At 49.9% G+C, this 71,760-nt stretch overlaps 4 non-coding genes across 4 annotated transcripts; all 4 read left to right on the top strand.

The window, feature by feature from the left end:
* Positions 1-22,088: 22,088 nt before the first annotated feature.
* On the top strand, positions 22,089-22,163 carry Trnat-agu (transfer RNA threonine (anticodon AGU)). The gene has a single exon. It is a non-coding gene; the product is annotated as a tRNA-Thr (tRNA).
* A 10,494-nt stretch (positions 22,164-32,657) lies between these two features.
* Trnaa-cgc (transfer RNA alanine (anticodon CGC)) lies at positions 32,658-32,730 on the top strand. The gene has a single exon. It is a non-coding gene; the product is annotated as a tRNA-Ala (tRNA).
* Positions 32,731-34,241: 1,511 nt separating this feature from the next.
* On the top strand, positions 34,242-34,314 carry Trnaa-cgc (transfer RNA alanine (anticodon CGC)). Its single transcript has one exon. It is a non-coding gene; the product is annotated as a tRNA-Ala (tRNA).
* Positions 34,315-47,694: 13,380 nt separating this feature from the next.
* Trnaa-cgc (transfer RNA alanine (anticodon CGC)) lies at positions 47,695-47,767 on the top strand. Its single transcript has one exon. It is a non-coding gene; the product is annotated as a tRNA-Ala (tRNA).
* The last annotated feature ends 23,993 nt before the right edge of the window (positions 47,768-71,760 follow it).

The following is a 71,760-nucleotide window of genomic DNA, read 5'->3' as shown; positions in this document are numbered from 1 at the left end:
GAGCGCTCGCTTAGTAGGCGGGAGGTACTGGGATCAACACCCAGTGCCTCCAGAATTTTTAACACACCTACATGCGTACCTTGCCATGCAAGTGGAGTAAGTCTCAGCCTGCAGATGTGTCTAGGAAGATACAAGCGAATGATTAGCATCCACAATTGGCAAGCGTGCTGTTATTAGTGCGCGGGAAGCACCCTCCTCCCACGCCTACACTTAATTTAGAAACAGTACAAGTGTTCCCGTAAGATTCTCAAGCCTATGTCGGAAAGATCTGCCTTAAGTCGAGTTCACGTAAATCCCACCGCACATTCCTATTCTTTGTGTGCAGTCGGCTGCTGCTGGTGTTGCTAGTTGTGACTGCTGATAACAGATGCCGTAGCAATCAATTCATGGAGTGAGTTGTATGTTTTGCGATAGTGTGCCTCTGACAAGCAAGCACAGGTGACATAGGTGCGAGCACAGGAAGCTAGCAGACCCTCGCTGCCTGCAGACACCGAGCAGCCACACTAGGAGGGCGGCCTAAGCCGTAGGCGAAATGTGCTCATTCGCTTTGGCGCGACGTCGAACTATAAATAATGCTGTCACTAGCGTGAGCGTCGTGGAAAGTCGGAAAAATCGGCTGCGTGGGTGAGTGCCAAGTTTGGGGAGCGTTTTGTAGTATGCGCAGTGCAATGGAGACGCGGAAACTTGTTGTGGCCCAGTGTTTTGCAGTTGGACGACAAGATTGGTACACAGTAGTAAAGAGCGAGGCACTGAGTTGGCATGAATAATGGAGTGCACAATGGGGCTCGAGATGTGTTTGTTACCTCAGGTGCTGTATGATTGTCGACAAGGAGTAAAAATGGAGCAATTTGTGACGGCTCTTTCAATTTAAGACGTTAAAAACAGACGGAATTTGCATTTGTAATACCAGAGCATCGAAACTACTTGGAACTTTTGTGTATATGAACGTGTCCGCGCCTTTGTACTCTGCTCCCTTCACCGCTACAAACCAACCAACCATCGTGTCCGTGCGCATCAGAGTCGCAAAGAATGGGGAATAGCGCAATTTTGTCGTGCATGTGGCGTAGCTCAGTTGGTAGAGCGTTCGCTTCGCATGTGTAAGGTGCAGGGTTCAAGCCGCGGCGCTTCAATTTTTTGTGGTCAGTGCATTGTAAGTGTTGGTCGCGGCGAACCTAAAGGCACGCAAGATGTTGCAAAGCCAGCGTCACAGACTGATATGATGTATACTGACGCAAGGAGAGCAAGATGTAAGTGTGGGGACCGGCTGTTATCGAGGTGTCATCGAGTGCAGATCTGTCTTAGGTATCACGGCTTAACCACATTGAAGTCTAGAGGGTGGACAACACGTTCGTCTTACTCAGAGCGGTGTCCGAACTCTATTTTCAACGTTATACGTGCCACTTTCATTGTGGCCAACTACGATTCGATACAGATTGCACGAAACCTGAAATACACCCTAACGGATACATAGAGAGTAGTGTTTGTCTGCTGAATAATGGGAGTGCAAGGGTCTGTGTCGTCTATATGGCTGTATGTAGCAACATTAGCCTTTGTGGGTGGCGGGCGTAGCTCAGATGGTAGAGCGCTAGCTTAGTAGGCGAGGGGTACTGGGATCAATACCCAGTGCCTCCAGAATTTTTAACACACCTACATGCGCACCTTGCCATGCAAGTGGAATAATTCACAGCCTGGAGATGCGTCTAGGAAGATACAAGCGAATGATTAGCATCCACAATTGGCAAGCGTGCTGTTATTAGTGCGCGGGAAGCACACTCCTCCCACGCCTACACTTTATTTAGAAACAGTACAAGTGTTCCCGTAAGATTCTCAAGCCTATGTCGGAAAGATCTGCCTTGCGCCGAGTTCACGTAAATCCCACTGCACATTCCTATTCTTTGCGTGCAGTCGGCTGCTACTGGTGTTGCTAGTTGTGACTGCTGATAACAGATGCCGTAGCAATCAATTCATGGAGTGAGGTGTATGTTTTGCGATAGTCTGTCTCTGACAAGCAAGCACAGGTGACATAGTTGCGAACACAGGAAGCTAGCAGACCCTCGCTGCCTGCAGACACCGAGCAGCCACACTAGGAGGGCGGCCTAAGCGGTAGGCGAAATGTGCTCATTCGCTTTGGCGCGACGTCGAACTATAAATAATGCTGTCACTAGCGTGAGCGTTGCGTGAGCGTCGTGGAAAGTCGGAAAAGTCGGCTGCGTGGGTGAGTGCCAAGTTTGGGGAGCGTTTTGTAGTATGCGCAGTGCAATGGAGACGCGGAAACTTGTTGTGGCCCAGTGTTTTGCAGTTGGACGACAAGATTGGTACACAGTAGTAAAGAGCGAGGCACTGAGTTGGCATGAATAATGGAGTGCACAATGGGGCTCGAGATGTGTTTGTTACCTCAGGTGCTGTATGATTGTCGACAAGGAGTGAAAACGGAGCAATTTGTGACGGCTCTTTCAATTTAAGACGTTAAAAACAGACGGAATTTGCATTTGTAATACCAGAGCATCGAAACTACTTGGAACTTTTGTGTATATGAACGTGTCCGCGCCTTTGTACTCTGCTCCCTTCACCGCTACAAACCAACCAACCATCGTGCCGTGCGCATCAGAGTCGCAAAGAATGGGGAATAGCGCAGTTTGGTCGTGCCTGGGGCGTAGCTCAGTTGGTAGAGCGTTCGCTTCGCATGTAAAAGGTGCAGGGTGCAAGCCGCGGCGCCTCAAATTTTTGTGGTCAGTGCATTGTAAGTGTTGGTCGCGGCGAACCTAAAGGCACGCAAGATGTTGCAAAGCCAACGTCACAGACCGATATGATGTATACTGACGTAAGGAGAGCAAGATGTAAGTGTGGGGACCGGCTGTTATCGAGGTGTCTTCGAGTGCAGATCTGTCTTAGGTATCACGGCTTAACCTCATTGAAGTCTAGAGGGTGGACAACACGTTCGTCTTACTCAGAGCGGTGTCCGAACTCTATTTTCAACGATATACGTGCCACTTTCATTGTGGCCAACTACGATTCGATACAGAATGCACGAAACCTGAAAGACACCCTAACGGATACATAGAGAGTAGTGTTTGTCTGCTGAATAATGGGAGTGCAGGGGTCTGTGTCGTCTATATGGCTGTATGTAGCACCATTAGTCTTCGTGGGGGGCGGGCGTAGCTCAGATGGTAGAGCGAGAGGTACTGGGATCAATACCCAGTGCCTCCAGAATTTTTAACACACCTACATGCGCACCTTGCCATGCAAGTGGAATAATTCTCAGCCTGCAGATGTGTCTAGGAAGATACAAGCGAATGATTAGCATCCACAATTGGCAAGCGTGCTGTTATTAGTGCGCGGGAAGCAACCTCCTCCCACCCCTACACTTTATTTAGAAACAGTACAAGTGTTCCCGTAAGATTCTCAAGCCTATGTCGGAAAGATCTGCCTTGCGCCGAGTTCACGTAAATCCCACTGCACATTCCTATTCTTTGGGTGCAGTCGGCTGCTACTGGTGTTGCTAGTTGTGACTGCTGATAACAGATGCCGTAGCAATCAATTCATGGAGTGAGTTGTATGTTTTGCGATAGTCTGTCTCTGACAAGCAAGAACAGGTGACATAGGTGCGAACACAGGAAGCTAGCAGACCCTCGCTGCCTGCAGACACCGAGCAGCCACACTAGGAGGGCGGCCTAAGCCGTAGGCGAAATGTGCTCATTCGCTTTGGCGCGACGTCGAACTATAAATAATGCTGTCACTAGCGTGAGCGTTGCGTGAGCGTCGTGGAAAGTCGGAACAGTCGTCTGCGTGGGTGAGTGCCAAGTTTGGGGAGCGTTTTGTAGTATGCGCAGTGCAATGGAGACGCGGAAACTTGTTGTGGCCCAGTGTTTTGCAGTTGGACGACAAGATTGGTACACAGTAGTAAAGAGCGAGGCACTGAGTTGGCATGAATAATGGAGTGCACAATGGGGCTCGAGATGTGTTTCTTACCTCAGGTGCTGTATGATTGTCGACAAGGAGTGAAAACGGAGCAATTTGTGACGGCTCTTTCAATTTAAGACGTTAAAAACAGACGGAATTTGCATTTGTAATACCAGGGCATCGAAACTACTTGGAACTTTTGTGTATATGAACGTGTCCGCGCCTTTGTACTCTGCTCCCTTCACCGCTACAAACCAACCAACCATCGTGTCCGTGCGCATCAGAGTCGCAAAGAATGGGGAATAGCGCAGTTTGGTCGTGCATGTGGCGTAGCTCAGTTGGTAGAGCGTTCGCTTCGCATGTGAAAGGTGCAGGGTTCAAACCGCGGCGCCTCAATTTTTTGTGGTCAGTGCATTGTAAGTGTTGGTCGCGGCGAACCTAAAGGCACGCAAGATGTTGCAAAGCCAGCGTCACAGACTGATATGATGTATACTGACGTAAGGAGAGCAAGATGTAAGTGTGGGGACCGGCTGTTATCGAGGTGTCATCGAGTGCAGATCTGTCATAGGTATCACGGCTTAACCTCATTGAAGTCTAGAGGGTGGACAACACGTTCGTCTTACTCAGAGCGGTGTCCGAACTCTATTTTCAACGTTATACGTGCCACTTTCATTGTGGCCAACTACGATTCGATACAGAATGCACGAAACCTGAAATACACCCTAACGGATACATAGAGAGTAGTGTTTGTCTGCTGAATAATGGGAGTGCAAGGGTCTGTGTCGTCTATATGGCTGTATGTAGCAACACTAGCCTTTGTGGGCGGCGGGCGTAGCTCAGATGGTAGAGCGCTCGCTTAGTAGGCGGGAGGTACTGGGATCAACACCCAGTGCCTCCAGAATTTTTAACACACCTACATGCGTACCTTGCCATGCAAGTGGAGTAAGTCTCAGCCTGCAGATGTGTCTAGGAAGATACAAGCGAATGATTAGCATCCACAATTGGCAAGCGTGCTGTTATTAGTGCGCGGGAAGCACCCTCCTCCCACGCCTACACTTAATTTAGAAACAGTACAAGTGTTCCCGTAAGATTCTCAAGCCTATGTCGGAAAGATCTGCCTTAAGTCGAGTTCACATAAATCCCACCGCACATTCCTATTCTTTGCGTGCAGTCGGCTGCTGCTGGTGTTGCTAGTTGTGACTGCTGATAACAGATGCCGTAGCAATCAATTCATGGAGTGAGTTGTATGTTTTGCGATAGTGTGCCTCTGACAAGCAAGCACAGGTGACATAGGTGCGAGCACAGGAAGCTAGCAGACCCTCGCTGCCTGCAGACACCGAGCAGCCACACTAGGAGGGCGGCCTAAGCCGTAGGCGAAACGTGCTCATTCGCTTTGGCGCGACGTCGAACTATAAATAATGCTGTCACTAGCGTGAGCGTCGTGGAAAGTCGGAAAAATCGGCTGCGTGGGTGAGTGCCAAGTTTGGGGAGCGTTTTGTAGTATGCGCAGTGCAATGGAGACGCGGAAACTTGTTGTGGCCCAGTGTTTTGCAGTTGGACGACAAGATTGGTACACAGTAGTAAAGAGCGAGGCACTGAGTTGGCATGAATAATGGAGTGCACAATGGGGCTCGAGATGTGTTTGTTACCTCAGGTGCTGTATGATTGTCGACAAGGAGTAAAAATGGAGCAATTTGTGACGGCTCTTTCAATTTAAGACGTTAAAAACAGACGGAATTTGCATTTGTAATACCAGAGCATCGAAACTACTTGGAACTTTTGTGTATATGAACGTGTCCGCGCCTTTGTACTCTGCTCCCTTCACCGCTACAAACCAACCAACCATCGTGTCCGTGCGCATCAGAGTCGCAAAGAATGGGGAATAGCGCAATTTTGTCGTGCATGTGGCGTAGCTCAGTTGGTAGAGCGTTCGCTTCGCATGTGTAAGGTGCAGGGTTCAAGCCGCGGCGCTTCAATTTTTTGTGGTCAGTGCATTGTAAGTGTTGGTCGCGGCGAACCTAAAGGCACGCAAGATGTTGCAAAGCCAGCGTCACAGACTGATATGATGTATACTGACGCAAGGAGAGCAAGATGTAAGTGTGGGGACCGGCTGTTATCGAGGTGTCATCGAGTGCAGATCTGTCTTAGGTATCACGGCTTAACCACATTGAAGTCTAGAGGGTGGACAACACGTTCGTCTTACTCAGAGCGGTGTCCGAACTCTATTTTCAACGTTATACGTGCCACTTTCATTGTGGCCAACTACGATTCGATACAGATTGCACGAAACCTGAAATACACCCTAACGGATACATAGAGAGTAGTGTTTGTCTGCTGAATAATGGGAGTGCAAGGGTCTGTGTCGTCTATATGGCTGTATGTTGCAACATTAGCCTTTGTGGGTGGCGGGCGTAGCTCAGATGGTAGAGCGCTAGCTTAGTAGGCGAGAGGTACTGGGATCAATACCCAGTGCCTCCAGAATTTTTAACACACCTACATGCGCACCTTGCCATGCATGTGGAATAATTCACAGCCTGGAGATGCGTCTAGGAAGATACAAGCGAATGATTAGCATCCACAATTGGCAAGCGTGCTGTTATTAGTGCGCGGGAAGCACACTCCTCCCACGCCTACACTTTATTTAGAAACAGTACAAGTGTTCCCGTAAGATTCTCAAGCCTATGTCGGAAAGATCTGCCTTGCGCCGAGTTCACGTAAATCCCACTGCACATTCCTATTCTTTGCGTGCAGTCGGCTGCTACTGGTGTTGCTAGTTGTGACTGCTGATAACAGATGCCGTAGCAATCAATTCATGGAGTGAGGTGTATGTTTTGCGATAGTCTGTCTCTGACAAGCAAGCACAGGTGACATAGTTGCGAACACAGGAAGCTAGCAGACCCTCGCTGCCTGCAGACACCGAGCAGCCACACTAGGAGGGCGGCCTAAGCCGTAGGCGAAATGTACTCATTCGCTTTGGCGCGACGTCGAACTATAAATAATGCTGTCACTAGCGTGAGGGTCGTGGAAAGTCGGAAAAGTCGGCTGCGTGGGTGAGTGCCAAGTTTGGGGAGCGTTTTGTAGTATGCGCAGTGCAATGGAGACGCGGAAACTTGTTGTGGCCCAGTGTTTTGCAGTTGGACGACAAGATTGGTACACAGTAGTAAAGAGCGAGGCACTGAGTTGGCATGAATAATGGAGTGCACAATGGGGCTCGAGATGTGTTTGTTACCTCAGGTGCTGTATGATTGTCGACAAGGAGTGAAAACGGAGCAATTTGTGACGGCTCTTTCAATTTAAGACGTTAAAAACAGACGGAATTTGCATTTGTAATACCAGAGCATCGAAACTACTTGGAACTTTTGTGTATATGAACGTGTCCGCGCTTTTGTACTCTGCTGCCTTCACCGCTACAAACCAACCAACCATCGTGTCCGTGCGCATCAGAGTCGCAAAGAATGGGGAATAGCGCAGTTTGGTCGTGCATGTGGCGTAGCTCAGTTGGTAGAGCGTTCGCTTCGCATGTGAAAGGTGCAGGGTCAAGCCGCGGCGCCTCAATTTTTTGTGGTTAGTGCATTGTAAGTGTTGGTCGCGGCCAACCTAAAGGCACGCAAGATGTTGCAAAGCCAGCGTCACAGACTGATATGATGTATACTGACGTAAGGAGAGCAATATGTAAGTGTGGGGACCGGCTGTTATCGAGGTGTCATCGAGTGCAGATCTGTCTTAGGTATCACGGCTTAACCTCATTGAAGTCTAGAGGGTGGACAACACGTTCGTCTTACTCAGAGCGGTGTCCGAACTCTATTTTCGACGTTATACGTGCCACTTTCATTGTGGCCAACTACGATTCGATACAGAATGCACGAAACCTGAAAGACACCCTAACGGATACATAGAGAGTAGTGTTTGTCTGCTGAATAATGGGAGTGCAAGTGTCTGTGTCGTCTATATGGCTGTATCTAGCACCATTAGTCTTCGGGGGAGGGGGGCGGACGTAGCTCAGATGGTAGAGCCCTCGCTTAGTATGCGAGAGGTACTGGGATCAATACCCACCTTGCCATGCAGGTGGAATAAGTCTCAGCCTGCAGATGTGTCTAGGAAGATACAAGCGAATGATTAGCATCCACAATTGGCAAGCGTGCTGTTATTAGTGCGCGGGAAGCACCCTCCTCCCACGCCTACACTTTATTTAGAAACAGTACAAGTGTTCCCGTAAGATTCTCAAGCCTATATCGGAAAGATCTGCGTTGCGCCGAGTTCACGTAAATCCCACTGCACATTCCTATTCTTTGCGTGCAGTCGGCTGCTACTGGTGTTGCTAGTTGTGACTGCTGATAACAGATGCCGTAGCAATCAACTCATGGAGTGAGTTGTATGTTTTGCGATAGTCTGTCTCTGACAAGCAAGCACAGGTGACATAGGTGCGAACACAGGAAGCTAGCAGACGCTCGCTGCCTGCAGACACCGAGCAGCCACACTAGGAGGGCGGCCTAAGCCGTAGGCGAAATGTGCTCATTCGCTTTGGCGCGACGTCGAACTATAAATAATGCTGTCACTAGCGTGAGCGTCGTGGAAAGTCGGAAAAGTCGGCTGCGTGGGTGAGTGCCAAGTTTGGGGAGCGTTTTGTAGTATGCGCAGTGCAATGGAGACGCGGAAACTTGTTGTGGCCCAGTGTTTTGCAGTTGGACGACAAGATTGGTACACAGTAGTAAAGAGCGAGGCACTGAGTTGGCATGAATAATGGAGTGCACAATGGGGCTCGAGATGTGTTTGTTACCTCGGGTGCTGTATGATTGTCGACAAGGAGTGAAAACGGAGCAATTTGTGACGGCTCTTTCAATTTAAGACGTTAAAAACAGACGGAATTTGCATTTGTAATACCAGAGCATCGAAACTACTTGGAACTTTTGTGTATATGAACGTGTCCGCGCCTTTGTACTCTGCTCCCTTCACCGCTACAAACCAACCAACCATCGTGTCCGTGCGCATCAGAGTCGCAAAGAATGGGGATTTTCGCAGTTTGGTCGTGCATGTGGCGTAGCTCAGTTGGAAGAGCGTTCGCTTCGCATGTGAAAGGTGCAGGGTTCAAGCTGCGGCGCCTCAATTTTTTGTGGTCAGTGCATTGTAAGTGTTGGTCGCGGCGAACCTAAAGGCACGCAAGATGTTGCAATGCCAGCGTCACAGACTGATATGATGTATACTGACGTAAGGAAAGCAAGATCTAAGTGTGGGGACCGGCTGTTATCGAGGTGTCATCGAGTGCAGATCTGTCTTAGGTATCACGGCTTAACCTCATTGAAGTCTAGAGGGTGGACAACACGTTCGTCTTAGTCAGAGCTTTGTCCGAACTCTATTTTCAACGTTATACGTGCCACTTTCATTGTGGCCAACTACGATTCGATACAGAATGCACGAAACCTGAAATACACCCTAACAGATACATAGAGAGTAGTGTTTGTCTGCTGAATAATGGGAGTGCAAGGGTCTGTGTCGTCTATATGGCTGTATGTAGCACCATTAGTCTTCGTGGGGGGCGGGCGTAGCTCAGATGGTAGAGCGCTCGCTTAGTATGCTAGAGGTACTGGGATCAATACCCAGTGCCTCCAGAATTTTTAACACACCTACATGCGCACCTTGCCATGCAAGTGGAATAATTCTCAGCCTGCAGATGTGTCTAGGAAGATGCAAGCGAATGATTAGCATCCACAATTGGCAAGCGTGCTGTTATTAGTGCGCGGGAAGCACCCTCCTCCCACGCCTACACTTAATTTAGAAACAGTACAAGTGTTCCCGTAAGATTCTCAAGCCTATGTCGGAAAGATCTGCCTTGCGCCGAGTTCACGTAAATCCCACTGCACATTCCTATTCTTTGCGTGCAGTCGGCTGCTACTGGTGTTGCTAGTTGTGACTGCTGATAACAGATGCCGTAGCAATCAATTCATGGAGGGAGTTGTATGTTTTGCGATAGTCTGTCTCTGACAAGCAAGCACAGGTGACATAGGTGCGAACACAGGAAGCTAGCAGACCCTCGCTGCCTGCAGACACCGAGCAGCCACACTAGGAGGGCGGCCTAAGCCGTAGGCGAAATGTGCTCATTCGCTTTGGCGCGACGTCGAACTATAAATAATGCTGTCACTAGCGTGAGCGTCGTGGAAAGTCGGAAAAGTCGGCTGCGTGGGTAAGTGCCAAGTTTGGGGAGCGTTTTGTAGTATGCGCAGTGCAATGGAGCCGCGGAAACTTGTTGTGGCCCAGTGTTTTGCAGGTGGAGGACAAGATTAGTACACAGTAGTAAAGAGCGAGGCACTGAGTTGGCATGAATAATGGAGTGCACAATGGGGCTCGAGATGTGTTTGTTACCTCAGGTGCTGTATGATTGTCGACAAGGAGTGGATGCGGAGCAATTTGTGACGGCTCTTTCAATTTAAGACGTTAAAAACAGACGGAATTTGCATTTGTGATACCAGAGCATCGAAACTACTTGGAACTTTTGTGTATATGAACGTGTCCGCGCCATTGTACTCTGCTCCGTTCTCCGCTACAAACCAACCAACAATCGTGTCCGTGCGCATCAGAGTCGCAAAGAATGGGGAATAGCGCAGTTTGGTCGTGCATGTGGCGTAGCTCAGTTGGTAGAGCGTTCGTTTCGCATTTGAAAACTGCAGGGTTCAAGCTGCGGCGCTTCCATTTTTTGTGGTCAGTGCATGGTAAGTGTTGGTCGCGGCGAACCTAAAGGCACGCAAGATGTTGCAAAGCCAGCGTCACAGACTGATATGATGTATACTGACGTAAGGAGAGCAAGATGTAAGTGTGGGGACCGGCTGTTATCGAGGTGTCATCGAGTGCAGATCTGTCTTAGGTATCACGGCTTAACCCCATTGAAGTCTAGAGGGTGGACAACACGTTCGTCTTACTCAGAGCGCTGTCCGAACTCTATTTTCGACGTTATACGTGCCACTTTCATTCTGGCCAACTACGATTCGATACAGAATGCACGAAACCTGAAAGACACCCTAACGGATACATAGAGAGTAGTGTTTGTCTGCTGAATAATGGGAGTGCAAGGGTCTGTGTCGTCTATATGGCGGTATGTAGCACCATTAGTCTTTGGGGGGACGGGCGTAGCTCAGATGGTAAAGCGCTCGCTTAGTGTGCGAGAGGTACTGGGATCAATACCCAGTGCCTCCAGAATTTTTAACCCACCTACATGCGCACCTTGCCATGCAAGTGGAATAAGTCTCAGCCTGCAGATGTGTCTAGGATGATACAAGCGAATGATTAGCATCCACAATTGGCAAGCGTGCTTTTATTAGTGCGCGGGAAGCACCCTCCTCCCACGCCTACACTTTATTTAGAAACAGTACAAGTGTTCCCGTAAGATTCTCAAGCCTATGTCGGAAAGATCTGCCTTGCGCCGAGTTCACGTAAATCCCACTGCACATTCCTATTCTTTGCATGCAGTCGGCTGCTACTGGTGTTGCTAGTTGTGACTGCTGATAACAGATGCCGTAGCAATCAATTCATGGAGTGAGTTGTATGTTTTGCGATAGTCTGTCTCTGACAAGCAAGCACAGGTGACATAGGTGCGAACACAGGAAGCTAGCAGACCCTCGCTGCCTGCAGACACCTAGCAGCCACACTAGGAGGGCGGCCTAAGCCGTAGGCGAAATGTGCTCATTCGCTTTTGCGCGACGTCGAACTATAAATAATGATGTCACTAGCGTGAGCGTTGCGTTAGCGTCGTGGAAAGTCGGAAAAGTTGGCTGCGTGGGCGAGTGCCAAGTTTGGGGAGCGTTTTGTAGTATGCGCAGTGCAATGGAGACGCGGAAACTTGTTGTGGCCCAGTGTTTTGCAGTTGGACGACAAGATTGGTACACAGTAGTCAAGAGCGGGGCACTGAGTTGGCATGAATAATGGAGTGCACAATGGGGCTCGAGATGTGTTTGTTACCTCAGGTGCTGTATGATTGTCGACAAGGAGTATAAACGGAGCAATTTGTGACGGCTCTTTCAATTTAAGACGTTAAAAACAGACGGAATTTGCATTTGTAATGCCAGAGCATCGAAACTACTTGGAACTTTGGTGTATATGAACGTGTCCGCGCCTTTGTACTCTGCTGCCTTCACCGCTACAAACCAACCAACTATCGTGTCCGTGCGCAACAGAGTCGCAAAGAATGGGGAATAGCGCAGTTCGGTCGTGCATGTGGCGTAGCTCAGTTGGTAGAGCGTTCGCTTTGCCTGTGAAAGGTGCAGGGTTCAAGCCGCGGCGCCTCAATTTTTTGTGGTCAGTGCATGGTAAGTGTTGGTCGCGGCGAACCTAAAGGCACGCAAGATGTTGCAATGCCAGTGTCACAGACTGATATGATGTATACTGACGTAAGGAGAGCAAGATGTAAGTGTGGGGACCGGCTGTTATCGAGGTGTCATCGAGTGCAGATCTGTCTTAGGTATCACGGCTTAACCTCATTGAAGTCTAGAGGGTGGACAACACGTTCGTCTTACTCAGAGCGGTGTCCGAACTCTATTTTCGACGTTATAGTGCCACTTTCATTGTGTCCAACTACGATTCGATACAGAATGCACGAAACCTGAAAGACACCCTAACGGATACATAGAGAGTAGTGTTTGTCTGCTGAATAATGGGAGTGCAAGGGTCTGTGTCGTCTGTATGGCGGTATGTAGCACAATTAGTCTTCGGGGGGACGGGCGTAGCTCAGATGGTAGAGCGCTCGCTTAGTATGCGAGAGGTACTGGGATCAATACCCAGTGCCTCCAGAATTTTTAACACACCTACATGCGCACCTTGCCATGCAAGTGGAATAAGTCTCAGCCTGCAGATGTGTCTAGGAAGATACAAGCGAATGATTAGCATCCACAATTGGCAAGCGTGCTGTTATTAGTGCGCGGGAAGCACCCTCCTCCCACGCCTACACTTTATTTAGAAACAGTACAAGTGTTCCCGCAAGATTCTCAAGCCTATGTCGGAAGGATCTGCCTAGCGCCGAGTTCACGTAAATCCCACTGCACATTCCTATTCTTTGCGTGCAGTCGGCTGCTACTGTTATTGCTAGTTGTGACTGCTGATAACAGATGCCGTAGCAATCAATTCATGGAGTGAGTTGTATGTTTTGCGATAGTCTGTCTCTGACAAGCAAGCACAGGTGACATAGGTGCGAACACAGGAAGCTAGCAGACCCTCGCTGCCTGCAGACACCGAGCAGCCACACTAGGAGGGCGGCCTAAGCCGTAGGCAAAATGTGCTCATTCGCCTTGGCGCGACGTCGAACTATAAATAATGCTGTCACTAGCGTGAGCGTCGTGGAAAGTCGGAAAAGTCGGCTGCGTGGGTGAGTGCCAAGTTTGGGGAGCGTTTTGTAGTATGCACAGTGCAATGGAGACGCGGAAACTTGTTGTGGCCCAGTGTTTTGCAGTTGGACGACAAGATTAGTACACAGTAGTAAAGAGCGAGGCACTGAGTTGGCATGAATAATGGAGTGCACAATGGGGCTCGAGATGTATTTGTTACCTCAGGTGCTGTATGATTGTCGACAAGGAGTGAAAACGGAGCAATTTGTGACGGCTTTTTCAATTTAAGACGTTCAAAACAGAGACGGAATTTGCATTTGTAATACCAGAGCATCGAAACTACTTGGAACTTTTGTGTATATGAACGTGTCCGCGCCTTTGTACTCTGCTCCCTTCACCGCTACAAACCAACCAACCATCGTGTCCGTGCGCATCAGAGTCGCAAAGAATGGGGAATAGCGCAGTTTGGTCGTGCATGTGGCGTAGCTCAGTTGGTAGAGCGTTCGCTTCGCATGTGAAAGGTGCAGGGTTCAAGCCGCGGCGCCTCCATTTTTTGTGGTCAGTGCATGGTAAGTGTTGGTCGCGGCGAACCTAAGGGCACGCAAGATGTTGCAAAGCCAGCGTCACAGACTGATATGATTTATACTGACGTAAGGAGAGCAAGATGTAAGTGTGGGGACCGGCTGTTATCGAGGTGTCATCGAGTGCAGATCTGTCTTAGGTATCACGGCTTAACCTCATTGAAGTCTAGAGGGTGGACAACACGTTCGTCTTACTCAGAGCGGTGTCCGAACTCTATTTTCGACGTTATAGTGCCACTTTCATTGTGTCCAACTACGATTCGATACAGAATCCACGAAACCTGAAAGACACCCTAACGGATAAATAGAGAGTAGTGTATGTCTGCTGAATAATGGGAGTGCAAGGGTCTGTGTCGTCTATCTGGCTGTATGTAGCACGATTAGTGTTCGTGGTGGCGGGCGTAGCTCAGATGGTAGAGCGCTTGCTTAGTATGCGAGAGGTACTGGTATCAATTCCCAGTGCCTCCAGAATTTTTAACAAACCTACATGCGCACCTTGCCATGCAAGTGGAATAATTCTCAGCCTGCAGATGTGTCTAGGAAGATACTAGCGAATGATTAGCATCCACAATTGGCAAGCGTGCTGTTATTAGTGCGCGGGAAGCACCCTCCTCCCACGCCTACACTTTATTTAGAAACAGTACAAGTGTTCCCGCAAGATTCTCAAGCCTATGTCGGAAGGATCTGCCTTGCGCCGAGTTCACGTAAATCCCACTGCACATTCCTATTCTTTGCGTGCAGTCGGCTGCTACTGTTATTGCTAGTTGTGACTGCTGATAACAGATGCCGTAGCAATCAATTCATGGAGTGAGTTGTATGATTTGCGATAGTCTGTCTCTGACAAGCAAGCACAAGTGACATAGGTGCGAACACAGGAAGCTAGCAGACCCACGCTGCCTGCAGACACTGAGCAGCCCAACTAGGAGGGCGGCCTAAGCCGTAGGCAAAATGTGCTCATTCGCCTTGGCGCGACGTCGAACTATAAATAATGCTGTCACTAGCGTGAGCGTTGCGTGAGCGTCGTGGAAAGTCGGCTGCGTGGGTGAGTGCCAAGTTTGGGGAGCGTTTTGTAGTATGCACAGTGCAATGGAGACGCGGAAACTTGTTGTGGCCCAGTGTTTTGCAGTTGGACGACAAGATTGGTACACAGTAGTAAAGAGCGGGGCACTGAGTTGGCATGAATAATGGAGTGCACAATGGGGCTCGAGATGTGTTTGTTACCTCAGGTGCTGTATGATTGTCGACAAGGAGTATAAACGGAGCAATTTGTGACGGCTCTTTCAATATAAGACGTTAAAAACAGACGGAATTTGCATTTGTAATACCAGAGCATCGAAACTACTTGGAACTTTTGTGTATATGAACGTGTCCGCGCCTTTGTACTCTGCTGCCTTCACCGCTACAAACCAACCAACCATCGTGTCCGTGCGCATCAGAGTCGCAAAGAATGGGGAATAGCGCAGTTCAGTCGTGCATGTGGCGTAGCTCAATTGGTAGAGCGTTCGCTTTGCATGTGGAAGGTGCAGGGTTCAAGCCGCGGCGCCTCCATTTTTTGTGGTCAGTGCATGGTAAGTGTTGGTCGCGGCGAACCTAAAGGCACGCAAGATGTTGCAATGCCAGCGTCACAGACTGATATGATGTATACTGACGTAAGGAGAGCAAGATGTAAGTGTGGGGACCAGCTGTTATCGAGGTGTCATCGAGTGCAGATCTGTCTTAGGTATCACGGCTTAACCTCATTGAAGTCTAGAGGGTGGACAACACGTTCGTCTTACTCAGAGCGGTGTCCGAACTCTATTTTCGACGTTATACGTGCCACTTTCATTCTGGCCAACTACGATTCGATACAGAATGCACGAAACCTGAAAGACAACCTAACGGATACATAGAGAGTAGTGTTTGTCTGCTGAATAATGGTAGTGCAAGGGTCTGTGTCGTCTATATGGCGGTATGTAGCACCATTAGTCTCCGGGGGGACGGGCGTAGCTCAGATGGTAGAGCGCTCGGTTAGTATGCGAGAGGTACTGGGATCAATACCCAGTGCCTCCAGAATTTTTAACACACCTACATGCGCACCTTGCCATGCAAGTGGAATAAGTCTCAGCCTGCAGATGTGTCTAGGAAGATACAAGCGAATGATTAGCATCCACAATTGGCAAGCGTGCTGTTATTAGTGCGCGGGAAGCACCCTCCTCCCACGCCTACACTTTATTTAGAAACAGTACAAGTGTTCCCGTAAAATTCTCAAGCCTATGTCGGAAAGATCTGCCTTGCGCCGAGTTCACGTAAATCCCACTGCACATTCCTATTCTTTGCATGCAGTCGGCTGCTACTGGTGTTGCTAGTTGTGACTGCTGATAACAGATGCCGTAGCAATCAATTCATGGCGTGAGTTGTATGTTTTGCGATAGTCTGTCTCTGACAAGCAAGCACAGGTGACATAGGTGCGAACACAGGAAGCTAGCAGACCCTCGCTGCCTGCAGACACCTAGCAGCCACACTAGGAGGGCGGCCTAAGCCGTAGGCGAAATGTGCTCATTCGCTTTGGCGCGACGTCGAACTATAAATAATGCTGTCACTAGCGTGAGCGTTGCGTGAGCGTCGTGGAAAGTCGGAAAAGTTGGCTGCGTGGGTGAGTGCCAAGTTTGGGGAGCGTTTTGCAGTATGCGCAGTGCAATGGAGACGCGGAAACTTGTTGTGGCCCAGTGTTTTGCAGTTGGACGACAAGATTGGTACACAGTAGTAAAGAGCGAGGCACTGAGTTGGCATGAATAATGGAGTGCACAATGTGGCTCGAGATGTGTTTGTTACCTCAGGTGCTGTATGATTGTCGACAAGGAGTATAAACGGAGCAATTTGTGACGGCTCTTTCAATTTAAGACGTTAAAAACAGACGGAATTTGCATTTGTAATACCAGAGCATCGAAACTACTTGGAACTTTTGTGTATATGAACGTGTCCGCGCCTTTGTACTCTGCTGCCTTCACCGCTACAAACCAACCAACCATCGTGTCCGTGCGCATCAGAGTCGCAAAGAATGGGGAATAGCGCAGTTCGGTCGTGCATGTGGCGTAGCTCAGTTGGTAGAGCGTTCGCTTTGCATGTGAGAGGTGCAGGTTTCAAGCCGCGGCGCCTCAATTTTTTGTGGTCAGTGCATGGTAAGTGTTGGTCGCGGCGAACCTAAAGGCACGCAAGATGTTGCAATGCCAGCGTCACAGACTGATATGATGTATACTGACGTAAGGAGAGCAAGATGTAAGTGTGGGGACCGGCTGTTATCGAGGTGTCATCGAGTGCAGATCTGTCTTAGGTATCACGGCTTGACCTCATTGAAGTCTAGAGGGTGGAGAACACGTTCGTCTTACTCAGAGCGGTGTCCGAACTCTATTTTCGACGTTATACGTGCCACTTTCATTGTGGCCAACTACGATTCGATACAGAATGCACGAAACCTGAAAGACACCCTAACGGATACATAGAGAGTAGTGTTTGTCTGCTGAATAATGGGAGTGCAAGGGTCTGTGCCGTCTATATGGCGGTATGTAGCACAATTAGTCTTCGGGGGGACGGGCGTAGCTCAGATGGTAGAGCGCTCGCTTAGTATGCGAGAGGTACTGGGATCAATACCCAGTGCCTCCAGAATTTTTAACACACCTACATGCGCACCTTTCCATGCAAGTGGAATAAGTCTCAGCCTGCAGATGTGTCTATGAAGATACAAGCGAATGATTAGCATCCACAATTGACAAGCGTGCTGTTATTAGTGCGCGGGAAGCACCCTCCTCCCACGCCTACACTTTATTTAGAAACAGTACAAGTGTTCCCGTAAGATTCTCAAGCCTATGTCGGAAAGATCTGCCTTGCGCCGAGTTCACGTAAATCCCACTGCACATTCCTATTCTTAGCGTGCAGTCGGCTGCTACTGGTGTTGCTAGTTGTGACTGCTGATAACAGATGCCGTAGCAATCAATTCATGGAGTGAGTTGTATGTTTTGCGATAGTCTGTCTCTGACAAGCAAGCACAGGTGACATAGGTGCGAACACAGGAAGCTAGCAGACCCTCGCTGCCTGCAGACACCGAGCAGCCACACTAGGAGGGCGGCCTAAGCAGTAGGCGAAATGTGCTCATTCGCTTTGGCGCGACGTCGAACTATAAATAATGCTGTCACTAGCGTGAGCGTCGTGGAAAGTCGGAAAAGTCGGCTGCGTGGGTGAGTGCCAAATTTGGGGAGCGTTTTGTAGTATTCGCAGTGCAATGGAGGCGCGGAAACTTGTTGTGGCCCAGTGTTTAGCAGTTGGACGACAAGATTGGTACACAGTAGTAAAGAGCGAGGCACTGAGTTGGCATGAATAATGGAGTGCACAATGGGGCTCGAGATGTGTTTGTTACCTCAGGTGCTGTATGATTGTCGACAAGGAGTGAAAACGGAGCAATTTGTGACGGCTCTTTCAATTTAAGACGTTAAAAACAGACGGAATTTGCATTTGTAATACCAGAGCATCGAAACTACTTGGAACTTTTGTGTATATGAACGTGTCCGCGCCTTTGTACTCTGCTGCCTTCACCGCTACAAACCAACCAACCATCGTGTCCGTGCGCATCAGAGTCGCAAAGAATGGGGAATAGCGCAGTTTGGTCGTGCATGTGGCGTAGCTCAGTTGGTAGAGCGTTCGTTTCGCATTTGAAAACTGCAGGGTTCAAGCTGCGGCGCTTCCATTTTTTGTGGTCAGTGCATGGTAAGTGTTGGTCGCGGCGAACCTAAAGGCACGCAAGATGTTGCAAAGCCAGCGTCACAGACTGATATGATGTATACTGACGTAAGGAGAGCAAGATGTAAGTGTGGGGACCGGCTGTTATCGAGGTGTCATCGAGTGCAGATCTGTCTTAGGTATCACGGCTTAACCTCATTGAAGTCTAGAGGGTGGACAACACGTTCGTCTTACTCAGAGCGGTGTCCGAACTCTATTTTCGACGTTATACGTGCCACTTTCATTGTGGCCAACTACGATTCGATACAGAATGCACGAAACCTGAAAGACACCCTAACGGATACATAGAGAGTAGTGTTAGTCTGCTGAATAATGGGAGTGCAAGGGTCTGTGTCGTCTATATGGCTGTATGTAGCACCGTTAGTCTTCGTGGGGGGCGGGCGTAGCTCAGATGGTATCGCACTCACTTAGTATGCGAGAGGTACTGGGATCAGTACCCAGTGCCTCCAGAATTTTTAACACACCTACATGCGCACCTTGCCATGCAAGTGGAATAATTCTCAGCCTGCAGATGTGTCTAGGAAGATACAAGCGAATGATTAGCATCCACAATTGGCAAGCGTGCTGTTATTAGTGCGCGGGAAGCACCCTCCTCCCACGCCTACACTTTATTTAGAAACAGTACAAGTGTTCCCGCAAGATTCTCAAGCCTATGTCGGAAGGATCTGCCTTGCGCCGAGTTCACGTAAATCCCACTGCACATTCCTATTCTTTGCGTGCAGTCGGCTGCTACTGTTATTGCTAGTTGTGACTGCTGATAACAGATGCCGTAGCAATCAATTCATGGAGTGAGTTGTATGTTTTGCGATAGTCTGTCTCTGACAAGCAAGCACAGGTGACATAGGTGCGAACACAGGAAGCTAGCAGACCCACGCTGCCTGCAGACACCGAGCAGCCAAACTAGGAGGGCGGCCTAAGCCGTAGGCAAAATGTGCTCATTCGCCTTGGCGCGACGTCGAACTATAAATAATGCTGTCACTAGCGTGAGCGTCGTGGAAAGTCGGAAAAGTCGGCTGCGTGGGTGAGTGCCAAGTTTGGGGAGCGTTTTGTAGTATGCACAGTGCAATGGAGACGCGGAAACTTGTTGTGGCCCAGTGTTTTGCAGTTGGACGACAAGATTGGTACACAGTAGTAAAGAGCGAGGCACTGAGTTGGCATGAATAATGGAGTGCACAATGGGGCTCGAGATGTATTTGTTACCTCAGGTGCTGTATGATTGTCGACAAGGAGTGAAAACGGAGCAATTTGTGACGGCTCTTTCAATTTAAGACGTTAAAAACAGACGGAATTTGCATTTGTAATACCAGAGCATCGAAACTACTTGGAACTTTTGTGTATATGAACGTGTCCGCGCCTTTGTACTCTGCTCCCTTCACCGCTACAAACCAACCAACCATCGTGTCCGTGCGCATCAGAGTCGCAAAGAATGGGGAATAGCGCAGTTTGGTCGTGCATGTGGCGTAGCTCAGTTGGTAGAGCGTTCGCTTCGCATGTGAGAGGTGCAGGGTTCAAGCTGCGGAACCTCCATTTTTTGTGGTCAGTGCATGGTAAGTGTTGGTCGCGGCGAACCTAAGGGCACGCAAGATGTTGCAAAGCCAGCGTCACAGACTGATATGATGTATACTGACGTAAGGAGAGCAAGATGTAAGTGTGGGGACCGGCTGTTATCGAGGTGTCATCGAGTGCAGATCTGTCTTAGGTATCACGGCTTAACCTCATTGAAGTCTAGAGGGTGGACAACACGTTCGTCTTACTCAGAGCGGTGTCCGAACTCTATTTTCGACGTTATAGTGCCACTTTCATTGTGTCCAACTACGATTCGATACAGAATCCACGAAACCTGAAAGACACCCTAACGGATAAATAGAGAGTAGTGTATGTCTGCTGAATAATGGGAGTGCAAGGGTCTGTGTCGTCTATATGGCTGTATGTAGCACCATTAGTGTTAGCTGGTGGCGGGCGTAGCTCATATGGGAGAGCGCTTGCTTAGTATGCGAGAGGTACTGGGATCAATTAACAGTGCCTCCAGAATTTTTAACACACCTACATGCGCACCTTGAAATGCAAGTGGAATAATTCTCAGCCTGCAGATGTGTCTAGGAAGATACAAGCTAATGATTAGCATCCACAATTGGCAAGCGTGCTGTTATTAGTGCGCGGGAAGCACCCTCCTCCCACGCCTACACTTTATTTAGAAACAGTACAAGTGTTCCCGTAAGATTCTCAAGCCTACGCCGGAAAGATCTGCCTTGCGCAGAGTTCACGTAAATCCCACTGCACATTCCTATTCTTTGCGTGCAGTCGGCTGCTACTGGTGTTGCTAGTTGTGACTGCTGATAACAGATGGCGTAGCAATAAATTCATGGAGTGAGTTGTATGTTTTGCGATAGTCTGTCTCTGACAAGCAAGCACAGGTGACATAGGTGCGAACATAGGAAGCTAGCAGACCCTCGCTGCCTTCAGACACCGAGCAGCCACACTAGGAGGGCGGCCTAAGCCGTAGGCGAAATGTGCTCATTCGCTTTGGCGCGACGTCGAACTATAAATAATGCTGTCACTAGCGTGAGCGTCGTGGAAAGTCGGAGAAGTCGGTTGCGTGGGTGAGTGCCAAGTTTGGGGAGCGTTTTGTAGTATGCGCAGTGCAATGGAAACGCGGAAACTTGTTGTGGCCCAGTGTTTTGCAGTTGGACGACAAGATTGGTACACAGTAGTAAAGAGCGAGGCACTGAGTTGGCATGAATAATGGAGTGCACAATGGGGCTCGATATGTGTTTGTTACCTCAGGTGCTGTATGATTGTCGACAAGGAGTGAAAACGGAGCAATTTGTGACGGCTCTTTCAATTTAAGACGTTAAAAACAGACGGAATTTGCATTTGTAATACCAGAGCATCGAAACTACTTGGATCTTTTGTGTATATGAACGTGTCCGCGCCTTTGTGCTCTGCTGCCTTCACCGCTACAAACCAACAAACCATCGTGTCCGTGCGCATCAGAGTCGCAAAGAATGGGGAATAGCGCAGTTTGGTCGTGCCTGGGGCGTAGCTCAGTTTGTAGAGCGTTCGCATCGCATGTGAAAGGTGCAGGGTTCAAGCCGCGGCGCCTCAATTTTTTGTGGTCAGTGCATTGTAAGTGTTGGTCGCGGCGAACCTAAAGGCGCGCAAGGTGTTGCAAAGCCAGCGTCACAGACTGATATGATGTATACTGACGTAAGGAGAGCAAGATGTAAGTGTGGGGACCGGCTGTTATCGAGGTGTCATCGAGTGCAGATCTGTCTTAGGTATCACGGCTTAACCTCATTGAAGTCTAGAGGGTGGACAAAACGTTCGTCTTACTCAGAGCGGTGTCCGAACTCTATTTTCAACGTTATACGTGCCACTTTCATTGTGGCCAACTACGATTCGATACAGAATCCAGGAAACCTGAAAGACACCCTAACGGATAAATAGAGAGTAGTGTTTGTCTGCTGAATAATGGGAGTGCAAGGGTCTGTGTCGTCTATATGGCGGTATGTAGCACCATTAGTCTCCGGGGGGACGGGCGTAGCTCAGATGGTAGAGCGCTCGCTTAGTAAGCGAGAGGTACTGGGATCAATTCCCAGTGCCTCCAGAATTTTTAACACACCTACATGCGCACCTTGCCATGCAAGTGGAATAATTCTCAGCCTGCAGATGTGTCTAGGAAGATACAAGCGAATGATTAGCATCCACAATTGGCAAGCGTGCTGTTATTAGTGCGCGGGAAGCACCCTCCTCCCACGCCTACACTTTATTTAGAAACAGTACAAGTGTTCCCGTAAGATTCTCAAGCCTACGTCGGAAAGATCTGCCTTGCGCCGAGTTCACGTAAATCCCACTGCACATTCCTATTCTTTGCGTGCAGTCGGCTGCTACTGGTGTTGCTAGTTGTGACTGCTGATAACAGATGCCGTAGCAATCAATTCATGGAGTGAGTTGTATGATTTGCGATAGTCTGTCTCTGACAAGCAAGCACAGGTGACAGGTGCGAACACAGGAAGCTAGCAGACCCTCGCTGCCTGCAGACACCGAGCAGCCAAACTAGGAGGGCGGCCTAAGCCGTAGGCAAAATGTGCTCATTCGCTTTGGCGCGACGTCGAACTATAAATAATGCTGTCACTAGCGTGAGCGTCGTGGAAAGTTGTAAAAGTCGGCTGCGTGGGTAAGTGCCAAGTTTGGGGAGCGTTTTGTAGTATGCGCAGTGCAATGGAGACGCGGAAACTTGTTGTGGCCCAGTGTTTTGCAGTTGGACGACAAGATTGGTACACAGTAGTAAAGAGCGAGGCACTGAGTTGGCATGAATAATGGAGTGCACAATGGGGCTCGAGATGTGTTTGATACCTCAGGTGCTGTATGATTGTCGACAAGGAGTGAAAACGGAGCAATTTGTGACGGCTCTTTCAATTTAAGACATTAAAAACAGACGGAATTTGCATTTGTAATACCAGAGCATCGAAACTACTTGGAACTTTTGTGTATATGAACGTGTCCGCGCCTTTGTCCTCTGCTGCCTTCACCGCTACAAACCAACAAACCATCGTGTCCGTGCGCATCAGAGTCGCAAAGAATGGGGAATAGCGCAGTTTGGTCGTGCCTGGGTCGTAGCTCAGTTGGTAGAGCGTTCGCTTCGCATGTGAAAGGTGCAGGGTCCAAGCCGCGGCGCCTCCATTTTTTGTGGTCAGTGCATTGTAAGTGTTGGTCGCGGCTAACCTAAAGGCGCGCAAGATGTTGCAAAGCCAGAGTCACAGACTGATATGATGTATACTGACGTAAGGAGAGCAAGATGTAAGTGTGGGGACCGGCTGTTATCGAGGTGTCATCGAGTGCAGATCTGTCTTAGGTATCACGGCTTAACCTCATTGAAGTCTAGAGGGTGGACAACACGTTCGTCTTACTCAGAGCGGTGTCGAACTCTATTTTCAACGTTATACGTGCCACTTTCATTGTGGCCAACTACGATTCGATACAGAATGCACGAAACCTGAAATACACCCTAACGGATACATAGAGAGTAGTGTTTGTCTGCTGAATAATGGGAGTGCAAGGGTCTGTGTCGTCTATATGGCTGTATGTAGCACCATTAGTCTTCGTGGGGGGCGGGCGTAGCTCAGATGGTAGAGCGCTCGCTTAGTATGCGAGAGGTACTGGGATCAATACCCAGTGCCTCCAGAATTTTTAACACACCTACATGCGCACCTTGCCATGCAAGTGGAATAATTCTCAGCCTGCAGATGTGTCTAGGAAGATACAAGCGAATGATTAGCATCCACAATTGGCAAGCGTGCTGTTATTATTGCGCGGGAAGCACCCTCCTCCCACGCCTACACTTTATTTAGAAACAGCACAAGTGTTCCCGTAAGATTCTCAAGCCTATGTCGGAAAGATCTGCCTTGCGCCGAGTTCACGTAAATCCCACTGCACATTCCTATTCTTTGCGTGCAGTCGGCTGCTACTGGTGTTGATAGTTGTGACTGCTGATAACAGATGCCGTAGCAATCAATTCATGGAGTGAGTTGTATGTTTTGCGATAGTCTGTCTCTGACAAGCAAGCACAGGTGACATAGGTGCGAACACAGGAAGCTAGCAGACCCTCGCTGCCTGCAGACACTGAGCAGCCACACTAGGAGGGCGGCGTAAGCCGTAGGCGAAATGTGCTCATTCGCTTTGGCGCGACGTCGAACTATAAATAATGCTGTCACTAGCGTGAGCGTCGTGGAAAGTCGGAAAAATCGGCTGCGTGGGTAAGTGCCAAGTTTGGGGAGCGTTTTGTAGTATGCGCAGTGCAATGGAGACGCGGAAACTTGTTGTGGCCCAGTGTTTTGCAGTTGGACGACAAGATTGGTACACAGTAGTAAAGAGCGAGGCACTGAGTTGGCATGAATAATGGAGTGCACAATGGGGCTCGAGATGTGTTTGTTACCTCAGGTGCTGTATGATTGTCGACAAGGAGTGAAAACGGAGCAATTTGTGACGGCTCTTTCAATTTAAGACATTAAAAACAGACGGAATTTGCATTTGTAATACCAGAGCATCGAAACTACTTGGAACTTTTGTGTATATGAACGTGTCCGCGCCTTTGTCCTCTGCTGCCTTCACCGCTACAAAACAACCAACCATCGTGTCCGTGCGCATCAGAGTCGCAAAGAATGGGGAATAGCGCAGTTTGGTCGTGCCTGGGGCGTAGCTCAGTTGGTAGAGCGTTCGCTTCGCATGTGAATGGTGCAGGGTCCAAGCTGCGGCGCCTCAATTTTTTGTGGTCAGTGCATTGTAAGTGTTGGTCGCGGCGAACCTAAAGGCAAGCAAGATGTTGCAAAGCCAGCGTCACAGACTGATATGATGTATACTGACGTAAGGAGAGCAAGAAGTAAGTGTGGGGACCGGCTGTTATCGAGGTGTCATCGAGTGCAGATCTGTCTTAGGTATCACGGCTTAACCTCATTGAAGTCTAGAGGGTGGACAACACGTTCGTCTTACTCAGAGCGGTGTCCGAACTCAATTTTCAACGTTATACGGGCCACTTTCATTGTGTCCAACTACGATTCGATACAGAATGCACGAAACCTGAAATACACCCTAACGGATACATAGAGAGTAGTGTTTGTCTGCTGAATAATGGGAGTGCAAGGGTCTGTGTCGTCTATATGGCTGTTTGTAGCACCATTATTCTTCGTGGGGGGCGGGCGTAGCTCAGATGGTAGAGCGCTCGCTTAGTATGTGAGAGGTACTGGGATCAATACCCAGTGCCTCCAGAATTTTTAACACACCTACATGCCCACCTTGCCATGCAAGTGGAATAATTCTCAGCCTGCAGATGTGTCTAGGAAGATACAACCGAATGATTAGCATCCACAATTGGCAAGCGTGCTGTTATTAGAGCGCGGGAAGCACCCTCCTCCCACGCCTACACTTTATTTAGAAACAGCACAAGTGTTCCCGTAAGATTCTCAAGCCTATGTCGGAAAGATCTGCCTTGCGCCGAGTTCACGTAAATCCCACTGCACATTCCTATTCTTTGCGTGCAGTCGGCTGCTACTGGTCTTGCTAGTTGTGACTGCTGATAACAGATGCCGTAGCAATCAATTCATGGAGTGAGTTGTATGTTTTGCGATAGTCTGTCTCTGACAAGCAAGCACAGGTGACATAGGTGCGAACACAGGAAGCTAGCAGACCCTCGCTGCCTGCAGACACCGAGCAGCCACACTAGGAGGGCGGCCTAAGCCGTAGGCAAAATGTGCTCATTCGCTTTGGCGCGACGTCGAACAATAAATAATGCTGTCACTAGCGTGAGCGTCGTGGAAAGTCGGAAAAGTCGGTTGCGTGGGTGAGTGCCAAGTTTGGGGAGCGTTTTGTAGTATGCGCAGTGCAATGGAGACGCGGAAACTTGTTGTGGCCCAGTGTTTTGCAGTTGGACGACAAGATTGGTACACAGTAGTAAAGAGCGAGGCACTGAGTTGGCATGAATAATGGAGTGCACAATGGGGCTCGAGATGTGTTTGTTACCTCAGGTGCTGTATGATTGTCGACAAGGAGTGAAAACGGAGCAATTTCTGACGGCTCTTTCAATTTAAGACGTTAAAAACAGACGGAATTTGCATTTGTAATACCAGAGCATCGAAACTACTTGGAACTTTTGTGTATATGAACGTGTCCGCGCCTTTGTACTCTGCTGCCTTCACCGCTACAAACCAACCAACCATCGTGTCCGTGCGCATCAGAGCGCAAAGAATGGGGAATAGCGCAGTTTGGTCTTGCCTGGGGCGTAGCTCAGTTTGTAGAGCGTTCGCTTCGCATGTGAAAGGTGCAGGGTTCAAGAAGCGGCGCCTCCATTTTTTGTGGTCAGTGCATGGTAAGTGTTGGTCGCGGCGAACCTAAAGGCACGCAAGATGTTGCAAAGCCAGCGTCACAGACTGATATGATGTATACTGACGTAAGGAGAGCAAGATGTAAGTGTGGGGACCGGCTGTTATCGAGGTGTCATCGAGTGCAGATCTGTCTTAGGTATCACGGCTTAACCTCATTGAAGTCTATTAGGTGGACAACACGTTCGTCTTTCTCAGAGCGGTGTCCGAACTCTATTTTCAACGTTATACGTGCCACTTTCATTGTGGCCAACTACGATTCGATACAGAATGCACGAAACCTGAAAGACACCCTAACGGATACATAGAGAGTAGTGTTTGTCTGCTGAATAATGGGAGTGCAAGGGTCTGTGTCGTCTATATGGCTGTATGTAGCACCATTAGTCTTCGTGGGGGGCGGGCGTAGCTCAGATGGTAGAGCGCTCACTTAGTATGCGAGAGGTACTGGGATCAATACCCAGTGCCACCAGAATTTTTAACACACCTACATGCCCACCTTGCCATGCAAGTGGAATAATTCTCAGCCTGCAGATGTGTCTAGGAAGATACAACCGAATGATTAGCATCCACAATTGGCAAGCGTGCTGTTATTAGTGCGCGGGAAGCACCCTCCTCCCACGCCTACACTTTATTTAGAAACAGCACAAGTGTTCCCGTAAGATTCTCAAGCCTATGTCGGAAAGATCTGCCTTGCGCCGAGTTCACGTAAATCCCACTGCACATTCCTATTCTTTGCGTGCAGTCGGCTGCTACTGGTCTTGCTAGTTGTGACTGCTGATAACAGATGCCGTAGCAATCAATTCATGGAGTGAGTTGTATGTTTTGCGATAGTCTGTCTCTGAAAAGCAAGCACAGGTGACATAGGTGCGAACACAGGAAGCTAGCAGACCCTCGCTGCCTGCAGACACCGAGCAGCCACACTAGGAGGGCGGCCTAAGCCGTAGGCAAAATGTGCTCATTCGCTTTGGCGCGACGTCGAACAATAAATAATGCTGTCACTAGCGTGAGCGTCGTGGAAAGTCGGAAAAGTCGGTTGCGTGGGTGAGTGCCAAGTTTGGGGAGCGTTTTGTAGTATGCGCAGTGCAATGGAGACGCGGAAACTTGTTGTGGCCCAGTGTTTTGCAGTTGGACGACAAGATTGGTACACAGTAGTAAAGAGCGAGGCACTGAGTTGGCATGAATAATGGAGTGCACAATGGGGCTCGAGATGTGTTTGTTACCTCAGGTGCTGTATGATTGTCGACAAGGAGTGAAAACGGAGCAATTTGTGACGGCTCTTTCAATTTAAGACGTTAAAAACAGACGGAATTTGCATTTGTAATACCAGAGCATCGAAACTACTTGGAACTTTTGTGTATATGAACGTGTCCGCGCCTTTGTACTCTGCTGCCTTCACCGCTACAAACCAACCAACCATCGTGTCCGTGCGCATCAGAGTCGCAAAGAATGGGGAATAGCGCAGTTTGGTCGTGCCTGGGGCGTAGCTTAGTTGGTAGAGCGTTCGCATCGCATGTGAAAGGTGCAGGGTTCAAGCCGCCGCGCCTCAATTTTTTGTGGTCAGTGCATTGTAAGTGTTGGTCGCGGCGAACCTAAAGGCACGCAAGATGTTGCAAAGCCAGCGTCACAGACTGATATGATGTATACTGACGTAAAGAGAGCAAGATGTAAGTGTGGGGACCGGCTGTTATCGAGGTGTCATCGAGTGCAGATCTGTCTTAGGTATCACGGCTTAACCTCATTGAAGTCTAGAGGGTGGACAACACGTTCGTCTTACTCAGAGCGGTGTCCGAACTCTATTTTCAACGTTATACGTGCCACTTTCATTGTGGCCAACTACGATTCGATACAGAATGCACGAAACCTGAAAGACACCCTAACGGATACATAGAGAGTAGTGTTTGTCTGCTGAATAATGGGAGTGCAAGGGTCTGTGTCGTCTATATGGCTGTTTGTAGCACCATTATTCTTCGTGGGGGGGCGGGCGTAGCCCAGATGGTAGAGCGCTCGCTTAGTATGTGAGAGGTACTGGGGTCAATACCCAGTGCCTCCAGAATTTGTAATACACCTATATGCGCACCTTGCCATGCAAGTGGAATAATTCTCAGCCTGCAGATGTGTCTAGGAAGATACAAGCGAATGATTAGCATCCACAATTGGCAAGCGTGCTGTTATTAGTGCGCGGGAAGCACCCTCCTCCCACGCCTACACTTTATTTAGAAACAGTACAAGTGTTCCCGTAAGATTCTCAAGCCTATGTTGGAAAGATCTGCGTTGCGCCGAGTTCACGTTAATCCCACTGCACATTCCTATTCTTTGCGTGCAGTCGGCTGCTACTGGTGTTGCTGGTTGTGACTGCTGATAACAGATGCCGTAGCAATCAATTCATGGGGTGAGTTGTATGATTTGCGATAGTCTGTCTCTGACAAGCAAGCACAGGTGACATAGGTGCGAACACAGGAAGCTAGCAGACCCTCGCTGCCTGCAGACACCGAGCAGCCACACTAGGAGGGCGGCCTAAGCCGTAGGCAAAATGTGCTCATTCGCTTTGGCGCGACGTCGAACTATAAATAATGCTGTCACTAGCGTGAGCGTTGCGTGAGCGTCGTGGAAAGTCGGCTGCGTGGGTGAGTGCCAAGTTTGGAGAGCGTTTTGTAGTATGCGCAGTGCAATGGAGACGCGGAAACTTGTTGTGGCCCAGTGTTTTGCAGGTGGACGACAAGATTGGTACACAGTAGTAAAGAGCGAGGCACTGAGTTGGCATGAATAATGGAGTGCACAATGGGGCTCGAGATGTGTTTGTTACCTCAGGTGCTGTATTATTGTCGACAAGGAGTGAAAACGGAGCAATTTCTGACGGCTCTTTCAATTTAAGACGTTAAAAACAGACGGAATTTGCATTTGTAATACCAGAGCATCGAAACTACTTGGAACTTTTGTGTATATGAACGTGTCCGCGCCATTGTACTCTGCTGCCTTCACCGCTACAAACCAACCAACCATCGTGTCCGTGCGCATCAGAGTCGCAAAGAATGGGGAATAGCGCAGTTTGGTCGTGCCTGGGGCGTAGCTCAGTTTGTAGACCGTTAGCTTCCCATGTGAAAGGTGCAGGGTTCAAGCCGCGGCGCCTCAATTTTTTGTGGTCAGTGCATTGTAAGTGTTGGTCGCGGCGAACCTAAAGGCACGCAAGATGTAGCAAAGCCAGCGTCACAGACTGATATGATGTATACTGACGTAAGGAGAGCAAGATGTAAGTGTGGGGACCGGCTGTTATCGAGGTGTCATCGAGTGCAGATCTGTCTTAGGTATCACGGCTTAACCTCATTCAAGTCTAGAGGGTGGACAACACGTTCGTCTTACTCAGAGCGGTGTCCGAACTCTATTTTCAACGTCATACGCGCCACTTTCATTGTGGCCAACTACGATTCGATACAGAATGCACGTAACCTGAAATACACCCTAACGGATACATAGAGAGTAGTGTTTGTCTGCTGAATAATGGGAGTGCAAGGGTCTGTGTCGTCTATATGGCTGTATGTAGCACCCTTAGTCTTCGTGGGGGGCGGGCGTAGCTCAGATGGTAGAGCGCTCACTTAGTATGCGAGAGGTACTGGGATCAATACCCAGTGCCTCCAGAATTTTTAACACACCTACTTGCGCACCTTGCCATGCAAGTGGAATAATTCTCAGCCTGCAGATGTGTCTAGGAAGATACAAGCGAATGATTAGCATCCACAATTGGCAAGCGTGCTGTTATTTGTGCGCGGGAAGCACCCTCCTCCCACGCCTACACTTTATTTAGAAACAGTACAAGTGTTCCCCTAAGATTCTCAAGCCTATGTCGGAAAGATCTGCGTTGCGCCGAGTTCACGTAAATCCCACTGCACATTCCTATTCTTTGCGTGCAGTGGGCTGCTACTGGTGTTGCTAGTTGTGACTGCTGATAACAGATTCCGTAGCAATCAATTCATGGAGTGAGTTGTATGTTTTGCGATAGTCTGTCTCTGACAAGCAAGCACAGGTGACATAGGTGCGAACACAGGAAGCTAGCAGACCCTCGCTGCCTGCAGACACCGAGCAGCCACACTAGGAGGGCTGCCTAAGCCGTAGGCAAAATGTGCTCATTCGCTGTGGTGCGACGTCGAACTATAAATAATGCTGTCACTAGCGTGAGCGTTGCGTGAGTGTCGTGGAAAGTCGGAAAAGTCGGCTGCGTGGGTGAGTACCAAGTTTGGGGAGCGTTTTGTAGTATGCGCAGTGCAATGGAGACGCGGAAACTTGTTGTGGCCCAGTGTTTTGCAGTTGGACGACAAGATTGGTACACAGTAGTAAAGAGCGAGGCACTGAGTTGGCATGAATAATGGAGTGCACAATGGGGCTCGAGATGTGTTTGTTACCTCAGGTGCTGTATGATTGTCGACAAGGAGTGAAAACGGAGCAATTTCTGACGGCTCTTTCAATTTAAGACGTTAAAAACAGACGGAATTTGCATTTGTAATACCAGAGCATCGAAACTACTTGGAACTTTTGTGTATATGAACGTGTCCGCGCCTTTGTACTCTGCTGCCTTCACCGCTACAAACCAACCAACCATCGTGTCCGTGCGCATCAGAGCGCAAAGAATGGGGAATAGCGCAGTTTGGTCGTGCCTGGGGCGTAGCTCAGTTTGTAGAGCGTTCGCTTCGCATGTGAAAGGTGCAGGGTTCAAGAAGCGGCGCCTCCATTTTTTGTGGTCAGTGCATGGTAAGTGTTGGTCGCGGCGAACCTAAAGGCACGCAAGATGTTGCAAAGCCAGCGTCACAGACTGATATGATGTATACTGACGTAAGGAGAGCAAGATGTAAGTGTGGGGACCGGCTGTTATCGAGGTGTCATCGAGTGCAGATCTGTCTTAGGTATCACGGCTTAACCTCATTGAAGTCTAGAAGGTGGACAACACGTTCGTCTTTCTCAGAGCGGTGTCCGAACTCTATTTTCAACGTTATACGTGCCACTTTCATTGTGGCCAACTACGATTCGATACAGAATGCACGAAACCTGAAAGACACCCTAACGGATACATAGAGAGTAGTGTTTGTCTGCCGAATAATGGGAGTGCAAGGGTCTGTGTCGTCTATATGGCTGTATGTAGCACCATTAGTCTTCGTGGGGGGCGGGCGTAGCTCAGATGGTAGAGCGCTCACTTAGTATGCGAGAGGTACTGGGATCAATACCCAGTGCCTCCAGAATTTTTAACACACCTACATGCGCACCTTGCCATGCAAGTGGAATAATTCTCAGCCTGCAGATGTGTCTAGGAAGATACAAGCGAATGATTAGCATCCACAATTGGCAAGCGTATTGTTATTAGTGCGCGGGAAGCACCCTCCTCCCACGCCTACACTTTATTTAGAAACAGTACAAGTGTTCCCCTAAGATTCTCAAGCCTATGTCGGAAAGATCTGCGTTGCGCCGAGTTCACGTAAATCCCACTGCACATTCCTATTCTTTGCGTGCAGTCGGCTGCTACTGGTGTTGCTAGTTGTGACTGCTGATAACAGATGCCGTAGCAATCAATTCAAGGAGTGAGTTGTATGTTTTGCGATAGTCTGTCTCTGACAAGCAAGCACAGGTGACATAGGTGCGAACACAGGAAGCTAGCAGACCCTCGCTACCTGCAGACACCGAGCAGCCACACTAGGAGGGCGGCCTAAGCCGTAGGCAAAATGTGCTCATTCGCTTTGGTGCGACGTCGAACTATAAATAATGCTGTCACTAGCGTGAGTGTCGTGGAAAGTCGGAAAAGTCGAATGCGTGGGTGAGTGCCAAGTTTGGGGAGCGTTTTGTAGTATGCGCAGTGCAATGGAGTCGCGGAAACTTGTTGTGGCCCAGTGTTATGCAGTTGGACGACAAGATTAGTACACAGTAGTAAAGAGCGAGGCACTGAGTTGGCAAGAATAATGGAGTGCACAATGGGGATCGAGATGTGTTTGTTACCTCAGGTGCTGTATGATTGTCGACAAGGAGTGAAAACGGAGTAATTTCTGACGGCTCTTTCAATTTAAGACGTTAAAAGCAGACGGAATTTGCATTTGTAATACCAGAGCATCGAAACTACTTGGAACTTTTGTGTATATGAACGTGTCCGCGCCTTTGTACTCTGCTGCCTTCACCGCTACAAACCAACCAACCATCGTGTCCGTGCGCATCAGAGTCGCAAAGAATGGGGAATAGCGCAGTTTGGTCGTGCCTGGGGCGTAGCTCAGTTGGTAGAGCGTTCGCTTCGCATGTGAAAGGTGCAGGGTTCAAGCCGCGGCGCCTCAATTTTATGTGGTCAGTGCATTGTAAGTGTTGGTTGCGGCGAACCTAAAGGCACGCAAGATGTTGCAAAGCCAGCGTCACAGACTGATATGATGTATACTGACGTAAGGAGAGCAAGATGTAAGTGTGGGGACCGGCTGTTATCGAGGTGTCATCGATTGCAGATCTGTCTTAGGTATCACGGCTTAACCTCATTGAAGTCTAGAGGGTGGACAACACGTTCGTCTTACTCAGAGCGGTGTCCGAACTCTATTTTCAACGTTATACGTGCCACTTTCATTGTGGCCAACTACGATTCGATACAGAATGCACGAAACCTGAAAGACACCCTAACGGATACATAGAGAGTAGTGTTTGTCTGCTGAATAATGGGAGTGCAAGGGTCTGTGTCGTCTATATGGCTGTATGTAGCACCATTAGTCTTCGGGGGGGGGGCGGGCGTAGCTCAGATGGTAGAGCGCTCACTTAGTATGAGAGAGGTACTGGGATCAATACCCAGTGCCTCCAGAATTTGTAATACACCTACATGCGCACCTTGCCATGCAAGTGGAATAATTCTCAGCCTGCAGATGTGTCTAGGAAGATACAAGCGAATGATTAGCATCCACAATTGGCAAGCGTATTGTTATTAGTGCGCGGGAAGCACCCTCCTCCCACGCCTACACTTTATTTAGAAACAGTACAAGTGTTCCCCTAAGATTCTCAAGCCTATGTCGGAAAGATCTGCCTTGCGCCGAGTTCACGTAAATCCCACTGCACATTCCTATTCTTTGCGTGCAGTCGGCTGCTACTGGTGTTGCTAGTTGTGACTGCTGATAACAGATGCCGTAGCAATCAATTCATGGAGTGAGTTGTATGTTTTGCGATAGTCTGTCTCTGACAAGCAAGCACAGGTGACATAGGTGCGAACACAGGAAGCTAGCAGACCCTCGCTGCCTGCAGACACCGAGCAGCCACACTAGGAGGGCGGCCTAAGCCGTAGGCGAAATGTGCTCATTCGCTTTGGCGCGACGTCGAACTATAAATAATGCTGTCACTAGCGTGAGCGTTGCGTGAGCGTCGTGGAAAGTCGGCTGCGTGGGTGAGTGCCAAGTTTGGGGAGCGTTTTGTAGTATGCGCAGTGCAATGGAGTCGCGGAAACTTGTTGTGGCCCAGTGTTTTGCAGTTGGACGACAATATTGGTACACAGTAGTAAAGAGCGAGGCACTGAGTTGGCATGAATAATGGAGTGCACAATGGGGCTCGAGATGTGTTTGTTACCTCAGGTGCTGTATGATTGTCGACAAGGAGTGAAAACGGAGCAATTTGTGACGGCTCTTTCAATTTAAGACGTTAAAAACAGACGGAATTTGCATTTGTAATACCAGAGCATCGAAACCACTTGGAACTTTTGTGTATATGAACGTGTCCGCGCCTTTGTACTCTGTTGCCTTCACCGCTACAAACCAACCAACCATCGTGTCCGTGCGCATCAGAGTCGCAAAGAATGGGGAATAGCGCAGTTTGGTCGTGCCTGGGGCGTAGCTCAGTTGGTAGAGCGTTCGCTTCGCATGTGAAAGGTGCAGGGTTCAAGCCGCGGCGCCTCAATTTTATGTGGTCAGTGCATTGTAAGTGTTTGTTGCGGCGAACCTAAAGGCACGCAAGATGTTGCAAAGCCAGCGTCACAGACTGATATGATGTATACTGACGTAAGGAAAGCAAGATGTAAGTGTGGGGACCGGCTGTTATCGAGGTGTCATCGATTGCAGATCTGTCTTAGGTATCACGGCTTAACCTCATTGAAGTCTAGAGGGTGGACAACACGTTCGTCTTACTCAGAGCGGTGTCCGAACTCTATTTTCAACGTTATACGTGCCACTTTCATTGTGGCCAACTACGATTCGATACATAATGCACGAAACCTGAAAGACACACTAACGGATACATAGAGAGTAGTGTTTGTCTGCTGAATAATGGGAGTGCAAGGGTCTGTGTCGTCTATATGGCTGTATGTAGCACCACTAGTCTTCGTGGGGGGCGGGCGTAGCTCAGATGGTAGAGCGCTCACTTAGTATGCAAGAGGTACTGGGATCAATACCCAGTGCCTCCAGAATTTTTAACACACCTACATGCGCACCTTGCCATGCAAGTGGAATAATTCTCAGCCTGCAGATGTGTCTAGGAAGATACAAGCGAATGATTAGCATCCACAATTGGCAAGCGTATTGTTATTAGTGCGCGGGAAGCACCCTCCTCCCACGCCTACACTTTATTTAGAAACAGTACAAGTGTTCCCCTAAGATTCTCAAGCCTATGTCGGAAAGATCTGCCTTGCGCCGAGTTCACGTAAATCCCACTGCACATTCCTATTCTTTGCGTGCAGTCGGCTGCTACTGGTGTTGCTAGTTGTGACTGCTGATAACAGATGCCGTAGCAATCAATTCATGGAGTGAGTTGTATGTTTTGCGATAGTCTGTCTCTGACAAGCAAGCACAGGTGACATAGGTGCGAACACAGGAAGCTAGCAGACCCTCGCTGCCTGCAGACACCGAGCAGCCACACTAGAAGGGCGGCCTAAGCCGTAGGCGAAATGTGCTCATTCGCTTTTGCGCGACGTCGAACTATAAATAATGCTGTCACTAGCGTGAGCGTCGGCACATTCTTCGGCGGACCTCGGAAGAGTTCCGCCCTTCGATACCTTGCAGAGTCCTGCTACGTATCGAAGTGTTAGGGCTTCGCAGAAGTCGCAGTCGCAGTCGCAGTCGCAGTCGCAGTCGCAGTCGCAGTCGCAGTTCCGGAACCGCCAGCAGCAGCAGCAGCAGCAGCAGCAGTTTCCAGTGCCGCCAGTTTTGCAGTAGCAGTCGTCGCCGGACCCAGCCGCAGCTTCCGGACCCAGCCGCCGCCGCCGCCGCCGCCGCCGCAGCTTCCGGCCCCCGCCGCCGCCGCCGCCGCCGCCGCCGCCGCAGCTTCCGGCCCCCGCCGCCGCCGCCGCCGCCGCCGCCGCCAGGACCCAGTGCTTCGTCTTCCTCTCCTGCTTTCGTTGTCGTCGCTATTCTCGTCTTCGTCTTTGCCTTCATCCTTTCGCTCCTCGACGTCTCTCATCTGTCATCTGTAATCTGTTCCTGACTTTGTCCCTTGTCTGTCCCCATTCTTCTTTTCTGTGGTTCCAGTTTTCCTTACTGCCATCATGACCACCCCCACCACCACCGCCACTACCACCGCCATCGTCTATACGACGCCCTCCCTCGCTGCCACTACTCTTACTTGGTGTGCTCAGTCGCCCCCGTCCTACTATATCCCGCCCCTCCTCACCCTTCCCACCCCAGCTCCCTTTGTCGCCCCATCCCCTGCTCCTTCTCCCCAAGCCTCCACACACGACCCCTTTCCCCCACTCCCCCACCCCACTCATGCGGCCCCTGCCAGGGTTGTGTCTCGTCGGGCTACGACCCATGCCGCACCATCGCCGGCGCCAGCACCACCACCTGCAGCAGCGCCACAACCAGCAGCAGCACCAACAGCAGCACCAACAGCAGCACCAGCACCAGCACCGACACCGGGACCTGCCGCTTCCCGTCATCTCCCCGTCACTCCTGTGCCCCACACCTCCTCCCATCCTGTCCCCGCTGTTAAGCGTCCCAGTGGCACCCCCGCCTCCTCCGCACCCAAGAAGTCCCAGCATCTTCCCCCTCCCCCACCCCTAGATGCCATGGATGTCTCCCCTCCAGCCCCCTCTACTTCCTCTTCTAACTCCCCCTCCTACAAGTATCTCCTCTCCCGTCCTGATCCCTCTCTCCTGGAGGCCCGCAACCTGACCTTGCTCCTCCGCCAATACTTCCCTGCAGCCCCCATCTCCCTTCTTACCCCCCGTAGGGACTCTGTCTTGATCACCTCCCCAAGCCCTACCCTACACTCCGACATCCTCTCCCGAATTCCTCTCACCCGATTTGGACCTAATGCCTCCCTTGCCCCTGCTCCTTCCCCTTCCTCCCCCCGTCAACCCCAACCCCCACGTCGCCCGCCGACCCTCACCGCCGTGATCACTCGGCTTAGCCCGACGATCACGGAGGAAGAGGTGCTGGCGGAGTTGAAGGCCCACCCGTACCTGGAGGTGCGAGCTGTTCGCCGCATTTTCAACTCTGCGGGCCCCACTCGCCTTATGCGAGTTTTCTCCGAACACGCTCCCTCCATCGACCATCTCCTTAAGGAGGGTGCCCTCCTCTTCCACCGCCGGTATAAGGTTGACCCCTCCCGCTCCCCACCACAATCCATTCGCTGCCAGAGGTGTCTGCGTTATAACGCACACCCAACATCAGAGTGCCGCGAGGCCCCAGTCTGCCCGCATTGTAAGCAAGCGCACTTCCTCCGGCAGTGCCCCAACCTTCAGTCTCCTCCCTCCTGCAATACCTGCAACCTCCAACACCCTACCTACTCCCAGAAATGCAAGGCTCGACCTCCTCCATCCGCTCCTGAACTCACTGTTCCTCTCCGCCCTTTGGATGACCCCACCCCTCCTGGCAATTCCCTCCGTCCTCCCCCCACCGCAGAGGACATCATCAGGTTCGTCACAATAGTGCTCCAGAACGTCCATCCCTTTCAGCGTCCCCACACCCTCCACCAGATTTCCCTCGCTGCCCGTTCCGTGTTCCACCTCAACACCTACGCCACCTATTCCCACAACCAGGCCCATTTCACCTTCTCCCGTCTCGACACCCTCGTTTAAATTCCCATTATGGCACGACAGCACCGTATCCTGTTCAATAACATCCGCTCCCTTCCCACCAACAAGCACCTCCTTATGCATACCCTTACGACCCACCGTGTGGATGCCTTCCTTCTGAACGAAACCTTTCTTCAGCCCCACCACACCGTCCACACCTCGCCCTACCTCCTTCACCGGTCTGACAATCCACTCCAGATAGCGCGTGGCGGAGTTGCCATTGGCCACCACCGCCAGATCCCTGTCCGGCTCCAACCCCTCCTTCCTGACCCCACAGAACACTTGATCCTTAGTCTCTTCTTCCCCGGCCTTACCCTTACCTGTGCCACCATCTATGTCCGCCCCGCTGCACCTATTCCTTTCGACTTCCTTTCCCACATCGACCGTACCTTCTCCTCCTACGTGATCGCCGCCGACCTTAACATCCATAGTCGTTCTGCCGCCCAGTTACGGCGGTGGCATCGGTTCCTTGCCACCCTCCAAGGCGACGTCCTTCCAATTCCCCAACACACCCGCCCTGAATCCAATACCACTCCCGATGTCGTCCTAGCCTCCCCCACCCTGCTTGGCCGCATAGCGGTGGACGTCCTTGATCCCATTGGCAGTGACCATCTCCCTGTCCTCCTCACTGTATCAGACGGTCGTCGCCCCCGTCCCGACCCGCGCCATGACCCTCCCCCGAAATATGTCCATGACTACTCCCGTGCCAACTGGAATGCCTACCGGGACTCCCTTGCTCTCCAGGTCGATAGCCACCCCCTCACCTACCACCAACCTGACGACGTTACCCGTGCTGCCTCCTTTCTCCAGCAGACCTTGTCTGAGGCCGTGGAGGCCCACGTCCCTACCATTGCCATCCATCCGCACCGCCCCACCTTACCCCCACAGGCCGTCCTTCTCCTGCGTGAATCCCGCCGGCTCTACCGTGCCTTCCTTCACACACGTGACCAGGACACACTACGACGCCACCGGCAACTACAGCGACACATCAGGAACTTACTCACGGCAAAGAAACGCCGGGACTGGCGACAGACATGCACCCGTCTTAATGCCACCTTACCTATCAACTCGTCCAAGTACTGGTCAGCCTTCCGCCGCCTTACCGGATCTAAACCCTCTCCCTACTACCCTCTCCTTCATGATGACCACCCCTTCCCTGATGCCCTTAGTAAGGCCAACCATTTCGCCTCCTACCTCTCCGATATCCTTACCATCCCTGACGATCCCCAGTTCGATTATTCCCTCTTTCCTGATGTCCGTGATCGAACTGATACCTCTGTCCCCCCGCTTGCTCCTGGCTTCCAGTACTTGGACAACATCACACACACAGAACTAAATACCCCAATCACCACTCAAGATATCATTGCTACACTTCGCCCTAAACGCAACACTGCTCCCGGTCACGATCGTGTTACTTACCGTCACCTCCGTGAAGCTCCTGCCTCCTTCCTCTCCACATTGGCCAGGCTCTACAATGTGGTCCTGTCCACCGGCTACTACCCCGACCTGTGGAAAACCTCCCGGATCCTGATGTTCCTCAAGCCCGACAAACCGCCTTCCGCTGTCTCCTCCTACCGTCCCATCAGCCTTACCTCGGTCTTCAGCAAGGTCCTGGAATCCATTCTTACCCGCCGCCTACACAAGCACCTTCACCAACACCGCCTCCTCCCCCCTACCCAATGTGGCTTTCGGCCGTCCTTCTCAGCCGATGACCTCCTCCTTCACCTCACTCACCTCCTCTCCGAACAACTCAATTCCCGTCGTTCCGCCATCTTCCTTTCCCTCGACCTCGAACGCGCATATGACCGTGTGTGGCATTCCGGTCTCCTTTTCAAGCTCCAAACCTTTGCTCTTCCTCTCAACTATGTCCGTCTGGTCGCTTCCTTCCTTTCCCACCGTCCTTCCTATGTCACCATCCACAACACTGATTCCTACACCTTCTACCCCTCCGCCGGTGTGCCCCAAGGTTCCGTCCTTTCCCCTCTTCTCTACCTCCTTTACACGGCAGACATGCCTCCACCTGCACCTCCCCTACACCTTCTCCAGTACGCCGATGACACTGCCTTCCTTGCCCTCGCTCCCACCCTGCAACGCTCCCAGCACCTTCTCCAATCCTATCTTGACCGGTTCACCACTTGGTGTAACCAGTGGTTGCTCAAGGTCAATCCTTCCAAGACCCAGGCGATCATTGTAGGCAAAACCACTCGTTCCTTCCGTCTCCTTGATTTCTATCTTACTATTTATGGCCGTCCCATCACCCTCACACCTACTCTCAAGTACCTTGGTGTCACCCTCGACCGTCGCCTCTCCTGGAACCCACATCTCCGGACGATCCAAGCCAAGGCACGCTCCCGCCTCCGCCTCCTTAAGCTCCTTTCTGGCCGTACATGGGGTCTGGACCCTTCCACCATCCTCTACACCTACAAGTCCCTCATCCGTCCTATCCTTTGCTATGCTCATCCCGCCTGGATCTCTGCCCCTCCTACCTTCTACAAGTCCATTCAGATCCTAGAACGCCATGCGCTCCGCCTCGCCTATCGCATCCGTCTCCCTTCCCCCACGCGGATCCTCTATGACCTGATTCCCTTCCCGCACCTCCTCCTTTTCCTCGAACGGTTACGGATCCTCTACACCTCCCGCAAGCTTGATCCTCCACACCCTCTTGTCTCTCCCATCCTCTCCCACCCCAACCCGCTGCCGCGCCTGCATTCCTATATCCCACCTGCTCTCCATCTTTACACCCTCCACACCCTCTCCCTCGGTGGCTTCCGTCAACTCCCCCTCCCTGATGATGCCCTCCTCCCCTCCATCTACCCCTCCTACCAACTTTGAGCCTTACCTTCCCTCTCCTCTCCTTTTCCTGTGGGCACCCTCTCTCCCTTCTCTCCCTCCCTCCCCTCCCCTTTCTCCTTGGGCTTCCACTCCCCCTACCCTCCCCCTTCTCCTCCATCCCTCTCCTCCACTGGCATCTTCCCCTCCCCCTCTCTCTCCTCTTCCCCACACCTTTTCCCCTTGGCAGGCCACGACTCTGCTGTCTTCCATCAGTTACTTTCATCGTCCTACGCCGAAGACCATCGCATGTGTTTGTGCCTCGACTCTCCTGCAGTGTGTTTGTGTTTCGTCGTTTGTGCTCCGCTGGTTCACGTGTGGCCATCTGCCATCTGCGTTTGTGCACCGTGTTTCTCCGCTTTTATCCATTGTGCTACGCACGTGACCGACTCCGTTTTAACTCTGTTTTGTCTACTGTTTGTACCCCGCCGTCTTGATTGTTTTTATATCTCACTCATCTCTGTTCTGTGTATACTCTGAGGCCGAAGAGCGGCATACTTGGTCCGCTGCCGGCCTACCTGTTTGTCACAGGTATTAAAATCACAATAAAGGAAAAAAAAAAAAAAAGCGTGAGCGTCGTGGAAAGTCGGAAAAGTCGGCTGCGTGGGTGAGTGCCAAGTTTGGGGAGCGTTTTGTAGTATGCGCAGTGCAATGGAGTCGCGGAAACTTGTTGTGGCTCAGTGTTTTGCAGTTGGACGACAATAATGGTACACAGTAGTAAAGAGCGAGGCACTGAGTTGGCATGAATAATGGAGTGCACAATGGGGCTCGAGATGTGTTTGTTACCTCAGGTGCTGTATGATTGTCGACAAGGAGTGAAAACGGAGCAATTTGTGACGGCTCTTTCAATTTAAGACGTTAAAAACAGACGGAATTTGCATTTGTAATACCAGAGCATCGAAACTACTTGGAACTTTTGTGTATATGAACGTGTCCGCGCCTTTGTACTCTGCTGCCTTCACCGCTACAAACCAACCAACCATCGTGTCCGTGCGCATCAGAGTCGCAAAGAATGGGGAATAGCGCAGTTTGGTCGTGCCTGGGGCGTAGCTCAGTTTGTAGAGCGTTCGCTTCGCATGTGAAAGGTGCAGGGTTCAAGCCGCGGCGCTTCAATTTTTTGTGGTCAGTGCATTGTAAGTGTTGGTCGCGGCGAACCTAAAGGCGCGCAAGTATTGCAAAGCCAACGTCACAGACTGATATGATGTATACTGACGTAAGGAGAGCAAGATGTAAGTGTGGGGACCGGCTGTTATCGAGGTGTCATCGAGTGTAGATCTGTCTTAGGTACCACGGCTTAACCTCATTGAAGTCTAGAGGGTGGACAACACGTTCGTCTTACTCAGAGCGGTGTCCGAACTCTATTTTCGACGTTATACGTGCCACTTTCATTGTGGCCAACTACGATTCGATACAGAATCCACGAAACCTGAAAGACACCCTAACGGATACATAGAGAGTAGTGTTTGTCTGCTGAATAATGGGAGTGCAAGGGTCTGTGTCGTCTATATGGCTGTATGTAGCACCATTAGTCTTCGTGGGTGGCGGGCGTAGCTTAGATGGTAGAGCGCTCACTTAGTATGCGAGAGGTACTGGGATCAATACCCAGGGCCCCCAGAACTTTTAACACACCTACATGCGCACCTTGCCATGCAAGTGGAATAATTCACAGCCAGCAGATGTGTCTAGGAAGATACAAGCGAATGATTAGCATCCACAATTGGCAAGCGTGCTGTTATTAGTGCACGGGAAGCACCCTCCTCTCACGCCTACACTTTATTTAGAAACAGTACAAGTGTTCCCGTAAGGTTCTCAAGCCTATGTCGGAAAGATCTGCCTTGCGCCGAGTTCACGTAAATCCCACTGCACATTCCTATTCTTTGCGTGCAGTCGGCTGCTACTGGTGTTGCTAGTTGTGACTGCTGATAACAGATGCCGCAGCAATCAATTCATGGAGTGAGTTGTACGTTTTGCGATAGTCTGTCTCTGACAAGCAAGCACAGGTGACATAGGTGCGAACACAGGAAGCTAGCAGACCCTCGCTGCCTGCAGACACCGAGCAGCCACACTAGGAGGGCGGCCTGAGCCGTAGGCAAAATGTGCTCATTCGCTTTGGTGCGACGTCGAACTATAAATAATGCTGTCACTAGCGTGAGCGTTGCGTGAGCGTCCTGGAAAGTCGGAAAAGTCGGCTGCGTGGGTGAGTGCCAAGTTTGGCGAGCGTTTTGTAGTATGCGCAGTGCAATGGAGACGCGGAAACTTGTTGTGGCCCAGTGTTTTGCAGTTGGACGACAAGATTGGTACACAGTAGTAAAGAGCGAGGCACTGAGTTGGCATGAATAAAGGAGTGCACAATGGGGCTCGAGATGTGTTTGTTACCTCAGGTGCTGTATGATTGTCGACAAGGAGTGAAAACGGAGCAATTTCTGACGGCTCTTTCAATTTAAGACGTTACAAACAGACGGAATTTGCATTTGTAATACCAGAGCATCGAAACTACTTGGAACTTTTGTGTATATGAACGTGTCCGCGCCTTTGTACTCTGCTGCCTTCACCGCTACAAACCAACCAACCATCGTGTCCGTGCGCATCAGAGTCGCAAAGAATGGTGAAGAGCGCACTTTGGTCGTGCCTGTGGCGTAGCTCAGTTTGTAGAGCGTTCGCTTCGCATGTGAAAGGTGCAGGGTTCAAGCCGCGGCGCCTCAATTTGTTGTGGTCAGTGCATTGTAAGTGTTGGTTGCGGCGAACCTAAAGGCACGCAAGATGATGCAAAGCCAGCGTCACAGACTGATATGATGTATACTGACGTAAGGAGAGCAAGATGTAAGTGTGGGGACCGGCTGTTATCGAGGTGTCATCGAGTGCAGATCTGTCTTAGGTATCACGGCTTAACCTCATTGAAGTCTAGAGGGTGGACAACACGTTCGTCTTACTCAGAGCGGTGTCCGAACTCTATTTTCAACGTTATACGTGCCACTTTCATTGTGGCCAACTACGATTCGATTCAGAATGCACGAAACCTGAAAGACACCCTAACGGATACATAGAGACTAGTGTTTGTCTGCTGAATAATGGGAGTGCAAGGGTCTGTGTCGTCTATATGGCTGTATGTAGCACCATTAGTCTTCGTGGGGGGCGGGCGTAGCTCAGATGGTAGAGCGCTCACTTAGTATGCGAGAGGTACTGGGATGAATACCCAGTCCCTCCAGAATTTTTAACACACCTACATGCGCACCTTGCCATGCAAGTGGAATAATTCTCAGCCTGCAGATGTGTCTAGGAAGATACAAGCGAATGATTAGCATCCACAATTGGCAAGCGTGCTGTTATTAGTGCGCGGGAAGCACCCTCCTCCCACGCCTACACTTTATTTAGAAACAGTACAAGTGTTCCCGTAAGATTCTCAAGCCTATGTCGGAAAGATCTGCGTTGCGCCGAGTTCACGTAAATCCCACTGCACATTCCTATTCTTTGCGTGCAGTCGGCTGCTACTGGTGTTGCTAGTTGTGACTGCTGATAACAGATGCCGTAGCAATCAATTCATGGAGTGAGTTGTATGATTTGCGATAGTCTGTCTCTGACAAGCAAGCACAGGTGACATAGGTGCGAACACAGGAAGCTAGCAGACCCTCGCTGCCTGCAGACACCGAGCAGCCACACTAGGAGGGTGGCCTAAGCCGTAGGCAAAATGTGCTCATTCGCTTTGGCGCGACGTCGAACTATAAATAACGCTGTCACTAGCGTGAGCGTTGCGTGAGCGTCGTGGAAAGTCGGAAAAGTCCGCTGCGTGGGTGAGTGCCAAGTTTGGCGAGCGTTTTGTAGTATGCGCAGTGCAATGGAGACGCGGAAACTTGTTGTGGCCCAGTGTTTCGCAGTTGGACGACAAGATTAGTACACAGTAGTAAAGAGCGAGGCACTGAGTTGGCATGAATAATGGAGTGCACAATGGGGCTCGAGATGTGTTTGTTACCTCAGGTGCTGTATGATTGTCGACAAGGAGTGAAAACGGAGCAATTTGTGACGGCTCTTTCAATTTAAGACGTTAAAAACAGATGGAATTTGCATTTGTAATACCAGAGCATCGAAACTACTTGGAACTTTTGTGTATATGAACGTGTCCGCGCCTTTGTACTCTGTTCCCTTCACCACTACAAACCAACCAACCATCGTGTCCGTGCGCATCAGAGTCGCAAAGAATGGGGAATAGCGCAGTTTTGTCGTGCATGTGGCGTAGCTCAGTTGGTAGAGCGTTCGCTTCGCATGTGAAAGGTGCAGGCTTCAAGCCGCGACGCCTCAATTTTTTGTGGTCAGTGCATTGTAAGTGTTGGTTGCGGCGAACATAAGGGCACGCAAGATGTTGCAAAGCCAGCGTCACAGACTTATATGATGTATACTGACGTAAGGAGAGCAAGATGTAAGTGTGGGGACCGGCTGTTATCGAGGTGTCATCGAGTGCAGATCTGTCTTAGGTATCACGGCTTAACCTCATTGAAGTCTAGAGGGTGGACAACACGTTCGTCTTACTCAGAGAGGTGTCCGAACTCTATTTTCAACGTTATACGTGCCTCTTTCATTGTGGCCAACTACGATTAGATACAGAATGCACGAAACCTGAAATACACCCTAACGGATACATAGAGAGTAGTGTTTGTCTGCTGAATAATGGGAGTGCAAGGGTCTGTGTCGTCTATATGGCTGTATGTAGCACCATTAGTCTTCGTGGGTGGCGGGCGTAGCTCAGATGGTAGAGCGCTCGCTAAGTATGCGAGAGGTACTGGGATCAATACCCAGTGCCTCCAGAATTTTTAACACACCTACATGCGCACCTTGCCATGCAAGTGGAATAATTCTCAGCCTGCAGATATGTCTAGGAAGATACAAGCGAATGATTAGCATCCACAATTGGCAAGCGTGCTGTTATTAGTGCAACGGAAGCACCCTCCTCCCACGTCTACACTTTATTTAGAAACAGTACAAGTGTTCCCGTAAGATTCTCAAGCCTATGTCGGAAAGATCTGCCTTGCGCCGAGTTCACGTAAATCCCACTGCACATTCCTATTCTTTGCGTGCAGTCGGCTGCTACTGGTGTTGCTAGTTGTGACTGCTGATAACAGATGCCGTAGCAATCAATTCATGGAGTGAGTTGTATGTTTTGCGATAGTCTGTCTCTGACAAGCAAGCACAGGTGACATAGGTGCGAACACAGGAAGCTAGCAGACCCTCGCTGCCTGCAGACACCGAGCAGCCACACTAGGAGGGCGGCCTAAGCCGTAGGCAAAATGTGCTCATTCGCTTTGGCGCGACGTCGAACTATAAATAATGCTGTCACTAGCGTGAGCGTCGTGAAAAGTCGGAAAAGTCGGCTGCGTGGGTGAGTGCCAAGTTTGGGGAGCGTTTTGTAGTATGTGCAGTGCAATGGAGACGCGGGAACTTGTTGTGGCCCAGTGTTTTGCAGTTGGACGACAAGATTAGTACACAGTAGTAAAGAGCGAGGCACTGAGTTGGCATGAATAATGGAGTGCACAATAGGGCTCGAGATGTGTTTGTTACCTCAGGTGCTGTATGATTGTCGACAAGGAGTGAAAACGGAGCAATTTGTGACGGCTCTATCAATTTAAGACGTTAAAAACAGATGGAATTTGCATTTGTAATACCAGAGCATCGAAACTACTTGGAACTTTTGTGTACATGAACGTGTCCGCGCCTTTGTACTCTGCTCCCTTCACGGCTACAAACCAACCAATCATCGTGTCCGTGCGCATCAGAGTCGCAAAGAATGGGGAATAGCGCAGTTTGATCGTGCCTGGGGCGTAGCTCAGTTAGTAGAGCGTTCGCTTCGCATGTGAAAGGTGCAGGGTTCAAGCCGCGTAGCTCAGTTGGTAGAGCGTTCGCTTCGCATGTGAAAGGTGCAGGGTTCAAGCCGCGGCGCCTCAATTTTTTCTGGTCAGTGCATTGTAAGTGTTGGTCGCGGCGAACATAAGGCCACGCAAGATGTTGCAAAGCCAGCGTCACAGACTTATATGATGTATACTGACGTAAGGAGAGCAAGATGTAAGTGTGGGGACCGGCTGTTATCGAGGTGCCATCGAGTGCATATCTGTCTTAGGTATCACGGCTTAACCTCATTGAAGTCTAGAGGGTGGACAACACGTTCGTCTTACTCAGAGCGGTGTCCGAACTCTATTTTCAACGTTATACGTGCCACTTTCATTGTGGCCAACTACGATTCGATACAGAATGCACGAAACCTGAAATACACCCTAACGGATACATAGAGAGTAGTGTTTGTCTGCTGAATAATGGGAGTGCAAGGGTCTGTGTCGTCTATATGGCTGTATGTAGCACCATTAGTCTTCGTGGGGGGCGGGCGTAGCTCAGATGGTAGAGCGCTCGCTTAGTATGCGAGAGGTGCTGGGATCAATGCCTCCAGAATTTTTAACACACCTACATGCGCACCTTGTCATGCAAGTGGAATAATTCTCAGCCTGCAGATGTGTCTAGGAAGATACAAGGGAATGATTAGCATCCACAATTGGCAAGCGTGCTGTTATTAGTGCGCGGGAAGCACCCTCCTCCCACGCCTACACTTTATTTAGAAACAGTACAAGTGTTCCCGTAAGATTCTCAAGCCTATGTCGGAAAGATCTGCCTTGCGCCGAGTTCACGTAAATCCCACTGCACATTCCTATTCTTTGCGTGCAGTCGGCTGCTACTGGTGTCGCTAGTTGTGACTGCTTATAACAGATGCCGTAGCAATCAATTCATGGAGTGAGTTGTATGTTTTGCGATAGTCTGTCTCTGACAAGCAAGCACAGGTGACATAGGTGCGAACACAGGAAGCTAGCAGACCCTCGCTGCCTGCAGACACCGAGCAGCCACACTAGGAGGGCGGCCTAAGCCGTAGGCAAAATGTGCTCATTCGCTTTGGCGCGACGTCGAACTATAAATAATGCTGTCACTAGCGTGAGCGTTGCGTGAGCGTCCTGGAAAGTCGGAAAAGTCGGCTGCGTGGGTGAGTGCCAAGTTTGGCGAGCGTTTTGTAGTATGCGCAGTGCAATGGAGACGCGGAAACTTGTTGTGGCCCAGTGTTTTGCAGTTGGACGACAAGATTAGTACACAGTAGTAAAGAGCGAGGCACTGGGTTGGCATGAATAATGGAGTGCACAATGGGGCTCGAGATGTGTTTGTTACCTCAGGTGCTGTATGATTGTCGACAAGGAGTGAAAACGGAGCAATTTGTGACGGCTCTTTCAATTTAAGACGTTAAAAACAGACGGAATTTGCATTTGTAATACCAGAGCATCGAAACTACTTGGAACTTTTGTGTATATGAACGTGTCCGCGCCTTTGTACTCTGCTCCCTTCACCGCTACAAACCAACCAACCATCGTGTCCGTGAGCATCAGAGTCGCAAAGAATGGGGAATAGCGCAGTTTGGTCGTGCCTGGGGCGTAGCTCAGTTGGTAGAGCGTTCGCTTCGCATGTGAAAGGTGCAGGGTTCAAGCCGCGGCGCCTCAATTTTTTGTGGTCAGTGCATTGTAAGTGTTGGTCGCGACGAACCTAAAGGCACCCAAGATGTTGCAAAGCCAGCGTCACAGACTGATATGATGTATACTGACGTAAGGAGAGCAAGATGTAAGTGTGGGAACCGGCTGTTATCGAGGTGTCATCGAGTGCAGATCTGTCTTAGGTACCACGGCTTAACCTCGTTGAAGTCTAGAGGGTGGACAACACGTTCGTCTTACTCAGAGCGGTGTCCAATCTCTATTTTCAACGTTATACGTGCCACTTTCATTGTGGCCAACTACGATTCGATACAGAATGCACGAAACCTGAAATACACCCTAACAGATACATAGAGAGTTGTGTTTGTCTGCTGAATAATGGGAGTGCAAGGGTCTGTGTCGTCTATATGGCTGTATGTAGCACTATTAGTCTTCGTGGGTGGCGGGCGTAGCACAGATGGTAGAGCTCTCGCTAACTATGCGAGAAGTACTGGGATCAATACCCAGTGCCTCCAGAATTTTTAACACACCTACATGCGCACCTTGCCATGCAAGTGGAATAATTCTCAGCCTGCAGATGTGTCTAGGAAGATACAAGCGAATGATTAGCATCCACAATTGGCAAGCGTGCTGTTATTAGTGCGCGGGAAGCAGCCTCCTCCCACGCCTACACTTTATTTAGAAACAGTACAAGTGTTCCCGTAAGATTCTCAAGCCTATGTCGGAAAGATCTGCCTTGCGCCGAGTTCACGTAAATCCCACTGCACATTCCTATTCTTTGCGTGCAGTCGGCTGCTACTGGTGTTGCTAGTTGTGACTGCTGATAACAGATGCCGTAGCAATCAATTCATGGAGTGATTTGTATGTTTTGCGATAGTCTGTCTCTGACAAGCAAGCACAGGTGACATAGGTGCGAACACAGGAAGCTAGTAGACCCTCGCTGCCTGCAGACACCGAGCAGCCACACTAGGAGGGCGGCCTAAGCCGTAGGCAAAATGTGCTCATTCGCTTTGGCGCGACGTCGAACTATAAATAATGCTGTCACTAGTGTGAGCGTCGTGGAAAGTCGGAAAAGTCGGCTGCGTGGGTGAGTGCCAAGTTTGGGGAGCGTTTTGTAGTATGCGCAGTGCAATGGAGACGCGGAAACTTGTTGTGGCCTAGTGTTTTGCAGTTGGACGACAAGATTGGTACACAGTAGTAAAGAGCGAGGCACTGAGTTGGCATGAATAATGGAGTGCACAATGGGGCTCGAGATGTGTTTGTTACCTCAGGTGCTGTATGATTGTCGACAAGGAGTGGATGCGGAGCAATTTGTGACGGCTCTTTCAATTTAAGACGTTAAAAACAGACGGAATTTGCATTTGTGATACCAGAGCATCGAAACTACTTGGAACTTTTGTGTATATGAACGTGTCCGCGCCATTGTACTCTGCTCCGTTCTCCGCTACAAACCAACCAACAATCGTGTCCGTGCGCATCAGAGTCGCAAAGAATGGGGAATAGCGCAGTTTGGTCGTGCCTGGGGCGTAGCTCAGTTAGTAGAACGTTCGCTTCGCATGTGAAAGGTGCAGGGTTCTAGGCGCGGCGCCTCCATTTTTTGTGGTCAGTGCATGGTAAGTGTTAGTCGCGGCGAACCTAAAGGCACGCAAGATGTTGCAAAGCCAGCGTCACAGACTGATATGATGTAAACTGACGTAAGGAGAGCAAGATGTAAGTGTGGGGACCGGCTGTTATCGGGGTGTCATCGAGTGCAGATCTGTCTAAGGTATCACGGCTTAACCTCATTGAAGTCTAGAGGGTGGACAACACGTTCGACTTATTCAGAGCGGTGTCCGAACTCTATTTTCGACGTTATACGTGCCACTTTCATTGTGGCCATCTACGATTCGATACAGAATGCACGAAACCTGAAAGACACCCTAACGGATACATAGAGAGTAGTGTTTGTCTGCTGAATAATGGGAGTGCAAGGGTCTGTGTCGTCTATATGGCTGTTTGTAGCACCATTAATCTTTGGGGGGGCGGGCGTAGCTCAGATGGTAGAGCGCTCGCTTAGTATGCGAGAGGTACTGGGATCAATACCCAGTGCCTCCAGAATTTTTAACACACCTACATGCGCACCTTGCCATGCAAGTGGAATAATTCTCAGCCTGCAGATGTGTCTAGGAAGATACAAGCGAATGATTAGCATCCACAATTGGCAAGCGTGCTGTTATTAGTGCGCGGGAAGCACCCTCCTCCCACGCCTACACTTTATTTAGAAACAGTACAAGTGTTCCCCTAAGATTCTCAAGCCTATGTTGGAAAGATCTGCGTTGCGCCGAGTTCACGTAAATCCCACTGCACATTCCTATTCTTTGCGTGCAGTCGGCTGCTACTGGTGTTGCTAGTTGTGACTGCTGATAACAGATGCCGTAGCAATCAATTCATGGAGTGAGTTGTATGTTTTGCGATAGTCTGTCTCTGACAAGCAAGCACAGGTGACATAGGTGCGAACACAGGAAGCTAGCAGACCCTCGCTGCCTGCAGACACCGAGCAGCCACACTAGGAGGGCGGCCTAAGCCGTAGGCGAAATGTGCTCATTCGCTTTGGCGCGACGTCGAACTATAAATAATGCTGTCACTAGCGTGAGCGTCGTGGAAAGTCGGAAAAGTCGGCAGCGTGGGTGAGTGCCAAGTTTGGGGAGCGTTTTGTAGTATGCGCAGTGCAATGGAGACGCGGAAACTTGTTGTGGCCCAGTGTTTTGCAGTTGGACGACAAGATTAGTACACAGTAGTAAAGAGCGAGGCACTGAGTTGGCATGAATAATGGAGTGCACAATGGGGCTCGAGATGTGTTTGTTACCTCAGGTGCTGCATGATTGTCGACAAGGGGCGAAAACGGAGCAATTTGTGACGGCTCTTTCAATTTAAGACGTTAAAAACAGACGGAATTTGCATTTGTAATACCAGAGCATCGAAACTACTTGGAACTTTTGTGTATATGAACGTGTCCGCGCCTTTGTACTCTGCTCCCTTCACGGCTACAAACCAACCAACCAACGTGTCCGTGCGCATCAGAGTCGCAAAGAATGGTGAATAGCGCAGTTTCGTCGTGCATGTGGCGTAGCTCAGTTGGTAGAGCGTTCGCTTCGCATGTGAAAGGTGCACCGTTCAAGCCGGGGCGCCTCCATTTTTTGTGGTCAGTGCATTGTAAGTGTTGGTCGCGGCGAACCTAAAGGCACGCAAGATGATGCAAAGCCAGCGTCACAGACTGATATGATGTATACTGACGTAAGGAGAGCAAGATGTAAGTGTGGGGACCGGATGTTATCGAGGTGTCATCGAGTGCAGATCGGTCTTAGGTATCACGGCTTAACCTCATTGAAGTCTAGAGGGTGGACAACACGTTCGTCTTACTCAGAGCGGTGTCCGAACTCTATTTTCGACGTTATACGTGCCACTTTCATTGTGGCCAACCACGATTCCATACAGAATGCACGAAACCTGAAAGACACCCTAACGGATACATAGAGAGTAGTGTTTGTCTGCTGAATAATGGGAGTGCAAGGGTCTGTGTCGTCTATATGGCTGTTTGTAGCACCATTAGTCTTCGGGGGGGCGGGCGTAGCTCAGATGGTAGAGCGCTCGCTTAGTATGCGAGAGGTACTGGGATCAATACCCAGTGCCTCCAGAATTTGTAACACACCTACATGCGCACCTTGCCATGCAAGTGGAATAATTCTCAGCCTGCAGATGTGTCTAGGAAGATACAAGCGAATGATTAGCATCCACAATTGGCAAGCGTGCTGTTATTAGTGCGCGGGAAGCACCCTCCTCCCACGCCTACACTTTATTTAGAAACAGTACAAGTGTTCCCGTAAGATTCTCAAGCCTATGTCGGAAAGATCTGCGTTGCGCCGAGTTCACGTAAATCCCACTGCACATTCCCATTCTTTGCGTGCAGTCGGCTGCTACTGGTGTTGCTAGTTGTGACTGCTGATAACAGATGCCGTAGCAATCAATTCATGGAGTGAGTTGTATGTTTAGCGATAGTCTGTCTCTGACAAGCAAGCACAGGTGACATAGGTGCGAACACAGGAAGCTAGCAGACCCTCGCTGCCTGCAGACACCGAGCAGCCACACTAGGAGGGCGTCCTAAGCCGTAGGCGGAATGTGCTCATTCGCTTTGGCGCGACGTCGAACTATAAATAATGCTGTCACTAGCGTGAGCGTCGTGGAAAGTCGGAAAAGTCGGCTGCGTGGGTGAGTGCCAAGTTTGGGGAGCGTTTTGTAGTATGCGCAGTGCAATGGAGACGCGGAAACTTGTTGTGGCCCAGTGGTTTGCAGTTGGAGGACAAGATTAGTACACAGTAGTAAAGAGCGAGGCACTGAGTTTGCATGAATAATGGAGTGCACAATGGGGCTCGAGATGTGTTTGTTACCTCAGGTGCTGTATGATTGTCGACAAGGAGTGAAAACGGAGCAATTTGTGACGGCTCTTTCAATTTAAGACGTTAAAAACAGACGGAATTTGCATTTGTAATACCAGAGCATCGAAACTACTTGGAACTTTTGTGTATATGAACGTGTCCGCGCCTTTGTACTCTGCTCCCTTCACCGCTACAAACCAACCAACCATCGTGTCCGTGCGCATCAGAGTCGCAAAGAATGGGGAATAGCGCAGTTTGGTCGTGCCTGGGGCGTAGCTCAGTTGGTAGAGCGTTCGCTTCGCATGTGAAAAGTGCAGCGTTCAAGCTGCGGCGCCTCCATTTTTTGTGGTCAGTGCATTGTAAGTGTTGGTCGCGGCGAACCTAAAGGCACGCAAGATGTTGCAAAGCCAGCGTCACAGACTGATATGATGTATACTGACGTAAGGAGAGCAAGATGTAAGTGAGGGGACCGGCTGTTATCGAGGTGTCATCGAGTGCAGATCGGTCTTAGGTATCACAGCTTAACCTCATTGAAGTCTAGAGGGTGGACAACACGTTCGTCTTACTCAGAGCGGTGTCCGAACTCTATTTTCGACGTTGTACGTGCCACTTTCATTGTGGCCAACTACGATTCGATACAGAATGCACGAAACCTGAAAGACACCCTAACGGATACATAGAGAGTAGTGTTTGTCTGCTGAATAATGGGAGTGCAAGGGTCTGTGTCGTCTATATGGCTGTTTGTAGCACCATTAGTCATCGGGGGGGGCGGGCGTAGCTCAGATGGTAGAGCGCTCGGTTAGTATGCGAGAGGTACTGGGATCAATACCCAGTGCCTCCAGAATTTTTAACACACCTACATGCGCACCTTGCCATGCAAGTGGAATAATTCTCAGCCTGCAGATGTGTCTAGGAAGATACAAGCGAATGATTAGCATCCACAATTGGCAAGCGTGCTGTTATTAGTGCGCGGGAAGCACCCTCCTCCCACGCCTACACTTTATTTAGAAACAGTACAAGTGTTCCCGTAAGATTCTCAAGCCTATGTCGGAAAGATCTGCCTTGCGCCGAGTTCACGTAAATCCCACTGCACATTCCTATTCTTTGCGTGCAGTCGGCTGCTACTGGTGTTGCTAGTTGTGACTGCTGATAACAGATGCCGTAGCAATCAATTCATGGAGTGAGTTGTATGTTTAGCGATAGTCTGTCTCTGACAAGCAAGCACAGGTGACGTAGGTGCGAACACAGGAAGCTAGCAGACCCTCGCTGCCTGCAGACACCGAGCAGCCACACTAGGAGGGCGGCCTAAGCCGTAGGCGAAATGTGCTCATTCGCTTTGGCGCGACGTCGAACTATAAATAATGCTGTCACTAGTGTGAGCGTCGTGGAAAGTCGGAAAAGTCGGCAGCGTGGGTGAGTGCCAAGTTTGGGGAGCGTTTTGTTGTATGCGCAGTGCAATGGAGACGCGGAAACTTGTTGTGGCCCAGTGTTTTGCAGTTGGAGGACAAGATTAATACACAGTAGTAAAGAGCGAGGCACTGAGTTGGCATGAATAATGGAGTGCACAATGGGGCTCGAGATGTGTTTGTTACCTCAGGTGCTGTATGATTGTCGTCAAGGAGTGAAAACGGAGCAATTTGTGACGGCTCTTTCAATTTAAGACGTTAAAAACAGACGGAATTTGCATTTGTAATACCAGAGCATCGAAACTACTTGGAACTTTTGTGTATATGAACGTGTCCGCGCCTTTGTACTCTGCTCCCTTCACCGCTACAAACCAACCAACCATCGTGTCCGTGCGCATCAGAGTCGCAAAGAATGGGGAATAGCGCAGTTTGGTCGTGCCTGGGGAGTAGCTCAGTTGGTAGAGCGTTCGCTTCGCGTGTGAAAGGTGTAGCGTTCAAGCCGCGGCGCCTCCATTTTTTGTGGTCAGTGCATTGTAAGTGTTGGTCGCGGCGAACCTAAAGGCACGCAAGATGTTGCAAAGCCAGCGTCACAGACTGATATGATGTATACTGACGTAAGGAGAGCAAGATGATAGTGAGGGGACCGGCTGTTATCGAGGTGTCATCGAGTGCAGATCGGTCTTAGGTATCACGGCTTAACATCATTGAAGTCTAGAGGGTGGACAACACGTTCGTCTTACTCAGAGCGTTGTCCGAACTCTATTTTCGACGTTGTACGTGCCACTTTCATTGTGGCCAACTACGATTCGATACAGAATGCACGAAACCTGAAAGACACCCTAACGGATACATAGAGAGTAGTGTTTGTCTGCTGAATAATGGGAGTGCAAGGGTCTGTGTCGTCTATATGGCTGTTTGTAGCACCATTAGTCTTCGGGGAGGCGGGCGTAGCTCAGATGGTAGAGCGCTCGGTTAGTATGCGAGAGGTACTGGAATCAATACCAGTGCCTCCAGAATTTTTAACACACCTACATGCGCACCTTGCCATGCTAGTGGAATAATTCGCAGCCTGCAGATGTGTCTAGGAAGATACAAGCGAATGATTAGCATCCACAATTGGCAAGCGTGCTGTTATTAGTGCGCGGGAAGCACCCTCCTCCCACGCCTACACTTTATTTAGAAACAGTACAAGTGTTCCCGTAAGATTCTCAAGCCTATGTCGGAGAGATCTGCGTTGCGCCGAGTTCACGTAAATCCCACTGCACATTCCTATTCTTTGCGTGCAGTCGGCTGCTACTGGTGTTGCTAGTTGTGACTGCTGATAACAGATGCCGTAGCAATCAATTCATGGAGTGAGTTGTATGTTTTGCGATAGTCTGTCTCTGACAAGCAAGCACAGGTGACATAGGTGCGAACACAGGAAGCTAGCAGACCCTCGCTGCCTGCAGACACCGAGCAGCCACACTAGGAGGGCGGCCTAAGCCGTAGGCGAAATGTGCTCATTCGCTTTGGCGCGACGTCGAACTATAAATAATGCTGTCACTAGCGTGAGCGTCGTGGAAAGTCGGAAAAGTCGGCTGCGTGGGTGAGTGCCAAGTTTGGGGAGCGTTTTGTAGTATGCGCAGTGCAATGGAGACGCGGAAACTTGTTGTGGCAAAGTGTTTTGCAGTTGGAGGACAAGATTAGTACACAGTAGTAAAGAGCGAGGCACTGAGTTGGCATGAATAATGGAGTGCACAATGGGGCTCGAGATGTGTTTGTTACCTCAGGTGCTGTATGATTGTCGACAAGGAGTGAAAACGGAGCAATTTGTGACTGCTATTTCAATTTAAGACGTTAAAAACAGACGGAATTTGCATTTGTAATACCACAGCATCGAAACTACTTGGAACTTTTGTGTATATGAACGTGTCCGCGCCTTTGTACTCTGCTCCCTTCACCGCTACAAACCAACCAACCATCGTGTCCGTGCGCATCAGAGTCGCAAAGAATGGGGAATAGCGCAGTTTGGTCGTGCCTGGGGCGTAGCTCAGTTGGTAGAGCGTTCGCTTCGCATGTGAAAGGTGCAGCGTTCAAGCCGCGGCGCCTCCATTTTTTTGTGGTCAGTGCATTGTAAGTGTTGGTCGCGGCGAACCTAAAGGCACGCAAGATGTTGCAAAGCCAGCGTCACAGACTGATATGATGTATACTGACGTAAGGAGAGCAAGATGTAAATGAGGGGACCGGCTGTTATCGAGGTGTCATCGAGTGCAGATCGGTCTTAGGTATCACGGCTTAACCTCATTGAAGTCTAGAGGGTGGACAACACGTTCGTCTTACTCAGAGCGGTGTCCGAACTCTATTTTCGACGTTGTACGTGCCACTTTCATTGTGGCCAACTACGATTCGATACAGAATGCACGAAACCTGAAAGACACCCTAACGGATACATAGAGATTAGTGTTTGTCTGCTGAATAATGGGAGTGCAAGGGTCTGTGTCGTCTATATGGCTGTATGTAGTACCATTATTCTTCGGGGGGGCGGGTGTAGCTCAGATGGTAGAGCGCTCGCTTAGTATGCGAGAGGTACTGGGATCAATACCCAGTTCCTCCAGAAATTTTAACACACCTACATGCGCACCTTGCCAAGCACGTGGAATAGTTCTCAGCCTGCAGATGTGTCTAGGAAGATACAAGCGAATGATTAGCATCCACAATTGGCAAGCGTGCTGTTATTAGTGCGCGGGAAGCACCCTCCTCCCACGCCTACACTTTATTTAGAAACAGTACAAGTGTTCCCGTAAGATTCTCAAGCCTATGTCGGAAAGATCTGCGTTGCGCCGAGTTCACGTAAATCCCACTGCACATTCCTATTCTTTGCGTGCAGTCGGCTGCTACTGGTGTTGCTAGTTGTGACTGCTGATAACAGATGCCGTAGCAATCAATTCATGGAGTGAGTTGTATGTTTTGCGATAGTCTGTCTCTGACAAGCAAGCACAGGTGACATAGGTGCGAACACAGGAAGCTAGCAGGCCCTGGCTGCCTGCAGACACCGAGCAGCCACACTAGGAGGGCGGCCTAAGCCGTAGGCGAAATGTGCTCATTCGCTTTGGCGCGACGTCGAACTATAAATAATGCTGTCACTAGCGTGAGCGTCGTGGAAAGTCGGAAAAGTCGGCTGCGTGGGTGAGTGCCAAGTTTGGGGAGCGTTTTGTTGTATGCGCAGTGCAATGGAGACGCGGAAACTTGTTGTGGCCCAGTGTTTTGCAGTTGGAGGACAAGATTATTACACAGTAGTAAAGAGCGAGGCACTGAGTTGGCATGAATAATGGAGTGCACAATGGGGCTCGAGATTGGTTTGTTACCTCAGGTGCTGTATGATTGTCGTCAAGGAGTGAAAACGGAGCAATTTGTGACGGCTCTTTCAATTTAAGACGTTAAAAACAGACGGAATTTGCATTTGTAATACCAGAGCATCGAAACTACTTGGAACTTTTGTGTATATGAACGTGTCCGCGCCTTTGTACTCTGCTCCCTTCACCGCTACAAACCAACCAACCATCGTGTCCGTGCGCATCAGAGTCGCAAAGAATGGGGAATAGCGCAGTTTGGTCGTGACTGGGGCGTAGCTCAGTTGGTAGAGCGTTCGCTTCGCATGTGAAAGGTGCAGCGTTCAAGCAGCGGCGCCTCCATTTTTTGTGGTCAGTGCATTGTAAGTGTTGGTCGCGGCGAACCTAAAGGCACGCAAGATGTTGCAAAGCCAGCGTCACAGACTGATATGATGTATACTGACGTAAGGAGAGCAAGATGTAAGTGAGGGGACCGGCTGTTATCGAGGTGTCATCGAGTGCAGATCTGTCTTAGGTATCACGGCTTAACCTCATTGAAGTCTAGAGGGTGGACAACACGTTCGTCTTACTCAGAGCGGTGTCCGAACTCTATTTTCGACGTTGTACGTGCCACTTTCATTGTGGCCAACTACGATTCGATACAGAATGCACGAAACCTGAAAGACACCCTAACGGATACATAGAGAGTAGTGTTTGTCTGCTGAATAATGGGAGTGCAAGGGTCTGTGTCGTCTATATGGCTGTATGTAGCACCATTAGTCCTCGGGGGCGGGCGTAGCTCAGATGGTAGAGCGCTCGGTTAGTATGCAAGAGGTACTGGGATCAATACCCAGTGCCTCCAGAATTTTTAACACACCTACATGCTCACCTTGCCAAGCACGTGGAATAATTCTCAGCCTGCAGATGTGTCTAGGAAGATACAAGCGAATGATTAGCATCCACAATTGGCAAGCGTGCTGTTATTAGTGCGCGGGAAGCACCCTCCTCCCACGCCTACACTTTATTTAGAAACAGTACAAGTGTTCCCGTAAGATTCTCAAGCCTATGTCGGAAAGATCTGCCTTGCGCCGAGTTCACGTAAATCCCACTGCACATTCCTATTCTTTGCGTGCAGTCGGCTGCTACTGGTGTTGCTAGTTGTGACTGCTGATAACAGATGCCGTAGCAATCAATTCATGGAGTGAGTTGTATGTTTTGCGATAGTCTGTCTCTGACAAGCAAGCACAGGTGACATAGGTGCGAACACAGGAAGCTAGCAGACCCTCGCTGCCTGCAGACACCGAGCAGCCACACTAGGAGGGCGGCCTAAGCCGTAGGCAAAATGTGCTCATTCGCTTTGGCGCGACGTCGAACTATAAATAATGCTGTCACTAGTGTGAGCGTCGTGGAAAGTCGGAAAAGTCGGCTGCGTGGGTGAGTGCCAAGTTTGGGGAGCGTTTTGTTGTATGCGCAGTGCAATGGAGACGCGGAAACTTGTTGTGGCCCAGTGTTTTGCAGTTGGAGGACAAGATTAATACACAGTAGTAAAGAGCGAGGCACTGAGTTGGCATGAATAATGGAGTGCACAATGGGGCTCGAGATTGGTTTGTTACCTCAGGTGCTGTATGATTGTCGTCAAGGAGTGAAAACGGAGCAATTTGTGACGGCTCTTTCAATTTAAGACGTTAAAAACAGACGGAATTTGCATTTGTAATACCAGAGCATCGAAACTACTTGGAACTTTTGTGTATATGAACGTGTCCGCGCCTTTGTACTCTGCTCCCTTCACCGCTACAAACCAACCAACCATCGTGTCCGTGCGCATCAGAGTCGCAAAGAATGGGGAATAGCGCAGTTTGGTCGTGACTGGGGCGTAGCTCAGTTGGTAGAGCGTTCGCTTCGCATGTGAAAGGTGCAGCGTTCAAGCAGCGGCGCCTCCATTTTTTGTGGTCAGTGCATTGTAAGTGTTGGTCGCGGCGAACCTAAAGGCACGCAAGATGTTGCAAAGCCAGCGTCACAGACTGATATGATGTATACTGACGTAAGGAGAGCAAGATGTAAGTGAGGGGACCGGCTGTTATCGAGGTGTCATCGAGTGCAGATCTGTCTTAGGTATCACGGCTTAACCTCATTGAAGTCTAGAGGGTGGACAACACGTTCGTCTTACTCAGAGCGGTGTCCGAACTCTATTTTCGACGTTGTACGTGCCACTTTCATTGTGGCCAACTACGATTCGATACAGAATGCACGAAACCTGAAAGACACCCTAACGGATACATAGAGAGTAGTGTTTGTCTGCTGAATAATGGGAGTGCAAGGGTCTGTGTCGTCTATATGGCTGTATGTAGCACCATTAGTCCTCGGGGGCGGGCGTAGCTCAGATGGTAGAGCGCTCGGTTAGTATGCAAGAGGTACTGGGATCAATACCCAGTGCCTCCAGAATTTTTAACACACCTACATGCTCACCTTGCCAAGCACGTGGAATAATTCTCAGCCTGCAGATGTGTCTAGGAAGATACAAGCGAATGATTAGCATCCACAATTGGCAAGCGTGCTGTTATTAGTGCGCGGGAAGCACCCTCCTCCCACGCCTACACTTTATTTAGAAACAGTACAAGTGTTCCCGTAAGATTCTCAAGCCTATGTCGGAGAGATCTGCGTTGCGCCGAGTTCACGTAAATCCCACTGCACATTCCTATTCTTTGCGTGCAGTCGGCTGCTACTGGTGTTGCTAGTTGTGACTGCTGATAACAGATGCCGTAGCAATCAATTCATGGAGTGAGTTGTATGTTTTGCGATAGTCTGTCTCTGACAAGCAAGCACAGGTGACATAGGTGCGAACACAGGAAGCTAGCAGACCCTCGCTGCCTGCAGACACCGAGCAGCCACACTAGGAGGGCGGCCTAAGCCGTAGGCGAAATGTGCTCATTCGCTTTGGCGCGACGTCGAACTATAAATAATGCTGTCACTAGCGTGAGCGTCGTGGAAAGTCGGAAAAGTCGGCTGCGTGGGTGAGTGCCAAGTTTGGGGAGCGTTTTGTAGTATGCGCAGTGCAATGGAGACGCGGAAACTTGTTGTGGCAAAGTGTTTTGCAGTTGGAGGACAAGATTAGTACACAGTAGTAAAGAGCGAGGCACTGAGTTGGCATGAATAATGGAGTGCACAATGGGGCTCGAGATGTGTTTGTTACCTCAGGTGCTGTATGATTGTCGACAAGGAGTGAAAACGGAGCAATTTGTGACGGCTATTTCAATTTAAGTCGTTAAAAACAGACGGAATTTGCATTTGTAATACCACAGCATCGAAACTACTTGGAACTTTTGTGTATATGAACGTGTCCGCGCCTTTGCACTCTGCTCCCTTCACCGCTACAAACCAACCAACCATCGTGTCCGTGCGCATCAGAGTCGCAAAGAATGGGGAATAGCGCAGTTTGGTCGTGCCTGGGGCGTAGCTCAGTTGGTAGAGCGTTCGCTTCGCATGTGAAAGGTGCAGCGTTCAAGCCGCGGCGCCTCCATTTTTTTGTGGTCAGTGCATTGTAAGTGTTGGTCGCGGCGAACCTAAAGGCACGCAAGATGTTGCAAAGCCAGCGTCACAGACTGATATGATGTATACTGACGTAAGGAGAGCAAGATGTAAATGAGGGGACCGGCTGTTATCGAGGTGTCATCGAGTGCAGATCGGTCTTAGGTATCACGGCTTAACCTCATTGAAGTCTAGAGGGTGGACAACACGTTCGTCTTACTCAGAGCGGTGTCCGAACTCTATTTTCGACGTTGTACGTGCCACTTTCATTGTGGCCAACTACGATTCGATACAGAATGCACGAAACCTGAAAGACACCCTAACGGATACATAGAGATTAGTGTTTGTCTGCTGAATAATGGGAGTGCAAGGGTCTGTGTCGTCTATATGGCTGTATGTAGTACCATTATTCTTCGGGGGGGCGGGTGTAGCTCAGATGGTAGAGCGCTCGCTTAGTATGCGAGAGGTACTGGGATCAATACCCAGTTCCTCCAGAAATTTTAACACACCTACATGCGCACCTTGCCAAGCACGTGGAATAGTTCTCAGCCTGCAGATGTGTCTAGGAAGATACAAGCGAATGATTAGCATCCACAATTGGCAAGCGTGCTGTTATTAGTGCGCGGGAAGCACCCTCCTCCCACGCCTACACTTTATTTAGAAACAGTACAAGTGTTCCCGTAAGATTCTCAAGCCTATGTCGGAAAGATCTGCCTTGCGCCGAGTTCACGTAAATCCCACTGCACATTCCTATTCTTTGCGTGCAGTCGGCTGCTACTGGTGTTGCTAGTTGTGACTGCTGATAACAGATGCCGTAGCAATCAATTCATGGAGTGAGTTGTATGTTTTGCGATAGTCTGTCTCTGACAAGCAAGCACAGGTGACATAGGTGCGAACACAGGAAGCTAGCAGGCCCTGGCTGCCTGCAGACACCGAGCAGCCACACTAGGAGGGCGGCCTAAGCCGTAGGCGAAATGTGCTCATTCGCTTTGGCGCGACGTCGAACTATAAATAATGCTGTCACTAGCGTGAGCGTCGTGGAAAGTCGGAAAAGTCGGCTGCGTGGGTGAGTGCCAAGTTTGGGGAGCGTTTTGTTGTATGCGCAGTGCAATGGAGACGCGGAAACTTGTTGTGGCCCAGTGTTTTGCAGTTGGAGGACAAGATTATTACACAGTAGTAAAGAGCGAGGCACTGAGTTGGCATGAATAATGGAGTGCACAATGGGGCTCGAGATGTGTTTGTTACCTCAGGTGCTGTATGATTGTCGTCAAGGAGTGAAAACGGAGCAATTTGTGACGGCTCTTTCAATTTAAGACGTTAAAAACAGACGGAATTTGCATTTGTAATACCAGAGCATCGAAACTACTTGGAACTTTTGTGTATATGAACGTGTCCGCGCCTTTGTACTCTGCTCCCTTCACCGCTACAAACCAACCAACCATCGTGTCCGTGCGCATCAGAGTCGCAAAGAATGGGGAATAGCGCAGTTTGGTCGTGACTGGGGCGTAGCTCAGTTGGTAGAGCGTTCGCTTCGCATGTGAAAGGTGCAGCGTTCAAGCAGCGGCGCCTCCATTTTTTGTGGTCAGTGCATTGTAAGTGTTGGTCGCGGCGAACCTAAAGGCACGCAAGATGTTGCAAAGCCAGCGTCACAGACTGATATGATGTATACTGACGTAAGGAGAGCAAGATGTAAGTGAGGGGACCGGCTGTTATCGAGGTGTCATCGAGTGCAGATCGGTCTTAGGTATCACGGCTTAACCTCATTGAAGTCTAGAGGGTGGACAACACGTTCGTCTTACTCAGAGCGGTGTCCGAACTCTATTTTCGACGTTGTACGTGCCACTTTCATTGTGGCCAACTACGATTCGATACAGAATGCACGAAACCTGAAAGACACCCTAACGGATACATAGAGAGTAGTGTTTGTCTGCTGAATAATGGGAGTGCAAGGGTCTGTGTCGTCTATATGGCTGTATGTAGCACCATTCGTCTTTGGGGGAGCGGGCGTAGCTCAGATGGTAGAGTGCTCGCTTAGTATGCGAGAGGTACTGGCATCAATACCCAGTTCCTCCAGAAATTTTAACACACCTACATGCGCACCTTGCCAAGCAAGTGGAATAATTCTCAGCCTGCAGATGTGTGTAGGAAGATACAAGCGAATGATTAGCATCCACAATTGGCAAGCGTGCTGTTATTAGTGCACGGGAAGCACCCTCCTCCCACGCCTACACTTTATTTAGAAACAGTACAAGTGTTCCCCTAAGATTCTCAAGCCTATGTCGGAAAGATCTGCGTTGCGCCGAGTTCACGTAAATCCCACTGCACATTCCTATTCTTTGCGTGCAGTCGGCTGCTACTGGTGTTGCTAGTTGTGACTGCTGATAACAGATGCCGTAGCAATCAATTCATGGAGTGAGTTGTATGTTTTGCGATAGTCTGTCTCTGACAAGCAAGCACAGGTGACATAGGTGCGAACACAGGAAGCTAGCAGAGCCTCGCTGCCTGCAGACACCGAGCAGCCACACTAGGAGGGCGGACTAAGCCGTAGGCGAAATGTGCTCATTCGCTTTGGCGCGACGTCGAACTATAAATAATGCTGTCACTAGCGTGAGCGTCGTGGAAAGTCGGAATAGTCGGCTGCGTGGGTGAGTGCCAAGTTTGGGGAGCGTTTTGTAGTATGCGCAGTGCAATGGCGACGCGGAAACTTGTTGTGGCCCAGTGTTTTGCAGCTGGACGACAAGATTAGTACACAGTAGTAAAGAGCGAGGCACTGAGTTGGCATGAATAATGGAGTGCACAATGGGGCTCGAGATGTGTTTGTTACCTCAGGTGCTGTATGATTGTCGACAAGGAGTGAAAACGGAGCAATTTGTGACGGCTCTTTCAATTTAAGACGTTAAAAACAGACGGAATTTGCATTTGTAATACCAGAGCATCGAAACTACTTGGAACTTTTGTGTATATGAACGTGTCCGCGCCTTTGTACTCTGCTCCCTTCACCGCTACAAACCAACCAACCATCGTGTCCGTGCGCATCAGAGTCGCAAAGAATGGGGAATAGCGCAGTTTGGTCGTGCCTGGGGCGTAGCTCAGTTGGTAGAGCTTTCGCTTCGCATGTGAAAGGTGCAGCGTTCAAGCCGCAGCGCCTCCATTTTTTTGTGGTCAGTGCATTGTAAGTGTTGGTCGCGGCGAACCTAAAGGCACGCAAGATGTTGCAAAGCCAGCGTCACAGACTGATATGATGTATACTGACGTAAGGAGAGCAAGATGTAAGTGAGGGGACCGGCTGTTATCGAGGTGTCATCGAGTGCAGATCTGTCTTAGGTATCACGGCTTAACCTCATTGAAGTCTAGAGGGTGGACAACACGTTCGTCTTACTCAGAGCGGTGTCCGAACTCTATTTTCGACGTTGTACGTGCCACTTTCATTGTGGCCAACTACGATTCGATACAGAATGCACGAAACCTGAAAGACACCCTAACGGATACATAGAGAGTAGTGTTTGTCTGCTGAATAATGGGAGTGCAAGGGTCTGTGTCGTCTATATGGCTGTATGTAGCACCATTAGTCCTCGGGGGCGGGCGTAGCTCAGATGGTAGAGCGCTCGGTTAGTATGCAAGAGGTACTGGGATCAATACCCAGTGCCTCCAGAATTTTTAACACACCTACATGCTCACCTTGCCAAGCACGTGGAATAATTCTCAGCCTGCAGATGTGTCTAGGAAGATACAAGCGAATGATTAGCATCCACAATTGGCAAGCGTGCTGTTATTAGTGCGCGGGAAGCACCCTCCTCCCACGCCTACACTTTATTTAGAAACAGTACAAGTGTTCCCGTAAGATTCTCAAGCCTATGTCGGAAAGATCTGCCTTGCGCCGAGTTCACGTAAATCCCACTGCACATTCCTATTCTTTGCGTGCAGTCGGCTGCTACTGGTGTTGCTAGTTGTGACTGCTGATAACAGATGCCGTAGCAATCAATTCATGGAGTGAGTTGTATGTTTTGCGATAGTCTGTCTCTGACAAGCAAGCACAGGTGACATAGGTGCGAACACAGGAAGCTAGCAGACCCTCGCTGCCTGCAGACACCGAGCAGCCACACTAGGAGGGCGGCCTAAGCCGTAGGCAAAATGTGCTCATTCGCTTTGGCGCGACGTCGAACTATAAATAATGCTGTCACTAGTGTGAGCGTCGTGGAAAGTCGGAAAAGTCGGCTGCGTGGGTGAGTGCCAAGTTTGGGGAGCGTTTTGTTGTATGCGCAGTGCAATGGAGACGCGGAAACTTGTTGTGGCCCAGTGTTTTGCAGTTGGAGGACAAGATTAATACACAGTAGTAAAGAGCGAGGCACTGAGTTGGCATGAATAATGGAGTGCACAATGGGGCTCGAGATGTGTTTGTTACCTCAGGTGCTGTATGATTGTCGTCAAGGAGTGAAAACGGAGCAATTTGTGACGGCTCTTTCAATTTAAGACGTTAAAAACAGACGGAATTTGCATTTGTAATACCAGAGCATCGAAACTACTTGGAACTTTTGTGTATATGAACGTGTCCGCGCCTTTGTACTCTGCTCCCTTCACCGCTACAAACCAACCAACCATCGTGTCCGTGCGCATCAGAGTCGCAAAGAATGGGGAATAGCGCAGTTTGGTCGTGCCTGGGGAGTAGCTCAGTTGGTAGAGCGTTCGCTTCGCATGTGAAAGGTGCAGCGTTCAAGCCGCGGCGCCTCCATTTTTTGTGGTCAGTGCATTGTAAGTGTTGGTCGCGGCGAACCTAAAGGCACGCAAGATGTTGCAAAGCCAGCGTCACAGACTGATATGATGTATACTGACGTAAGGAGAGCAAGATGTAAGTGAGGGGACCGGCTGTTATCGAGGTGTCATCGAGTGCAGATCGGTCTTAGGTATCACGGCTTAACCTCATTGAAGTCTAGAGGGTGGACAACACTTTCGTCTTACTCAGAGCGTTGTCCGAACTCTATTTTCGACGTTGTACGTGCCACTTTCATTGTGGCCAACTACGATTCGATACAGAATGCACGAAACCTGAAAGACACCCTAACGGATACATAGAGAGTAGTGTTTGTCTGCTGAATAATGGGAGTGCAAGGGTCTGTGTCGTCTATATGGCTGCTTGTAGCACCATTAGTCTTCGGGGAGGCGGGCGTAGCTCAGATGATAGAGCGCTCGGTTAGTATGCGAGAGGTACTGGGATCAATACCCAGTGCCTCCAGAATTTTTAACACACCTACATGCGCACCTTGCCATGCTAGTTGAATAATTCTCAGCCTGCAGATGTGTCTAGGAAGATACAAGCGAATGATTAGCATCCACAATTGGCAAGCGTGCTGTTATTAGTGCGCGGGAAGCACCCTCCTCCCACGCCTACACTTTATTTAGAAACAGTACAAGTGTTCCCGTAAGATTCCAAGCCTATGTCGGAAAGATCTGCGTTGCGCCGAGTTCACGTAAATCCCACTGCACATTCCTATTCTTTGCGTGCAGTCGGCTGCTACTGGTGTTGCTAGTTGTGACTGCTGATAACAGATGCCGTAGCAATCAATTCATGGAGTGAGTTGTATGTTTTGCGATAGTCTGTCTCTGACAAGCAAGCACAGGTGACATAGGTGCGAACACAGGAAGCTAGCAGACCCTCGCTGCCTGCAGACACCGAGCAGCCACACTAGGAGGGCGGCCTAAGCCGTAGGCAAAATGTGCTCATTCGCTTTGGCGCGACGTCGAACTATAAATAATGCTGTCACTAGTATGAGCGTCGTGGAAAGTCGGAAAAGTCGGCTGCGTGGGTGAGTGCCAAGTTTGGGGAGCGTTTTGTTGTATGCGCAGTGCAATGGAGACGCGGAAACTTGTTGTGGCAAAGTGTTTTGCAGTTGGAGGACAAGATTAGTACACAGTAGTAAAGAGCGAGGCACTGAGTTGGCATGAATAATGGAGTGCACAATGGGGCTCGAGATGTGTTTGTTACCTCAGGTGCTGTATGATTGTCGTCAAGGAGTGAAAACGGAGCAATTTGTGACGGCTCTTTCAATTTAAGACGTTAAAAACAGACGGAATTTGCATTTGTAATACCAGAGCATCGAAACTACTTGGAACTTTTGTGTATATGAACGTGTCCGCGCCTTTGTACTCTGCTCCCTTCACCGCTACAAACCAACCAACCATCGTGTCCGTGCGCATCAGAGTCGCAAAGAATGGGGAATAGCGCAGTTTGGTCGTGACTGGGGCGTAGCTCAGTTGGTAGAGCGTTCGCTTCGCATGTGAAAGGAGCAGGGTTCAAGCCGCGGCGCCTCCATTTTTTGTGGTCAGTGCATTGTAAGTGTTGGTCGCGGCGAACCTAAAGGCACGCAAGATGTTGCAAAGCCAGCGTCACAGACTGATATGATGTATACTGACGTAAGGAGAGCAAGATGTAAGTGAGGGGACCGGCTGTTATCGAGGTGTCATCGAGTGCAGATCGGTCTTAGGTATCACGGCTTAACCTCATTGAAGTCTAGAGGGTGGACAACACGTTCGTCTTACTCAGAGCGGTGTCCGAACACTATTTTCGACGTTGTACGTGCCACTTTCATTGTGGCCAACTACGATTCGATACAGAATGCACGAAACCTGAAAGACACCCTAACGGATACATAGAGAGTAGTGTTTGTCTGCTGAATAATGGGAGTGCAAGGGTCTGTGTCGTCTATATGGCTGTATGTAGCACCATTCGTCTTCGGGGGGGCGGGCGTAGCTCAGATGGTAGAGTGCTCGCTTAGTATGCGAGAGGTACTGGCATCAATACCCAGTTCCTCCAGAAATTTTAACACACCTACATGCGCACCTTGCCAAGCAAGTGGAATAATTCTCAGCCTGCAGATGTGTGTAGGAAGATACAAGCGAATGATTAGCATCCACAATTGGCAAGCGTGCTGTTATTAGTGCACGGAAAGCACCCTCCTCCCACGCCTACACTTTATTTAGAAACAGTACAAGTGTTCCCCTAAGATTCTCAAGCCTATGTCGGAAAGATCTGCGTTGCGCCGAGTTCACGTAAATCCCACTGCACATTCCTATTCTTTGCGTGCAGTCGGCTGCTACTGGTGTTGCTAGTTGTGACTGCTGATAACAGATGCCGTAGCAATCAATTCATGGAGTGAGTTGTATGTTTTGCGATAGTCTGTCTCTGACAAGCAAGCACAGGTGACATAGGTGCGAACACAGGAAGCTAGCAGAGCCTCGCTGCCTGCAGACACCGAGCAGCCACACTAGGAGGGCGGCCTAAGCCGTAGGCGAAATGTGCTCATTCGCTTTGGCGCGACGTCGAACTATAAATAATGCTGTCACTAGCGTGAGCGTCGTGGAAAGTCGGAAAAGTCGGCTGCGTGGGTGAGTGCCAAGTTTGGGGAGCGTTTTGTTGTATGCGCAGTGCAATGGAGACGCGGAAACTTGTTGTGGCAAAGTGTTTTGCAGTTGGAGGACAAGATTAGTACACAGTAGTAAAGAGCGAGGCACTGAGTTGGCATGAATAATGGAGTGCACAATGGGGCTCGAGATGTGTTTGTTACCTCAGGTGCTGTATGATTGTCGACAAGGAGTGAAAACGGAGCAATTTGTGACTGCTATTTCAATTTAAGACGTTAAAAACAGACGGAATTTGCATGTGTAATACCACAGCATCGAAACTACTTGGAACTTTTGTGTATATGAACGTGTCCGCGCCTTTGTACTCTGCTCCCTTCACCGCTACAAACCAACCAACCATCGTGTCCGTGCGCATCAGAGTCGCAAAGAATGGGGAATAGCGCAGTTTGGTCGTGCCTGGGGCGTAGCTCAGTTGGTAGAGCGTTCGCTTCGCATGTGAAAGGTGCAGCGTTCAATCCGCGGCGCCTCCATTTTTTGTGGTCAGTGCATTGTAAGTGTTGGTCGCGGCGAACCTAAAGGCACGCAAGATGTTGCAAAGCCAGCGTCACAGACTGATATGATGTATACTGACGTAAGGAGAGCAAGATGTAAATGAGGGGACCGGCTGTTATCGAGGTGTCATCGAGTGCAGATCGGTCTTAGGTATCACGGCTTAACCTCATTGAAGTCTAGAGGGTGGACAACACGTTCGTCTTACTCAGAGCGGTGTCCGAACTCTATTTTCGACGTTGTACGTGCCACTTTCATTGTGGCCAACTACGATTCGATACAGAATGCACGAAACCTGAAAGACACCCTAACGGATACATAGAGATTAGTGTTTGTCTGCTGAATAATGGGAGTGCAAGGGTCTGTGTCGTCTATATGGCTGTATGTAGCACCATTATTCTTCGGGGGGGCGGGTGTAGCTCAGATGGTAGAGCGCTCGCTTAGTATGCGAGAGGTACTGGGAGCAATACCCAGTTCCTCCAGAAATTTTAACACACCTACATGCGCACCTTGCCAAGCACGTGGAATAATTCTCAGCCTGCAGATGTGTCTAGGAAGATACAAGCGAATGATTAGCATCCACAATTGGCAAGCGTGCTGTTATTAGTGCGCGGGAAGCACCCTCCTCCCACGCCTACACTTTATTTAGAAACAGTACAAGCGTTCCCGTAAGATTCTGAAGCCTATGTCGGAAAGATCTGCCTTGCGCCGAGTTCACGTAAATCCCACTGCACATTCCTATTCTTTGCGTGCAGTCGGCTGCTACTGGTGTTGCTAGTTGTGACTGCTGATAACAGATGCCGTAGCAATCAATTCATGGAGTGAGTTGTATATTTTGCGATAGTCTGTCTCTGACAAGCAAGCACAGGTGACATAGGTGCGAACACAGGAAGCTAGCAGGCCCTGGCTGCCTGCAGACACCGAGCAGCCACACTAGGAGGGCGGCCTAAGCCGTAGGCGAAATGTGCTCATTCGCTTTGGCGCGACGTCGAACTATAAATAATGCTGTCACTAGCGTGAGCGTCGTGGAAAGTCGGAAAAGTCGGCTGCGTGGGTGAGTGCCAAGTTTGGGGAGCGTTTTGTTGTATGCGCAGTGCAATGGAGACGCGGAAACTTGTTGTGGCCCAGTGTTTTGCAGTTGGAGGACAAGATTATTACACAGTAGTAAAGAGCGAGGCACTGAGTTGGCATGAATAATGGAGTGCACAATGGGGCTCGAGATGTGTTTGTTACCTCAGGTGCTGTATGATTGTCGTCAAGGAGTGAAAACGGAGCAATTTGTGACGGCTCTTTCAATTTAAGACGTTAAAAACAGACGGAATTTGCATTTGTAATACCAGAGCATCGAAACTACTTGGAACTTTTGTGTATATGAACGTGTCCGCGCCTTTGTACTCTGCTCCCTTCACCGCTACAAACCAACCAACCATCGTGTCCGTGCGCATCAGAGTCGCAAAGAATGGGGAATAGCGCAGTTTGGTCGTGACTGGGGCGTAGCTCAGTTGGTAGAGCGTTCGCTTCGCATGTGAAAGGTGCAGGGTTCAAGCCGCGGCGCCTCCATTTTTTGTGGTCAGTGCATTGTAAGTGTTGGTCGCGGCGAACCTAAAGGCACGCAAGATGTTGCAAAGCCAGCGTCACAGACTGATATGATGTATACTGACGTAAGGAGAGCAAGATGTAAGTGAGGGGACCGGCTGTTATCGAGGTGTCATCGAGTGCAGATCGGTCTTAGGTATCACGGCTTAACCCCATTGAAGTCTAGAGGGTGGACAACACGTTCGTCTTACTCAGAGCGTTGTCCGAACTCTATTTTCGACGTTGTACGTGCCACTTTCATTGTGGCCAACTACGATTCGATACAGAATGCACGAAACCTGAAAGACACCCTAACGGATACATAGAGAGTAGTGTTTGTCTGCTGAATAATGGGAGTGCAAGGGTCTGTGTCGTCTATATGGCTGTATGTAGCACCATTCGTCTTCGGGGGGGGGGGGGGGGGGGGGCGGGCGTAGCTCAGATGGTAGAGTGCTCGCTTAGTATGCGAGAGGTACTGGCATCAATACCCAGTTCCTCCAGAAATTTTAACACACCTACATGCGCACCTTGCCAAGCAAGTGGAATAATTCTCAGCCTGCAGATGTGTGTAGGAAGATACAAGCGAATGATTAGCATCCACAATTGGCAAGCGTGCTGTTATTAGTGCACGGGAAGCACCCTCCTCCCACGCCTACACTTTATTTAGAAACAGTACAAGTGTTCCCCTAAGATTCTCAAGCCTATGTCGGAAAGATCTGCGTTGCGCCGAGTTCACGTAAATCCCACTGCACATTCCTATTCTTTGCGTGCAGTCGGCTGCTACTGGTGTTGCTAGTTGTGACTGCTGATAACAGATGCCGTAGCAATCAATTCTTGGAGTGAGTTGTATGTTTTGCGATAGTCTGTCTCTGACAAGCAAGCACAGGTGACATAGGTGCGAACACAGGAAGCTAGCAGAGCCTCGCTGCCTGCAGACACCGAGCAGCCACACTAGGAGGGCGGCCTAAGCCGTAGGCGAAATGTGCTCATTCGCTTTGGCGCGACGTCGAACTATAAATAATGCTGTCACTAGCGTGAGCGTTGCGTGAGCGTCGTGGAAAGTCGGAAAAGTCGGCTGCGTGGGTGAGTGCCAAGTTTGGGGAGCGTTTTGTTGTATGCGCAGTGCAATGGCGACGCGGAAACTTGTTGTGGCCCAGTGTTTTGCAGCTGGACGACAAGATTAGTACACAGTAGTAAAGAGCGAGGCACTGAGTTGGCATGAATAATGGAGTGCACAATGGGGCTCGAGATGTGTTTGTTACCTCAGGTGCTGTATGATTGTCGACAAGGAGTGAAAACGGAGCAATTTCTGACGGCTCTTTCAATTTAAGACGTTAAAAACAGACGGAATTTGCATTTGTAATACCAGAGCATCGAAACTACTTGGAACTTTTGTGTATATGAACGTGTCCGCGCCTTTGTACTCTGCTCCCTTCACCGCTACAAACCAACCAACCATCGTGTCCGTGCGCATCAGAGTCGCAAAGAATGGGGAATAGCGCAGTTTAGTCGTGCCTGGGGCGTAGCTCAGTTGGTAGAGCGTTCGCTTCGCATGTGAAAGGTGCAGCGATCAAGCCGCGGCGCCTCCATTTTTTTGTGGTCAGTGCATTGTAAGTGTTGGTTGCGGCGAACCTAAAGGCACGCAAGATGTTGCAAAGCCAGCGTCACAGACTGATATGATGTATACTGACGTAAGGAGAGCAAGATGTAAGTGAGGGGACCGGCTGTTATCGAAGTGTCATCGAGTGCAGATCGCTCTTAGGTATCACGGCTTAACCTCATTGAAGTCTAGAGGGTGGACAACACGTTCGTCTTACTCAGAGCGGTGTCCGAACTCTATTTTCGACGTTGTACGTGCCACTTTCATTGTGGCCA

Source organism: Schistocerca gregaria, chromosome 3 (genome assembly GCF_023897955.1).
Source record: "Schistocerca gregaria isolate iqSchGreg1 chromosome 3, iqSchGreg1.2, whole genome shotgun sequence".
NCBI classification, from domain to species: domain Eukaryota; kingdom Metazoa; phylum Arthropoda; class Insecta; order Orthoptera; family Acrididae; genus Schistocerca; species Schistocerca gregaria.
Note: the sequence above shows the minus strand (reverse complement) of the source record. Positions and strands in the feature narration are given on the sequence as shown.